The 72,089-nt window shown below is 40.8% G+C and overlaps 1 protein-coding gene across 3 annotated transcripts; it reads left to right on the top strand.

Annotated features, from left to right (window-relative positions):
- The first annotated feature begins 32,511 nt into the window (after window positions 1-32,511).
- Window positions 32,512-69,892, top strand: LOC104103906 (dynamin-related protein 3A-like). 3 transcript variants are annotated; one of them, XM_070191891.1, is made up of 19 exons: window positions 32,516-33,073; window positions 35,180-35,462; window positions 35,608-35,636; window positions 35,797-35,898; window positions 37,660-37,728; window positions 37,808-37,867; window positions 38,550-38,663; window positions 38,843-38,891; window positions 39,539-39,648; window positions 39,868-39,960; window positions 40,055-40,147; window positions 40,297-40,434; window positions 41,070-41,156; window positions 55,278-55,320; window positions 67,657-67,796; window positions 67,899-68,042; window positions 68,191-68,243; window positions 68,916-69,015; window positions 69,393-69,892. In XM_070191891.1, the coding sequence occupies exons 1-19, from the start codon at window positions 32,684-32,686 to the stop codon at window positions 69,504-69,506; spliced, it is 2,211 nt and encodes a 736-aa protein (XP_070047992.1). In that variant the 5' UTR covers window positions 32,516-32,683; the 3' UTR covers window positions 69,507-69,892. The 3 variants fall into 3 exon arrangements, 2 of the variants coding, with proteins under 2 accessions (XP_070047993.1, XP_070047992.1); XR_011412815.1 differs by lacking the exon at window positions 68,191-68,243 and having other exon boundaries at window positions 32,513-33,073; XM_070191892.1 differs by lacking the exons at window positions 67,657-67,796; window positions 67,899-68,042; window positions 68,191-68,243; window positions 68,916-69,015; window positions 69,393-69,892 and adding an exon at window positions 55,429-58,240 and having other exon boundaries at window positions 32,512-33,073.
- The last annotated feature ends 2,197 nt before the right edge of the window (window positions 69,893-72,089 follow it).

Below are 72,089 nucleotides of genomic sequence, written 5' to 3'. Positions count from 1 at the left end.
GATTGCATTGAATGAAAGCTATTACAGAAAACAAGACGGTGTCGGGGGAGAGACACCAGTACAGAGAATTGTTTGCTTGCTTGAAAGTTTTGATTGCTTGGTCCCCCTTAATAATGCTTAAAAAAAATAAACCAAAGTTACATGACTAGACCTATGAAAGCTGGAAAATCACACTTAAAGAAAATGCAGCAAAACTACTCTATATTTACAATGAAAAGGACTTAGTCTTCTACAAAGCAGCAGCAAGTCCATTGGCAGCAACTTTGTCTTTAGCATCAGGGTCTGCGCGCGCGGCATTGTCTGCGCGCGCGGCGCTGTTGGCTTTTGCCTGTGGCTGGGCGCTGGCGATGGCTATCGGTGGGGCGACAGAGGCACATGCGCGCTTGTCACTTGGAGCTGCCGAGACCACGGGGCCGACCGTGGCGACGGGCGTTGGGAGGCTGGCCAGGACGCCACGGGGCGCGTCCAAGGGATCATGGGGCATGGCTGGAAAGCCGCCCATGACATTCTCCCCCACCTGAGTTGGCGACGTCCTCGGCGCCTTCCTTGCAAGGTAATCATCAATCAGGCTCTTGTAGGCTTTGAGGTTTGTTCCCCTCTCCCAAGTATTCTCCTCTGCATCACATCCCTGCCATTTCACTAAGAACTCCTGGTGATCTTTTCTTGAGGCGTGAATCACTCGATCATCAAGAATAGCTTCAGCACGCCTTTTTCCGGTTGAATTGGGGCCTCGAATACTTGGTATTGTGAGTTGGCTTCGTGAAGGATCCTTCACATCTTCCCGAAAAGGTTTCAGGAGACTGACATGGAAAACATGATGGATTTTCCACCAAGCTGGGGTACTCCAGGTTGAAGTGAAATTCCGCTAGGAGTTCCTGCCACCTAGCCTGTCGTCCATTCAGCTTTGGCTGGGTCATGAAATGGCTAACGGCTGTATTGTCTGTCTTGACCACGAATGGGGCTCCCAGTAGATAATGCCTCCAAAGGCGTAAGCAATGAACGACAGCCAATAATTCTTTCTCATGGGCGGCATAGCGTCGCTCTGCATCCTTCAGTTTCCGGCTCTCGTACGCTACGGGATGCCCTTCTTGTAGCAATACTCCACCAAGTGCATAGTCGGAGGCATCCGTTTGCACTTCGAATGGCTTGGCCAAGTCAGGGAGGGCCAAGACTGGGCTACTGGACATAGCCATCTTCAATGCGTCGAAGGCCTTTGCCCGCTTGGGGCCCCAATCCCACGGGGTGGCCTTCTTGAGAAGTTCTGTCAGCGGCACTGCAATGAGGGAGTAACTTTTCACAAACCGCCGATAGAAGTTGCATAGGCCAAGGAACGACCTCAAGGCATGTATATCCTTAGGAGGCGGCCATTCTGTAATGGCCTGAATCTTCTGCTGGTCCATCTTGATCCTCCCTTCCTCGATGACATGTCCGAGGAAGTCAATTTGTTTCTGAGCAAAGGAGCACTTGGATAGCTTCGCATATAGTTCGTGCTCCCGCAATCGGGCTAGGACCTTCCGCAAATGCTCCAGGTGTTCTTCTAGTGTCTGGCTATATACCACAATGTCATCCAAATAAACCACAACGAATTCATCAATGTATTCTCGGAAGACTTGGTTCATCAAGGTGCAAAATGTGGCTGGCGCGTTAGTCAAGCCAAAGGGCATAACCAGGAAGTCGTACGACCCATATCTTGTCACACAGGTCATCTTGTGCTCATCACCATCGGCAATCCGAACTTGCCAATAACCTGTCCTCAGGTCTATTTTGGTGAATACCGTCGCACCACCCAGTCTATCAAACAAGTCTGCCATTAGCGGAATAGGGTACTTGTTTTTCACGGTGATTTTGTTTAGAGCCCGGTAATCCACGCAGAGTCGCAAACTACCATCATGTTTCTTTTGGAATAGCACAGGGGACCCGTATGGGGACTTAGAGGGCACAATGATCCCTGTGTCTAGCATTTCCGTCAATTGTCTCCGAAGCTCGGCGAGTTCGGGTTGTGACATTCTGTATGGCGCCCGGGCAGGTGGCTTCGCACCCGGCACCAACTCAATCTCATGGTCCACAGTTCGCCTAGGCGGAAGACGCTTTGGCATGTCTTGTGGCATGATGTCTTCAAATTCCAGAAGTAACTCCTTCACGGGTGCAGGAATGGGACCCGAGGAGCGTTCTATATCTTCCATGCAGAGGGTAGCCAGGAACGTGGGTTCATGTCTTTTTACCCCCTTCTTCAACTGCAAGGCCGAGATGTTCTCGGCTGCCATCTTCATGGGAATGCACGGAATAATGCAGGGCTTGGCCCCATTTGCCCCCATCATCAGCAGCATGTCTGCATACGGTGCGGGCATGGTATTGGTCTGTCTCAGGAATTCCAACCCCACGATTAACTCAAAGTCATCTATGATCACTACGCGCAGGTTGAACTTTCCTTCATAAGGGCCAAGCTTCACTGGTACTTCTTTGGCTATTCCACCCACTGGTTGAGGTGGTGAGTTGATAGCCTTCACACGACCTTTGCCCTTTCCTACGACTAGTCCAAGACGCTCCACCTGAGTCGAGGCTAAGTAGTTGTGGGTGGCACCTGTGTCTATCATTGCCCGAATGGGCTTGCCATTTACCTTCATGTCAACGAACATTAGGGTCCTCTCTTGATGAGGAGGAGTCCTCAAATTCGCCTTCTTATTTCCTTTCCTGGCAATTGGACAGGGGTCCTTCTTCTTGCGGATACCGGCACTGGTGCCCGCTAAGGGCTCAGAAATGGAGCCAACAATTGCATTGAATGCACCTACTGGCTCGGTCTGGTCCGCATCATCGGCGTCGTCATCCGTCCCATCCTCAAAAGCTTGATGGGCATTCATCTGTGCATGTGGACATTCATTATTCCAATGTGGTCCGCCGCAATGGCGACATCCTGAGGGGGGCTTCCTCCCCCGATCATTGTTGTTAGATGCAGCACTAGTACTGCCGGAAGAGGGAGTCTTGGATTTGGGTGCACTCCGGTCTCCTCCACTTCTGCTAGGGCCACTAGTGTTTGGTTGGCCCCCTTTGTATCCTCCTCGGACAGGCTGTTGAGGCCTATCCTTCCGGGCTTCCACTTGGTAATCCCCAAGGCACTCTGCTGCTTGGATTGCCTTAGGCAACGTGTCTACCCTTTGTCTCTGCAACTCCATCCGGGCATAAGGTTTCAACCCTTCCAGGAAGGTGAAGAGTTTGTCTTTGTCCCCCATGTCACGGATGTTCAGCATGAGCGCGGAGAATTCCCGCACGTAATCTCGCACTGATTTGGTCTGGCGGAGCTCCCGCAACTTTCTCCTGGCATTGTACTCAACATTTTCGGGGAAGAACTGTAGGCGTATGGCTGCCTTCAGTTCCGCCCATGTGTCGAGGGCATCTTCACCTGCCTTGATGGCTTCATACTTCACCCGCCACCAGAGTTTGGCATCACCCTGAAGATACATGGCAGCAGTTGCTACCTTCTTAGCTTCTTCCAGGCTTCCCACGGCATCGAAGTATTGCTCGATGTCGAAAATGAAATTTTCCACTTCTTTGGCATTCCGAGCTCCACTGTATGGCTTTGGCTCAGGAATTTTCAGCTTTTGTGCCACGGGGGCGAGGTTCACACCACCCCCAAATTGGTTTTCGCCTCCTCGAAGTAGGCCTTGTAAAGCAGCATTGACAACATTGAGCTGGCATGTCAAGTTGTCAATGGTTTGTTGCATGGCAGTCACCCTGTCTGCCTCTTGTTCCCTGTTGGCTAAATCCTCGGCACGCTCCTGCTGGAGGACCTCAAATTTACCAAAAATTTCAGCTGCCTCTGTGGCTGCTGTTTGCCGGTCTCCTTCAGAGTCGCGGCTGATGTTTTCTATGTCAACTTCGGCCTGGATGAGTCTGCGGTCCAGGTCGTCCAACCTTTGCACTAGGCTGGTTTTTAGATCGGGCACCATTTCCACGATGGGCCGTAATGCGTCAACCGTTCCCTCAAGGGTCGCGATGCGATCCCCATAATTCACCATGGTCAGAAATGGTGGTAATTGCGATGTGATCCCTCGTCCGATGTCGAGCCTAGGCTCTGATACCAACTGTTACGCGGCGCCTTCCTGAAGTTCCTTGGAAGGGCGACGTAAGGCTAGGCAACCGATGTCAGTACGGTTGCTGTCCGCCAACTGAGGTCCCCTCCGTACGCTAGACTAGATTGTCAGTGCCGTACGGGAAAACCAATGTCATGAGCAATTGAAAGAGAGCAGAAAAGAGAATTGAGAATGAAAGAAAGCTTGATTGCATTGAATGAAAGCTATTACAGAAAACAAGACGGTGTCGGGGGGGAGAGACACCAGTACAGAGAATTGTTTGCTTGCTTGAAAGTTTTGATTGCTTGGTCCCCCTTAATAATGCTTAAAAAAATAAACCAAAGTTACATGACTAGACCTATGAAAGCTGGAAAATCACACTTAAAGAAAATGCAGCAAAACTACTCTATATTTACAATGAAAAGGACTTAGTCTTCTACAAAGCAGCAGCAAGTCCGTTGGCAGCAACTTTGTCTTTAGCATCAGGGTCTGCGCGCGCGGCATTGTCTGCGCGCGCGGCGCTGTTGGCTTTTGCCTGTGGCTGGGCGCTGGCGATGGCTATCGGTGGGGCGACAGAGGCACATGCGCGCTTGTCACTTGGAGCTGCCGAGACCACGGGGCCGACCGTGGCGACGGGCGTTGGGAGGCTGGCCAGGACGCCACGGGGCGCGTCCAAGGGATCATGGGGCATGGCTGGAAAGCCGCCCATGACATTACACATGCATGGCTTAATCTTTGAGACAAGCATATGACTACTGGCAGGATCAACCAGGTAGCATTCCTTGTTCATCCAACCCATTATGTGAATTTGAACTCTGTTAGGTACATCATACGTGGTTACAAATGATCTCAAATGTTATTTTGCTTTAAAAATATATCGCAAGAAAACATATTCACACAATATAGTTTATAAAATTGATTTGATGTGAAAAAATAAATAAAATGTCGAAATCTTATACGTTAAAGTATCCAACTATAGATTATAAAAATTTTAGTTGACTACTCATTCTCTTTATCATGTCTTCCACCAATAAAACAAGGAAAACGACACCTCGTGTCTATTGAATTCGAAAACTAACACCAAAGAGTCCAAATTATCATTTTTCATCTGAATAAGCTCAATTTGTCAAATTTAAACTTTTTCTTACTATACCCCACTATGTTACCGGTTCCTTATATACTTTTTTGGTTCCAATTTTACTAAAAGTCTTTCTATTACATATCTCTTTATTATTATCCAAGTATCATAAACACAAGCGAAAAGGTTGTAATAACAAAACAAATACAATAGCGGAAGTATTGTGGAAGACTGGTAGAACGCTAGGTAGAGGTGGTTTCGCTCTTGTTCCATTAGCATCAATGACATCCAATTTTTATGATTAAACACTTGATGATATGGTTCATCATGTTAATTCATATATTATTTTCATGAAATCTTGCATGTTCAAGTCATTTTCTGATACTTCAAGGTGAAGGAGAATCCTCGACATGTTTCAAGACTCTTAATACAATATTCCAAGTTTCAGAAATTAACGTTACACAGGGAGATCATGTAATTTAGAAATTATTGCTCAAGTATGCCTCTGGCAGAAGCCTTGCGGATCGTCCTTAGAATAAGATTTTTTTCAGGCTTAAGGGCTAGTGATGCCTGAGTTTGAAGTCCAAAAATATACAAAGAACATTTTTTTAGGGCTCAGTCATATTCACAGCAAAGGAATCATTCATTGTAATATAAAGCTTCTCAATATTCTTCGAATTACTACTGATAAATTTGAACGCATAATCCCCATTAGACAAAATTAACCAACAGAAAAGTAAAAATAAATAAATAGAAAAAGAAATAAAGACATAGATAAAATAGATAAAAGTGGTAAAATACAAGTGTAATGACCCGACCGGTTATTTTGAGATCTAGCGCGATGATCAGCAGTTTGAGGCATTGAGTAGCTTCACTTCAGGTATTATGACTTATAAGTGTGGTCGGGATTGAATTTCGGAAAGTTCGGAGTTGATTTAGAAAGAAAAATTCTAAATTCGGAAGCTTTAAGTCGGAATGGTTGACTAAGGTTTGACTTTTGAGTAAACGACCTCGGAATCGGGATTTTAAGGTTCCAATAGATTCGTATGATGATTTCAGACGTGGGCGTATGTTCGGGTTGAGTATCAGGTGGTCTGGAAGTATTTCGGCGCCTATTATGAAAAGTTGGCATTTTGAAAGTTCTAAAATTTCATAAGTTAGGTTTGAAGTGGATTTTGATGTTATCGATGTCCGTTTGGAGTTCCGAGCCTTGGAATAGGTTCGTATCATGATTTGTGATTTGAGCATAAAGTTTTGCATCATTTCCAGAATGTTTAAGTGTAATTCGGACGCGTTCGCCGAAGTTTGAATGTTTGAAAGATTAAAGAAAGATTTCGATCGTCGATCCATAGTTTTGATATTGTTTGGCGTCATTTGAGACTATGACTAGGTCCGTGTCATGTTTTGAGACGTGTTGGTATATATGGTTGAGGTCCTAGGGGCCTCGGGTCGATTCTGGGTGATCAATGGATCGGATTTTTTGACTTACGGAAAAGCTAAAAATTTTGATTGCTAGTGTTTTCGCACCTGCGCATGGAGGACCGCAGGTGTGGTATCACAGGAGCGATGCAGTAGCTCGCAGAAGCGACAAGGGCAGGGCTGGACTGAAGTCGCAGGTGCGAAGATATTTTCCGCACCTGCACGATTGCGAAAGCTTAAAGGAAGGCGCAGAAGCGGAAACAGATAGCTGGGACATTTCCGCAGAAAAGGAGGGACGGACGCAGGTGCGCCTTCGCAGGTGCGAATGATTGCCCGTAGATGCGGATGGGGGAGGCCTTAGGGGTACCGCAAAAGCGGAACTTTTGGCTGCACCTGCGGAACCGCAGAAGCGGTCAAGTGACCGCAGGTGCAATGATCACTGGTCAGAATGCTTGTTTAAGTACGTGACTTTGGCTCATTTGCATTTCATTTCTTCCATGGGAGCCGACCTTGGAGCGATTTTGGAGCGCCATCTTCATCGTCAATCATGAGGTAAGTAATTTCTACAAGTTGTGAGTTAAATATACGAAGTTGGGCTTAGATACACATGAAAAATTATGAAAATTGTGGGATTTTGGTAGAAAACCTAGAATTTGATATTTTTAAATTTTGACCACGAAATTCAACATGGAATTGGAAATAAATTATATATTTGAGTTCGTAATATTATGGGTAAAGTTTATCTTCAAATAATTTTAGAATCCGGGCACATGGACCCGAGGGTTGACCTTATTGACTTTCTGAGGGGAGTTGAAAATTGTTATAAATTGTTAAATTGTAAGCATTGAGTATATTTTGATTGATTTGCTCGTTGTTTGACTAGTTTCGAAACGTTTGTCTTGGAATTGAGTGTTAGAGTGGCATTGTGACACCGGGTTTTCATCGCCTTTCATTTCTCTTAAAACTACAATTTTTGTATGTTCCTATGGATATAAAAGTATAAATTTCCTTCCTTATTAAAATTTATGATTTTGAAAGTAATAAAATGAGTAATCAAATTGATCAATCACCGTTGGCTTTCCTGACGGCGGCGTTAGGCGTCATCACGACCTATAGTGGATTTTGGGTCGTGACAGCTTGGTATCAGAGCTCTAGGTTCACTTAGGTCTCACGAGTCATGAGCAAGTCTAGTAGAGTCTTGTGGATCGGTACAGATATGTCTGTACTTATCTTCGAGAGGCTACAGGGCTATTAGGAGCACTTCCCTTCTTGATTCCTCATCGTGCGATTTGATTCCTTTGAGGCTTATGCCTTTATTTCCTTCCTACTCAATCTTATATTATGTGAAGCGCTTGTTATCAATCGGGCATCGAGGCGTTGTAGTGGTACTGCAGACATGGTGCAGGATATTTTTCCCTGCGTATTCGGGCAGGCTATTATCGTCGCCTTGCAGAAGGATGTTCTATCGCTTCAGCTCAGTATCTATATTTCCTATGGTTTTGAGGCTATGCACATATTGTTATGATATTTCTATGTTGTTATCGTGTTGTGTGGTTATGAGTGGTAGGTCGCTCATTTATAGATCCCGACAGTGAATGACCCGAAAGGAGGATTTCTCAGTTTATGGTTTAGAGGTTCGGTATTCAATTCCAGTGGAGGAGAAGCAATCAGACTATAGATGTTCAGGCTTTGGGTAATGGAGTAACGAGACTTGATATTTTTGAGCAAGGTGAAATTATCATTTGTGAGGTGGTGTCGCCGTTCTTGTTTGAGCGCATTAAGGTCCACCGATGTTATGTTCTTCTTCGATTTGCCTCCTGGGCAGGGTGTTGTAAAATGGTGCCTAAGAAGCAATTGTCAGAGATAGCAGAGCGTAGCGGTTTCAGAATCGAATTGGTGTTTCTAATGTTGATGGATCTAGAAAGATAATCCTCTAGGAGGTTTAGAGTTGATAGAAATTTATTAGTTCAGGTGCTACAGATATGGATTTGATTTTAGGCAACATTTTGGCAGCGAAGGATGAGGAAGGAATGGCAGGAGGTGTCTCGCGGTAGTAGAATTACTAACGGTCAAGTATGGAAAGAAAAGGTCGAGAAGTAGCTTAAAGGAGATGGTTTAACCGAAGTGAGAGTGGCAGATTAGCATATGGATTCTGTGATAGGATAGCCACATGCCTTGAGAAATGATTAGAGCGATTTGGGAATCATGGTGGAAAGTGACTAGGTCTACGGATTTTATTTGGGATGGAAAATACGGCACTAAGGAAGATTGAATATGGCAAAGAGGAGTTGCTAAAAATGAAGAGGGGTGTGAAAACTTGATTATCGTTTTTGGATGCAACGTGACTTCGAGTTTGGAACGTATTGTCAGACTTTCTGTTGATGTCAATGGGGAATTAACAGACTTGTATAGTCGGTGGACGAGCATGGGCTTAGGAGGGCTTACTGAATGTGTGGTAATTGTACCCAGTACAGCACCGTTGGAAGATATCGGCATGGAATTCCATGGGTGGGTTATCTCCTGTGAGCAGGTTAGCAGTTGCGTGATGTTGATGAAGTTTCAACGAAGAGTTCTACTTACTACCCGGCAGAAGGTCGAATATGCGATTATGGCTGATAATTCGGAGTGTTCATGAAAAGTTTAACAAGGAATTTCGAGAAGTTTGGCGGGTTAACGGTGCGAGATCATGGTAAATTGAGAAGGAGGAATCTTTGTGGGTTCTAGATTTATGTGATGGTAGCTTAAAGCTAAGTGGGGGAGCCCATCGTCTACGATTGGATTGCGTGGTTGTCTGCTTGTGCGGTTTCTGGTTATCGGTGCATTTGTGGATTATTTATGTCTAAGAAAAGAAAACATCAAGGGTAATTCGAGCAAAGAACTTGATGAATGTGTACTATATTTTGCCTTATCGACTCAGGTGCAGGTTTTGGGAAGACTCAAAGTTTATGCTTCTTGTGGATGTGATGTACAAGGAAAAGAATTCAGTCAGTTGCTTCTTTGAGAGGGTGTTCATGTGTTAACAGCGCACTAGAGTTTGGTTTATATTCAGGACCAAGTCAGAGTGGGTGACTCTCAACAGAGGTTCTAATGGGTTCGTTATATGGCTGCAGACCGGGATTTTGCAGCAGAGTGTGGAGAATACTCGGGGAATTTTCTATGTTATCATCGGGTCTATGGGGCAGTATTGGAAAAATGGGAGAAACAGTTTCGGATTAGCGGAAGGACTTTCAGAATGATTCATGGGTATTGAGACGATGTGGTCTCGTGAATTGGGTGATTCGGGAGGAGTGTTGTTGAGTTTCGTTATGTTTTTTAATGGAGCTATTATTATTTCTATGATAGATCAAGAGTAAATCGAAGGAAGTTAGGTCGGTTGGTAATGGTTTGAATCAGCGTGATCGAGGCGATGATCAGTTCCTTCGATGTGTTGATGTTATACAGGTGATTTGTGGTGGTACGTGCGGGATTGACAGCTGCGTAATTTGATTGATTTGGAGGTTTTGATTATAATGGCCTGTTATGTGTGGATGGATCCCGGAACAGTTATGGTGGTTTACACCACAACTTGAGGTTCGTATTTTCTGCGGTTATGGGAATTCGGTTGCGCATTGCCATCATTCCTCTTAAATGTGTTGAGTGAAAGGGGTTCTAGATGATGAAGTGTTTATTCTATTGGTGGTCCATGAGTTATGATGAAATTCTTGTATTCTCGCGTAACGGCATGATAGGTGCAGTGAGCAGCATGAAAATTGGAAGTTGAGGATCAAGGTTGCGGTTCGGTGTCGACAAGAGTGTCACGAGCTCGGATGAGCAGGAAAGAATTCAGAGTAAGCTGGTATTTTCTTTAGCACCACCTGAGAACGGTGTCCTGTGTAAGAGGCTTTGTGTACTGCTTTGCGGATTCTCGATTTGCTTTATAGCATTAGCACTATTGGTGGTATGGAGGTGCAGACCTTGCTACCTGATGTGGAAGGTCATGGGAGCGTATCATACGGGGAAATTTGTATGAGTATGACATGTTAGTCACTTGATTGTTAAAGATTGAAACCCAAGTATGGAGACTATGGTACCATCGCTAATGCAAAAGTTTATGCCTGGAAGGCGCTCTATTCCTTGGGTTGTGTAGTGGGGGAGTTTGTTCCGGATTGAACGACTGCTCGTGTGTGTCATGAATAGGGCCATTGTAGATCATTGGAAGGTTGTTGGCCCAATATAGTATGATCAGAATCGGCTTGAAGTCCGTTGATGGGTCTAATGTGAATGTGTGCTCTACATCAGGTCGGATGTATTCATTTGGCATAATATTGCTTACAGAGGAGTCGTCAGGCATTAGATGTTATTCCCGTCGTCAGCTATTCCATGTAATACTCTATTATGCCATGTGGGTTGTAAGACGGCTTGATTATTCGCACATGTGTTGTGATCTCGTGTAGCTTGTGGTATTGTATGAGCAGGATAGCTCTCGAGATGCAGGTCATTTATTGCACCTTAGTCGTGCTTGGGTTTTGTGGCGTATGGCACTATCCGTCTCCCCAGGGTTGCGTTTTTGCACTTAGCATGCTTGTGGTCGATATTCGGGTATTTCATATGTGTAAGCATTATGAATTGATGGATATTTCCTTATTTATTTTTATTTGTGGATAGGGTGGCACGCCGCCACGGGTATGTTGTTTGGATTGGGTTTCATGTCGCAACGGTATCATGTGTGGATCGGGTTGCACGCCGCATAGTGAGATGCTGAGTACGGTTCCCTATATCTATGCTTGTGTATTTTGTTTCTCATTCTATGAGAAGGATTCATAGGATTTGTTCGGCCGTTTTGTTCGTTACGTGGACCGGGTAGTTCTTTTCCAAAGTTCGTTTTTCCTTATGTGTCATATTCGAGTTGTAACTTGTCGGCGCATTGATGGCGTCATATGAGATCTTGGTCAGTGTTTGAGGTGGCTTGTTGCCTGAGTAGCTTGTACTGAGACGAGGTTATTGGACCTGAAATCAGTGCAATCAGATTTATATAAGGTATATTAGAGAGCAAATATCGTTATTCAGTTCAGAATGAGGTAATGGTCCTTGTTAGGAGGAGAGACTCCATTATTTGTTGATTCGGCACGTGGTTATGAGTTTTCACACATCTATTCCGTCGTGGCAGTATTGCGAGAGTGGGAACAAGGCTTATATGTGTTATGAGGTGTATTGCGGGCACCAAGTTCGTGAAATTACAACTATTGTGGTCGGAGGATGTTATTATGGTCAAGCGACTTATATGGTGCATGGTGTGATTTCAGCGGAGGAGCATGGTCGGGTGGGGTACAGTGTCTAGTAATTGATGCGGTGTTCGTATGTTAGAATCAGGTCTGGTAGAGAAATTCGGAGGTTGGAATTTGGTTCTAAGGCTTATTGACTAAATAAAAGGGAGAATCTTCAGCCTGGCTCGAGCTAATGTGCCCACATGGGTTGTGGTGGAACACGCAGGTGCGCGAAGCGTTAAATTGTGATTTTGAACAACTCCAGAATAGTTCTTGGCACGTTCGAGGACGAACGTATGTTTAAGTGGGGGAGAATGTAACGACCCAACTGGTTGTTTTAAGATCTAGAGCGTCGATCATCGGTTTGAGGCCTTGAGTAGCTTCACTTCAGGTACTATGACTTGTACATGTGGTCGGGATTGAATTTCAGGAAGTTCGGAGTTGATTTGGAAAGAAACATTCTAAATTCAGAACCTTTATGTTGAAAGGGGTGACTAAAGTTTGACTTTTGGGTAAACGACCTCGGAATCGGGATTTGAAGGTCCAATAGGTTTGTATGATGATTACAGACGTGGGCGTATGTTCGGGTTGAGTATCAGGTGGTCCAGGAGCATTTCGGCACCTATTATGAAAAGTTGGCATTTTGGAAGTTCTAGAATTTCATAAGCTTGGTTTGAAGTGGATTTTGATTTATTGATGTCCGTTTGGAGTTACGAGTCTTGGAATAGGTTCGTATCGTGATTTATGACTTGAGCATAAAGTTTGGCATCATATCCGGACTGTTTAAGTGTAATTTGGACGCGTTCGACGAAGTTTGAATGTTTGAAAGATTAAAGAAAGGTTTCGATCGTCGATCCGTAGTTTTGATGTTGCTTGGCGTGATTTGAGGCTACTACTAGGTCTGTGTCATATTTTGGGACGCGTTGGTATATGTGATTGAGGTCCCGAGGGCCTCGGGTGGAATCCGGGCGATCAACGGATCGGATTTTGAACTTAAGGAAAAGCTGGAAATGTTGATTGCTTGTGTTTTCGCACCTGTGCATGGAGGACCGCAGGTTCGGTGTCGCCGGAGCGAGGCAGTGGCTCGCATAAGCGACTAGGGCAGGGCTGGACTGAGGTTGCAGGAATGAAGAAACGGGCAGGAAGGCGCAGAAGCGGAAACGGGCAGCTGGGACATTTCATCGTCAATCATGAGGTAAGTAATTTTTACAAGCTGTGAGTTAAATATACAAAGTTGGGCTTGGATATACATGAAAAATTATGGAAATTGTGGGATTTTGATAGAAAACCTAGAATTTAGTATTTTTGGATTTTGACCACGAAATTGGATATAGAATTGGGAATAAATCATATATATGAGTTCGTAATGTTAAAGGTAAAGTTTATCTTCGAAAAATTTCGGAATCCGGGCACGTGGGCCCGAGGGTTGACTTTATTGACTTTTCGAGCGGAGTTGGGAATAGTTATAAATTGTTAAATTGTAAGCATTGGAGTATATTTTGATTGATTTGCTTGTTGTTTGACTAGTTTCGGAACGTTTGGCTTGGAGTTGAGTGTTAGAGTGGCATTGGAGCCGGTTATGGAACTTCGGAGCGAAGTAAATCTCCTGTCTAACTTTGTGAGGGGAAACTACCCCCTAGGTGATGTAATTGTTATGTGCTATTAGTTGTGGGTGCTACACACACACTAGGTGACGAGAGTCCGTACGTAGCTAAAGCATGTTTATGTCCGAGTAGACTTAGAATTTTACCGTATAATATTTGCAATATTTGAACTCATTCTACTAGTTTAAATAAATTAAAATTATAATTGAACTTGATTTAGAAATATATACATATATATTAGGCCGAGCCTTATTACCTTGAGTTGTTGGCAAGTTATTTGAGAAACGATAAAGGTTATACTCACCTTGTGTTCATATACTGTATCGTAAGCTCGTGTCTCATAATTCGATAATTCCTTTCCTTTCTTGTGGAGCGGGCTGAACACCTCAGCATGATTATATACCACACTCTTATGGGAGCACGTTGTTCGCCTCGGTGGTATAATAAAGGACGAAAATAATGTTTGGCATGATAGAGCAACCGAAGTGACAAAGAAGAATATACACCAAGAACATCGTTTATAAAGAGATACTAAGTGAGATAAAATAAAAATAACATATTATTATCTCATACATTAAATTATCAATAATTACAAATCTTTTATAATTAATTAAACGATCCCAAATCCCCTCCTTAGGATGTCGTGACGGCACCTAGTTTCTATGACTATGTAAGCCTAACAATGTGCGAAAACATCAAATAAAAACTTAAAATTTCAAAACTTCAACAATTTCACCAATTGACTATAAGCTAAATACGTACAATTTTCCCAAAACCCGGTGAGATATAAGTCACAAGCACTAGATACAATGCTGAACAATCTTATACATCATTGTCTATCAAAAACATAAATATATAAGGGAAAAAATAGGGTAGAAGGGGACTTCGAGGCCTGCGGACGCGGGCAGGTGTCCGCAGGCAGGTATACCTTGAAGTCTCCAAAGGAGCAACACAACGCACTAATATCGAGGCTGATAGGGTGTACTGGATCTGCACAAAAATATGTTCAGAAGCATAATATGAGTACACCACAATGGTACCCAGTAAGTACCAAGCCTAACCTTGGTAGAATAGTGACGAGGTCAGGTCAAAGCCCTACTAGTGAAAATAAGAACAAGGCAGAAAATATAATGATATAATGAAAATGACAGAGAAGTGAACAATGAAGAATTTACGAGAACTAACAACACAGAATAAAGAAAAGCTAATACAACACGAAAGGAAAATAAGAATTTTACATGTTAGGGAAAATAAGAACCAAACAATACAGCAAATAAGGAATATCAACAAGGCACTCCCGAGGTACCGCCTCGTAGTCCCAAATCGTAAAAACAAATCACAGTCTTTCCTTATATCATCACGGGAGCCTTTATATTTTGTCACGACCCAAAATCCGTTAAAGGTCGCGATGGCGCCGGACAGCACTGTCAGGCAAGCCAATACTAAAATGTTAATTAAATTCTCATTTTTTAATATTTTTGAAATCCTAAATTTACTTCAATTTATCTAGTAAAAGATGAACTTACAGAATAAATAACAATATTTTTTTTCAATTTCAATACTGAACATCCCATAATCATCCGAGAACCTGGTGTCACAAGTGCATGAGCCTTTTCTAGAAATTTAAAATAAAATACAATAACTGTCCGCAATACAATTTGGACTGGAAAGAAAATCCAATACTCTGAAGGAGACTATGCTGGATGCGGTGTGTCGTATAGAATGCAGCTCACCTAAGTCCCCGCCATAATCGCGCCTCTGCGCCCACAAGGCCGCTAAACATATGTGTACCTGTATAAAAATGTGCAGCAAGTGTAGTATGAGTACATAAATCAACACGTACCCAGTGAATATCCTGCCTAACCCCAAAGAAGTAGTGACGAGGGGTCGACTTCGACACTTACTACGGGCTATAAATAGGATATCAATGACATAATTAAGTATGTATTATATGAACGGTTGCAAGCGCAATATTTTGAAGTAAGTAAGCAGTTCTTTCATAATTAAGAAATCTCCAAACAATTTATCTCCTATTATTTAACAATTTAACTCAGGCCGAGGAGGCAATATCGTTATTTATAAATTTTTAAGGCAAGCAATACAAGCATGCGCAAATCATGCTGAGGTCGTACGGCCTGATCCAACAAATATTTAAACTGTGCACTGCCAGAGGGTCGAATGGCGCGAACCATAGATGCATCTATTTAATCTGCCGAGATTTTCGGCGAGTTCCACAAAGATAAACACATTCAAACAGTCAATCGAGACTTCATCAAGGGGGAATTATCCAAGGAAATGGCAATTTCTCTTTTATCAGTCAAGAAATGATGTTTAGCTAGTTAGAAAGTTTATTTACCAAGTTCGATATGATTTAAGCATTTTAAATTGTCAACAAGGCTGCGAATATTACAAGTAGAGCATGCTTTTGGGTCCCAGACTAACCGGACTTAAGCATAATAGTAGCTACGCATGGATTCTCTTCACTTCGTGCGTACGTAGCCCCCACAAATAGGAGCACATATTGATTTATTTCACCTATGGGGTAAATTCCCTCTTACAAGGTTAGAAAGGAGACTTACCTCGCGCCGAAGTTCCATAACCGGCTTCCGAGCCCTTCAACAACTTGAATCGATGCACAACGCTCCAAAACAAGCCAATGATTATGCAAACCCATTAATATATACTCAAATACTCAATATAATACAATTTATAACAATTTCTAACCCCGATCGAAAAGTCGATAAAAATCACCCGAGCCCATGTGCCCGGATTCCAATAATTTTCGAAGACAAACTTTACCCGTAACCTCACGTACTCAAATATATAGTTTATTCTCAATTCCATGCCCAATTTCGTGGTCAAAATCCAATAATACCAATTTCTAATTTTTTCTTCAAAATTCAAATTATCTACTAAGTTCCAAAAATTCGCCCAACCAAGTGAAGAATGGGAGAAATGAGCAAAACTCCCATTTTTAAAACTTCACTGTCCAGGCGTTACCTCTACGCGATCGCGTCTGAAGACTCACGACCGTGGAGCACAACCAGCCAAATGATTTGCGAACGCAGAACAAACTTCGCGTTCGCGAAGACCAAATTTCCTTCAGCTCTCGCTTTAACTCTACGCGAACGCATAGCCCTACTCGCGAACGCGATGGTCTAGCCCAGGAAAGTATGCGCTCGCATGCCTATGACCGTGAACGCAAAGAACAATTCGTTACCCGCTTCACTTACCTTACGCGATCAAGTATGCCTCTTCGCGATCGTAGTGCATGCCACAAACACCAGAAACGAGCAATCATGAAACCAAGGAAAATGGTCCGAGACCATCCCGAAACACACCCGGGGACCCCGGGACCCCGTCCAATCACACCAACCAGTCCCATAACATAACATGGACCTGCTCGAGGCCTCAACTCACATAAAACAACACTAAAATTATGAATCGCACCCCAAATCAAGTTTTATGAACTTTAAAACTTCAACTTCTACAATCGATACCGAAACCTATCAAATCAAGTCCGATTGTCCTAAAATTTTACACACAAGTTATAATTGACATTACGGACCTACTCCAATTTCTGGAATCGGTATCCGACCCCGATATCAAAAAGTCCACTTCCGGTCAAACTTCTCAAAAACCTTCAAATTTCTAACTTCCGCCAAATGGCCCCAAAATAACCTACGGACCTCCGAATTCACTTTCGGACGCACTCCCAATACCAAAATCACTATACGGAGCTATGCTCAGACTCGGAATCCCAAACGGACATTGATAACATTGAAATGCACTTCAACCCAAATTTTTGAAATTCTTCCAAAATGCCAATTTCCACAATAGGCGCCGAAATACTCCCGGGTCATCCAAAACCCGATTCGGACATAAGCCCAAGTCCGAAATCATCATACGAACCTGTTGGAACCTTCAAATCTCTATTCCGAGATCGTTGACTCAAAAATCCAACTTAGTCAATTCTTCCAACTTAAAGCTTCCGAAATGAGAATGTTTCTTTCCAAATAAACTCTGAACTCCCTGAAACTCAATTCCGACTACGCGTTCAAGTCATAATGCCTGAAGTGAAGCTACTCATGGCCTTAAACTACCGAACGACATGCTAGAGCTTGAAACGACCGGTCGGGTCGTTATATTCTCTCCCACTTAAACATACGTTCGTCCTCGAACGTGCTAAGAACTCCTCTGGAGTTGTTTGAAATTACTGCTTAACACCTCGTACACCTACCCGTGCTACCACAATTCAGCTGAGCACACTGGCTCGAGTAAATCTGAAGATTCCCCTTGTTTAGTCAAACTAGCCTTAGAGCCAAATTTCAACTTCTGGAATCTTCTGCTAGGCCTGTTTCCAACATACGATCACCGTATCAATCACCATACGATGTACCAAAACATGATTGCATACCTTTTCCGAATTCACACCATGCACCGCATAATTCACACGACCATAATAACATCCTCTGATAACAATATCCGAAATTCCACGAACCTGATACCGACAACATACCTCATTCCACATACATGCCCTGCTCCAACTCTTGAAATGTTGCCGCAGCGGAAAAGTTTGCGTAGAAATTTACAACCAACTGTCGAGTCAACCATTCATTAAGTTTTTCCCCTTGACAAGAACCATTACCTCATTCTGGACTGAATACCGATACTTACCTTTTAACTATGCCTCATGCCGATCTGATCACACTGACCCATGCCCAATAATCTCGTCTCTCCCAGTATAAGCTACCTAGGCAATAAGCCACATCAGACTCTGCCAAAATCTCATACGATGCCACAATATGCCGACAAACTACAAACTTGAATGTGATACATAAGTAAAATGAACTTTGGAAAGAACTACTCAACCCACGTAACTAATTAAACAACCAAAAAGGCATTATGAACCTTCCCTAGAAAATGAGAAACAAACACACAAAAATAGATATAGGGAACTGTACTCCACATCACACTGTTGCGGCGCGCAACCCGATTCAAACATAAAATCTATATAAGGAGATACTTACCGAGCTAGAATGCTCATTATTATAAAATACCCGAATATCGGCCACAAGCACGCTAAGTGCATAATACCATCCCTAGGGAGACATACAGCGCCATACGCTACAAAACTCACTAAGGTGCGATATATGATCTGAATCTCGAGAGCCATCCCGCTCACATAACACTATTGCTACGTGAAATCTCAACACATAGGAAATTTATCAAGCAGTTTCACAAATCACATGGTGTCACACCCCAAAACCGAGGAGCGCGACCGACGCTCAACCGAGTGAACCTGACCGAGCAAGTCTATTAGATTTTATTCTACCCAAACTCATCCATGAATAGAGATAATACATATTATCATTAATTAGACAAAAATGTGTTCATGTCTATAATACCAATTCATTTCCAATAGTTTCATCATTTTAAAGTCTCAAATAGACAAGTAATACATCCACAACATAACATAGTTTGTCTTTCCCCAGCACCAATACACAACCCACACTATATCTACGGAGCCTCTATAGATAAAGAAGAGTACAATGATAATGACGGCAACAAGGCCCCGGCTATACCTCAAACAGAATACACAAAGTACAAAAGATTCATGACCCTGGAATGAAGTGGGGCTCACCACGTCAGTTGGGAAGAAGGTGCACTGCTATCACTGACCAATATCTCCTGTTGTAGAACTACCTGCATCCATTGAAAGATGCAGCGCCCCCGGCAAAAGGGACGTTAGTACTGTCGAATAGCACTAGTATGTATCACTAAATACCCTATCAATAGAATGACAAATAATACAACAAGATTATCATAATATCAATGAAAGCCTTAATCAACATCAAACCTCAATTCAGGATCAAGACAGTGTTCAAATTAATTTCCATATCTCACATTGGGAGATTTTTAGTATCGATATACCATTGTTCACACTACCAATGTTCACAATACTAATGTCCACAATACCAATGCCACCGTACTTTTAGCATGGAGTCTGATCACGACCCGATCGGCTAGACTATCTCATTAGAGAATCAACCACAATTACTATCAATACCAATACCACCGTAAATTTAGTACGGAGTCTGATCACGACCCGATCGGCTGGCCATATCATTAGAGACATCAACCATAATTACTATCAATACCAATACCACCGTAAATTTAGTACGGAGTCCGATCACGACCGATCGGCTAGGCCATCTCATTAGAGACATCAACCATAATTACTATCAATACCAATACCACCGTAAATTTAGTACGGAGTCCGATCACGACCCGATCGGCTAGGCCATCTCATTAGAGATATCAACCATAATTACTATCAATACCAATATCACCGTAAATTTAGTACGGAGTCCGATCACGACCCGATCGACTAGGCCATCTCATTAGAGACATCAACCATAATTACTATCAATACCAATACCACCGTAAATTTAGTACGAAGTCCGATCCTGACCCGATCGGCTTGGCTATCTTATTTGAGACATCAACCTTTTTATATCAATCATCGCATTTCATAATACTTTCACATCTTTTCATTTCATTGGCATTAGTGGCCATAATTATAAGATCATTCTTGGCACGTTGTCCATATTCAGTATTTCATGCTCACCTTATCAATTTCAAACATCATTATCATCATCAACAATAAGTACAATTCAAATTAAGGTGTGTAGTACACATATGAGCAATTTAGAGTCTAAGGTACATAGAGAGATTTCACAAAATTTGGCATAATAGCCTTCATTTACACTTGACTTAAAGTCAAAATATTATTAATGCACAACCCATATTTTAACACATCCTCAATTGGTAACATAACATGAATAAAGCATTTGGGATGCTTGTTGAACATATATCTTTCAACCCAATCTTACTCGGAATAGCCAATTTCATAATGAATCACTCGGGACTTACATAATTTACATGAATATCGTGGGATTCAATTCTAAGAGAAGAGTTTAGCCAACATACCTAATTTGAGCTTCCTTAAACTCTAAAACGTTCCGGAAATCTTAGCAACTTCAATCTATTTTAGAAATATAACAAATTGAGTCAAAATTAGGAAGATGGTCATAATTCTAGCACATTTGAGCATTTTATCAAACACTAGGTGTGCACAAGGTTTCAAGGTCTTTTTATGGAGGATTCCATAATCCCACAACCCAATCTTTACCATGCTTAGTTCAACAATCTTCCTACACCCCTTGATATCACATGCATGTAAAATAATCAACTCTCATGCCCAAAAATTATCTTGCTAATTACACATTTTCAGATGATTTCGAAATTAGGGTTTAGGGTATAGAATCTTACCTCTAGGATGAAGACCTAGTGAGCTTGCCTTCTTAATCTTTCAAAACTTGAGCAAGAATTGAAGAACAATTATTGAAGAACACCTTCTCACTCTAGGGCACTCTCTCTCACTCTAAAATGTCAGATTATATCTCAAAAATGGCCCAAAACATGTATTTAACGAAGTAAGGTCGGGTTTTAAAAACCCAAAAATGAAGCTCCGGAATAGGTTCTGCGGTCGCATATGCGACCGCATAATGGTTATGCGGACCGCATATCGGTCGCATAATTGGTTACAAAATAACCAAAAGAACTGTCTGTATATGCTGTCGCATAATGCATCGCATAACAGTTATGCGGTCGCATAGTCGACCGCACAGTTGCTTCCAACTGACCCAATTAATTGCCTCACTCTGCGGCCATTATGCGGTCCGCGGAGTGGTTCTGCGGTCGCATAATGGAACGCAGAAATGCACTTTTCCGCCAAATATTTTCCTTTACTTTCCGGTGCATTGTTCAACAATACTCAACACGTAAAATCAATTTGGCACCATGAACTATTACTTTCTTTTGCAAACTTTTACGGGGCTTTACATTTAAGTACTTCAAAATTTTCCGGCGTGTTACACACGGCAAAATATAGTATTACATGAAATGGCCGACAAAATAACATCCAACGTTCGAATACTCCTCCATAAGGAACGCTATGCTGAAATGAACACATCCGGCCTGACATAGAGCCCATATTTACATTTAAATCCATCCACAGACCTCAAGCCGATTCTGATCGCACCGTGCTAGGCTAATAACCTTTCAAGGATCCATAATAACCATTTTTCCCATAACACACGAGAACAACCATCATAACCGGAACAAACTTCCACAGTCCACAACCAAATGAACCGAGCGCCCTCCAGGCATAAATTTTTAAATTAGCGATATTACAACCCTCTTCATACTTGGTTTAAATCTTCAATCAATCAAGTGACTACATGTCACACTTATACAATCTTCCCGTGGGGCATGCTCCCACGACTTTCCGCACCGGGTAACAAGTCTGCACGCCCATACCAACGGTCACACCAATGCTGTAAAGCAATTCAAGAATCTGCATTCAATATGCAAAGCCTTTTTACACCAGGCACCGATCTCAGGTGACGCCAAAGACAATACCAGCTTACTCTAACCATCTGAATCCTTTACCGCTCATCCGAGCTCTTGACATTCTTGTCGACACCAAACTGAAACCTTGATCCTCAATTTCCGAATCCCATGCCGATCATTGTACTTAGTCATGCCAATGCGCAAGAATACAAGAATTTCATCTTAACTTCCGAACTACTAATAGGGTAAACACTTCATCACATAAAAACCTTTTATTTAACTCGTTCCAAGAGAACCATCTCAACACGCGACTGAATCCTCATATCTACAGAAAATACCAACCTCGAGTAGTGGTCTAAACCACCATAGCCCTTTCGGGATCCATTTGCACATAACAAGCCATAATACTCGAAAGCCTCTAAATAAGATCAGTTACGGCGACCGTCAAATCTCGCACGTACCGCCACAAATCACATGAATAACCCAACGTACTGAAGGAACTGATCATTGCTACCATCATGCCAATTCAACCATTGCTAACCGATCCGACTTCTTCTAATTTACGTCCGTACCTGCCTTAGGAATAGTAATAGCTCCATTCAAAACATAACGGATCCCAATTCCGCACTTGCCGTGAGTAACCTTATTTCACGAGACCGCGTTGTCTCAAAACCCACGAATCGTCTCATACCCCTCCTTGCGCGCACTTTTACATCTTCAACTGGTACACCCATTCCGATACTTCTTTTATGAATCCGAAGTTATTTTCTTCCATTTCTCCAATGCTACACCACAACCCGAAGGTAACATAGAATACTCCAAGCCCCCTTTTCATATACTGCTGCAAAAGCTCGATACTCAACCATACTACGAACTCAAAATCCTTAGGCACCGCACTTTAAATTTTTTAATCCACTAAGACCGTTATTGAGAGTCACTTACTCTAACTTGGTCCTGAATATAATCAACTCCAAGGCTCTGCTAGCACATGAGCATCCTTTCAAAGAAGCACCTGGCCAAATTATCTTCCTTGTAACTCGCCTCTACACGAAGCATAAATCCTGAGTCTTCCCAAAGCCTGAGCATGAATCGATAAGGCCAACTATAGCGCACATTTAAAATCGCTTGCTCAAATTACCACTGATGTTCTCTTTCCTTAGTCGTAATAACCCATCAGTATGTCGATAACCAAAAATCTTACAAATACACGACTATGCAATCCAACTGTAGGCGGTGGGACTCTCCCACTTAGCTTGAAGCTACTATTGCATAAACCTGGAACCCACCAAGATTCTTCCTTCATCACCATGATCTCGCACAATCAACCCGCCAAATTCCTCGAAATCCTTTTATTAACCTTTAATGAACACTCCTAACCACTAGCCACATTTACATATTCAATCTCTTACCGGGTAGCTAGTAGAATTCTTCGCAGAAGCTTCGTCAACACCACGCGACCGCTAACCTGCTCACAGGAGATAACCCACATTTGGAAATTACGTTCCGGCATATTCCAAAGTCGCTGCACTTGGTATAATTACTACGAAATCAGTAGACCATCCTGAGTCCAAGCTTATTCACCAGCTGCACCAGTCCGTTCACTCCCTACGGACGTCAACTAAAGTTCCGACAATACATTCCAATCCAAAGTCATGTTGTATCCTTCTTCATATCAAGCAACTCATTTTTGTTGTATACAAATCTCCCGCCGTATAATAGCCAATGTTACAAATTAAGTCCGTAGACCCAATCACCGTCCACCATAATTCCCAAATCACTCTAAACTTTCCTCAAAGTGTGTAGCTATCCTATCCCAGAACCCACATGCTACTCTGTTACTCTCCCACTTGGTCAAACTTACTCCTTTAAGTAACCACCCGACTCCTGTTTCTCACGCTTGGCCTTCTATAAATTTAACCACCGCGAGACACCTCCCACATGTTCTTCCTCATCCTTCGCTGCCCAGCTGTTGCCTTAAATCAAAATCTACCTCTGTAGCACTTGAACCAATCGATCTCTACCAACGTTAAACCTTTTCGGAGATTATCTCCCTTGAGCCCTCAACACCCGGACCACCGATTAGGTCCTGAACCACCGCACACTGCGATCTCCGACAGCCGCTTCCCCGACACTGTTTATAATACTCTGGCCCAAGGCGAATTGAAGGAAACCATAACACCGGCGAACTTAGCACATTATAACCAATCAAGGACGATGACGTCACATCACAGGAGAAGATTCCACCACGCTCAAAAATATCGAGTCCCGCTACTCCATCAACCCAAGTCTAAACATTCTTAGTTCGATTACCTTTCCTTCGTCGGAAGTAAAATACCGAATCTCTGAACCATGCACTGAGTAAACCTCCTTTCAAGTCATTCACTGCCTGAGACATAGGCAATCATCCTACCATCACATCAATACTGTGCGATAACAACTCATGAGCATCATAGCAACCTGTGCATAGCCTCAAAGCTCTCAGAAGTACCGTTACTGAGCTGAAATGGCAGAATATCATTCCACAAGGCGACGACAATAGCCCAATCAACTACGTAGGGAGAAACATCACGCACCACATCTGTAGTACCATTACAATTCCTCAATTCTCGATCGATAGCAAGCGTTTCATGTCGCATAAGATTGAATGGGAAGGAAAATGAAGGCATAAGCCTCAAAGGAATCAAATCCCACGATGAGGAATCAAGAAGGAAAGTGCTCCTAACAGCCCTGTAGCCTCTCGAAGATAAGTACAGACGTCTCCGTACCAATCCGCAAGACTCCACTAGACTCGCTCATGACTCGTGAGACCTAAGTGAACCTAGTTCTCTGATACCATATTGTCACGACCCAAAATCCGTTAAAGATCGTGATGGCGCTGGACACCACTGTCAGGCAAGCCAACACTAAATAGTTAATTAAATTCTCATTTTTTAAATATTTTTGAAATCGTAAATTTACTTCAATTTATCTAGTAAAAGATGAACTTACAGAATAAATAACAATATTTTTTTTCAATTTCAATACTGAACATCCCATAATCATCCCAGAACCCGGTGTCACAAGTGCATGAGCCTTTTCTAGAAATGTAAAATAAAATACAATAACTGTCCGAAATACAATTTGGACAGGAAAGAAAAATGCAATACTCTGAAGGAGACTATGCTAACTGCGGTGCGTCGTATAGAATGCAGCTCACCTAAGTCCCCGCCATAATCGCGCCTCTGCGCCCACAAGGCCGCTAAACATATGTGTACCTGCACAAAAAATGTGCAGCAAGTGTAGTATGAGTATGTAAATCAACGCGTACCGAGTGAGTATCCCACCTAACCCCGAAGAAGTAGTGACGAGGGATCGACTTCGACACTTACTATGGGCTATAAATAGGATATCAATGATATAATTAAGTATGGATTATATGAATGGTTGCAAGCGCAAGCAGTTCTTTCATAATTAAGAAATCTCCAAAAAATTTATCTCCCATTATTTAACAATTTAACTCAGGCCGAGGAGGCAATATCGTTATTTATAAATTTTTAAGGCAAGCAATACAACCATGTGCAAATCATGCCGAGGTCGTACAACCCGATCCAACAAATATTTAAATTGTGCACTGCCAGAGGGTCGAATGGCGCGAACCATAGATGCATCTATTTAATCTGCCGAGGCGTTCGGCCCGTTCCACAAAGATAAACACATTCAAACAGTCAATCGAGACTTCATCAAGGGGGAATTATCTAAGGAAATAGCAATTTCTCTTTTATCAGTCAAGAAATGATGTTTAGCTTTTTAGAAAGTTTATTTAACAAGTTCGATATGATTTAAGCATTTTAAATTGACAACAACGTTGTGAATATTACAAGTAGAGTCATGCTTTTGGGTCCTAGACTACCCGGAATAAAGCATAATAGTAGCTATGCACGAACTCTCGTCACCTCGTGCGTACATAGCCCCCACAAAATAGGAGCACGTATTGATTTATTTCACTTATGGGGTAAATTCCCTCTTACAATGTTAGAAAGGAGACTTACCTCACTCCGAAATTTCATAACCGGCTTCCGAGCCCTTCAACAACTTGAATCGATGCACAATGCTCCAAAACTAGCCAATAATTATGCAAACTCATTAATATATACTCAAATACTCAATATAATCCAATTTCTAACAATTTCTAACCCCGATCGAAAAATCGATAAAAATCACCCTCGGGCCACGTGCCCGAATTCCAAAAATTTTCGAAGATAAACTTTACCCGTAACCTCACGAACTCAAATATATAGTTTATTCCCAATTCCATGCCCAATTTCATGGTAAAAATCCAAGAATACCAATTTCTAGGTTTTTCTTCAAAATTCAAATTTTCTACTAATTTCCTTGTTTAAATCCATATATAAAACAAGTATTTAACTTGCAATAGGTGGAATCACTTACCTTGACATAGATGATGAAATCTCCTCTTCAAAAATTTCAAAAATTCGCACAACAAGTGAAGAATGGGAGAAACGAGCAAAACTCCCGTTTTTAAAACTTCACTGTCCAGGCGTTACCTCTACGCGATCGCGTCTGAAGACTCGCGACCGCAGAGCACAACCAGCCAAACAATTCGCAAACGTGGAACAAACTTCGTGTTCGCGAAGACCAAATTTCCATCATCTCTTACTTTAACTCTACGCGAACGCATAGCTCTACTCGCGAATGCGATGGTCCAGCCCAGGAAAGTATGCGATCGCATACCTATGATCGCGAACGCGAAGGACAATTCGTTACCCTCTCCACTTTCCTTACTCGATCGCGTATGCCTCTTTGCGATCACAGTGCATGCCACAGACATTAGAAACCAACAGTCATGAAACCAAGAAACAATGGCCCGAGACCATCCCGAAACACACCCGCCCCCCAGGACCCTGTCCAATCACACCAACTAGTCCCATAACATAACACGGATCTGATCGAGGCCTCAACTCGCATCAAACAATACTAAAACCATGGATCGCACCCCAAATCAAGTTTAATGAACTTTAAAACTTCAACTTCTACAATCAATGTTGAAACCTATCAAATCACGTTCGATTGTCCTCAAATTTTGCACACAAATCATAATTGACATTATGGACCTACTCCAGCTTTCGAAATCAGAATCCGACTCCGATATCAAAAAGTCCACTTCCGGTCAAACTTCTCAAAAACCTTCATATTTCTAACTTCCGCCAAATGGCCCTAAAATGACCTGCGGACCTCCGAATTCACTTCCGGATGTGCTCCCAATACCAGAATCACTATACGGAGCTATTCCCAGACTCGAAATTCCAAACGGACATTGATAACATTGAAATGCACTTCAACCCAAATTTATGAAATTCTTCCAAAATGCCAATTTCCACAATAGGCGCCGAAATGCTCCCAGGTTATCCAAAACCCGATCCGGACATACGCCCAAGTTCGAAATCATCATACGAACCTGTTGGAACCTTCAAACCCGATTCTGGGATCGTTTACTCAAAAATCCAACTTAGTCAATTTTTCAAACTTAAAGCTTCCGAAATGAGAATTTTTCTTTCCAAATCAACTCTGAACTCCCTAAATCTCAATTCCGACTACGTGTTCAAGTCATAATACCTGGAGTGAAGCTACTCGTGGCCTCAAACTGCCGAACTACATGCTAGAGCTCGAAATGACCGGTCGGGTCGTTACATATTTTGTTTTTGAAAATTATTTTGTCGAAATAGCATCCCGCGTTTTAACCCACTTTATCACACCGCATGGCTTCTAGTAGTTCCCCTACTAGCCACACGTATCAAGCCCACCTTATCTCACTGCATGAGTTTCAACACCCAGACCTTATACCACCACATGCATATCAATAATCACAACGACACGTCAGAAACTTCGTGCAACAATAACAACCGCACGACAGAAACCTCGTGCAAACACTAACAACTGCACGGCAGAAACCTCGTGCAACAATAACAACAACACTTCAACAATAACATAAAATCCAAAATACAACAACTAAATAAATGATATTTCAAGGATAGCAATTTCAAGTAAAGAATTTTCACAGTTAAGTAATGAATACGAAAATCAAGAAAAATAAGTAATTCAACTAAACATGTGATACAAGTTGCAAATAGGAGATAAGACAAGTAGACATATGAAACTAGGCTAAACATGATGACTGTAACGTGCTAAAGTAGCTCAATTAAGGCATGAAAAGGAAACTACGTAGCAAAGACCGGAATTTCAACATTTAGCCTCTGTACGCACTCGTCACCTTGCGTAAACTGCCTTCACATATCACAAATTGTCACTAAAATACCAAATCCTAAGGGAATTCCCCCCCCCCCCCACAAGGTTAGACAAGTCACTTACCTCAAACCACGCTCAATCAATCAATTATAAAGCCTTTCCCTCGATTTTCCAACTCCAAACGGCTCAAATCTAGCCAAAATAATTTCATACTATAAATATAACTATAGAAAACTAATTTAAATAATGAAATAATGATCTTAGCTAAGAATTGAAAAATCGCTCTAAAACGTCGACCCGAGCCACTTCCCGGAACCGACCACAATTATAAAATCCGAACACCCATTCGATATCGAGTCCAACTATACAAGAATTATCCAAATCTGACCTCATTTAGCCTTTCAAAACCCAAAAAACTTGGTCTAAGAACTTCTACACTTTTTCCCAATTTTAAACTCCAAAACAATAATTAAAAGGTGTAATTAACAATTGATTCATGAGAATTAATCAAAAACGAGTCAAGAATCCTTACCCAAATGCTTCATCTGACTCAAAATCTCGCCTCAATCCGAGCTCTCAAAGTCCCAAAAATGAAAATGAAGCAAACCCTCGAAAATCCTCCTTTCTGCCCAGCGAGTTCCGCATCTACGGCCTTTGGGACGCTTCTACGGTGCCGCACCTGCGAAAAACCATCGCAGATGCGGTCCCAACTCAAATCTAGGGCTTCCACTTCTGCGGATGAGGGCTCGCTTTTGCGAGATCGCTTCTGCAGGAAAAGGATCGCATCTGTGATCAAGCCCCAAAACTGATTCCCCAGTTCCGCTTCTGCGAGGGAACATTCTGCATTCGCGAGTCTGCTCATGCGGACACATGATCCCACCTATGACCCAGCTAGTCTAGACCAAATCTGCCCCTACAACCAATGGCTCGCACTTGAGAGCCCGCACCTGCGGCCAATCCCTCCGCAGGTGCGAAGACACCAGAATCAGCCTAGCATCAGCGAATTCCCTAAGTCCAAAAATGATCGGATTCACATCTGGGGCCGCCGGGACCCCGTCCGAATATACCAACAAGTTTCAAAACACCTAACAGACTTAGTCGAGGCCTCAAATCACCTCAAACAATATTAAAAAAATGAATCACACCCCAATTCAAGCCTAATGAACTTATAGACTTTTAACTTCTACATTCGATGTCAAATCCTATCAAATCAAGTCCGACTGACCTCAAATTTTGTACACAAGTCATAAATTCGGCATAATCGTGCGTTATATCGCTGGTAGTCCGAACATTCACGAGATTATCCTTCCATTGATGCCCGACATCTTACATGGTACTTCTTATCCGTTTGTTACTAGTACTTGATATTTCTGCGATGATGAGGTAGAATATAAGGCTGAGAAATTCATACTTTAAAAGAAATATTTGGAAGATTAGGTAACTTACAGATTTATCCTATTATGGCTGTGTGCTTTACCTCTGCTTATTGTTTTATCATATTGCTTTGTTGGACCTCTAGTAAGTGTCGATGTCGACCCTCGTCATTATTTCTCCGAGGTTAGGCTAGATACTTACTGGGTACGCGTTGATTTACGTACTCATGCTGCAGTTCTGCACTAAATGTGCAAGATCTGACAGGTTCATTTAGTGATCATCTTGGCACGTAGCCGCAGCTGTTGAGGAGACTTTTCGTGAGCTGCATTCGAGACTACGCATCGCAGTCCACAAAGTCTCCATCGTACTATTTATTTTATCCTGTCTCATTTACATTCTAGATAAATGTTGTATTATTATTATTGTACTCCTTAGTAAATACTCATGCACTTGTGACACCGGATTTTGGGATATACTAGTTGGTGCTTACGGTTCTGTATATTATCATCGCCTTTCATTTCTCCTACAAACTACAAATTTTGCACATGCCCGTGGATTTAAAAGTGTAAATTCCCTTCCTTATTAAAATTTATGATTTCGAAAGTAATAAAATGAGTAATTAAATTGATCAATCATCGTTGGCTTGCCTGACTGCGGCGTTAGGCGCCATCACGACCTATGATGGATTTTGGGTCATGACAAGAGTAATCACCCAGCCCAAATTGGAAGATTCTTAAAATTCGCCCCCAGGCCCACGTGCCCGGATTCCGAAAGTTTTCGAAGATAAATATTACCCATAGCCTCACGAACTCAAATATATAAGTTTTTTTACTTAATTCCATAATCCATTTCGTGGTCAAATCCCATTTTTATCAAAACCCTAGGTTCTTCACAAATCCCACAAGTTTTTACAATCTTTTCATGTTTAATCTACCTCAAACCTGCATAATTAACTTTAAAATGGGTGGGAGTTACTTACCTTAGGATATTGATGAGAATCCCCCACAAATAAGCTCTCCAGAAATCGCCCAAGACGAAATGAAATGTGAGGGAAAATGGCCTAAGTCTCGGATTAAAAACCCTCAATGTGCATTTGTACAGAAGTAAGGAGGATAAAGGAGAAGAAGGATCAGTTCAATGTGATCTTCCAATATGTACTTAAGGGAAGGAAATACAGTGGCAGATTATTTGGCTAACCTTGCTTTTTCTTATGCAGGTACAATTTCATTTCACTCGTTCTTTGAATTGCCGAGTGCACGAAAGACATTAATCAATCAAGAGCTCAGATTCCTAATCTTAGGATTAGGATAGCAAGGAAACTAACACCAGATTGATGGAAGTTGTCTTGAGTGCAATGCATGCCTATGATGGCATCAAAATTATTGTCTACTATATAAATCCAACCTATCAGCCGGAGCAATTTACAAGGAAACAAGCTCATCATGGAGGTAGTTGGACACTGTATGACATCTCCAACGCAGGCAGCCAACACATTAGTTTAAACACAATGCAACAAGGCATCAATGGCACATGCATACAGAACATTTTGGCACTGTCCAGTAATTCTGGTTACTAATATTTGTCGCCTGCTGAGAGAGATAGAGCCAGTGCTACTTATAAGGAAACAACATCATCCTGGATTTGGTGGGACACTGTATGACATCCCCATTGCAGGCAGCAATCACATAAGGTTAAACACAATGCTACAAAGCGAAGATTGTGACGGCTTTTCTACTGCTGCAAGTCCTACATCACATATCCATATTGTGCAAAAACATATACAGTGTGGTTTTGAACTACACACTATATGCTACTCACATAACTCACATGGTCAGCTTATGCTTCTTAAGTGTTACGTATTAATGGATCAGTATCCAGTGGTATTATTGTGGTTTCACTCTCAATCTGGAGATGAAAAGTTTATACATGACACATATTTTCTAAGCAGGCAGCTATGGCACAAAGGCATAAAGAAAAATCATTGGTACTGTCCAGTAAATCTGATTACTAATACTTAGTTCAAGCTGGAGCAACACTTGTGCACATCAAATATGGATAGCTTCGTTTCACATGCATGCTGTGACAAATACCTGCTGGATTCATGCTGAACAAGAGTGTGTAGCTATTGTCCAGTGGTATTAGCATGGCAACATGCTCAACCTGGAGGTAGTGTAACATTGTATAGAGCAATTAAAGCAAGCAGGCAAGTCATTACATATGTGTGTGACCTTAAGCTGTGTGATAATAATATGGACAGTGGCGTTGTTGCTGAAGTACAAGGACAACTACTGCTTATTACAATGGATCTCATAGGTTATATATTCTCCTATCATTTTAAAGTGGTATTAGTGTGGTTTCATACTCATTCCGGAGATGAGAAGGCAGTATATACCATTATGTTGTTAAGCAGCCAATTGGTGTATTATGGTTCTATATGTACAACTTTAAGCTACTGCCCTGCAAGTGTCATGGCTGAGCATCAATAGGCCTTCTTCGCTGGGAATTTGAGATCAACATGGAAGATATCAAGCTAGAGCAACACATTGAATTGGAGGATTTGGTTTGCTTCAATACAGTGGTGTAGTTGGTTGGAATCCGCATTAGCCTTGTCCATTGATTTTTTGTTCAATGGAATGCATACCCCGGCGCCCGGTGAGAGTATTAGAGGTGCTACTTGGTATTTGCCCTAGGCTATTGGATTCACTTACACTGCTCGGAGATGGAAGCAAATAACTTTCTACTTTGTACTAGCTAGTTCATTAGTATTAGCTTTTTCATTCACAGTATTAGCTATTAGTAGTTTTCATCTTTTACTTTGGATATGTCATCTTGTATAACTTGGACCCAATTTGGGATTTTATTTATATATTAGTGTATATTTGCATAAATAAAAAACAAAGTGCACTCAATGTTATATACCGACCAAGTAATTAATTGATCAAACAAATATATTAAATTTTATAATTATCTCCCAATTACTCCTAAATTCAATTACAAGTTAGCCATCCAAACAGGCCCTAAAAGAAACCTGTCCCTTTTTAACCATACAAAAGAATAACTTTTCGAGCGAAAAGAAATAGAATAACTTTTCAAACTTTGACATGAAAAAAGAGAAACTCTTCTCCATCTCCGAAATCTTCAATACCAAGAAATATCCGCTAAACCCATACACCCTCACCCACTTCTCCACTCTCAATCTCACACTGACACACTGTGATACCAAAATTCCAACAAAAAATGGGCAAGAAATCAAACTCAAACGGCGACGTTTTACAATCTAAAAATTCCACATGCTTCATCGGCTCATCGGTGATTCCGTTAATCAACAAGCTTCAGGATATTTTCGCACCGCTCGGCGACATCGACGATCGTCTCACCGGTCTCCGGCTGCCGCAAGTGGCGGTGATTGGGAGTCAGAGTAGCGGCAAGTCCAGTGTACTTGAGGCTTTAGTTGGCCGTGACTTCCTTCCACGCGGCACAGATATTTGTACACGTAGACCGTTACTTCTTCAGCTTGAAAAACGCACTATAGGAGTTGGTGATAATGATTCTCGTGAATATGGCGAGTTTGGTCACCTCCCTGATAAACGATTCTACGATTTCTCCGATATTCGCTGTGAAATTCTGGTTAGGTTCTTCGATTCTTCTTGTATTTTTTCCTTTATCTTTGATATTTGGAAATCACTATTCCCTCTGTCCAATGGCGCACTATCTCTGTAGTTATTTTTAGTCAGTAGTGAAACTATAGCAAGTATTAGGTATGAGTTCACGCTACTCCAGTAACTTTTGCCCAGACCGTATTTAGCTCGGATCCCAGTTCGTTTGTCCTGTTATTAGTCAGGGTTATGTGACGCACTTTCTTTTTAGTCAGGGAGAATTATAGTATTAGGTATGAGTATCGGGGAATGCGATCATGTGAACCCGGTAACTTTTCTCAAACTGTGTATTTATATTAATAAGAATATTTAGCTCGGAACCCAGTCTGTTGGTCCGGTTATTATTTCATCAATCTGTAGGCAGTGGCCGAGCCACATATTGACACCCCCTTGCCGGTTAATTACACTGCTTAGATAGGTAATTTTTTTAATGTATATATACCTCTGTGACAAACGATTCTACAACTTCTCCGCTATTCGCCGTGAAATTCTTGTTAGGTTATTCGATTCTTCTTCTATTTTTTTAAAAATAATTGTAAATCACTACTCCCTCTGTCCAATGGCACACTTTATTTTTTAGTTAGGGCTTACGTGACACACTTTCCTTTTCAGTCAGGAGTGAAACTATAGTAAGTATTAGGTATGAGTTCACGTGAACCCAATTACTTTTGCTCGGACCGTATTTAGCTCGGATCCCAGTCCGTTAGTCCTGTTATTAGTTAGGGTACGTGACACACTTTTCTTTTTAGTGCGGGATTATGTGACACTTTTCTTTCTTAACGACAAATAAATTCTTAATCCTAACTTGTTAATGTCGCTATAGTAATTTTTTTCTTTCATTGTTTTCTATTTATAGCTAAGTCCCCATTAGTTGGAAGATATTGTAGGTCTTTTCAGACAACTTTTCTCCATGTGATTTCAGGTTTACCTTGTTGCCTTTTAACACCTTCAATCATCATACTGTCACAACTCACAACTGACACAACTATGGTAGTGCATGTGGATGTCTACATATAAAAAAGGGCAATCCGGTGCACTAAGCTCCCGCTATGCGCAGGGTCTGGGGAAGGGCCGGACCACAAAGGTCTATAGTACGCAGCCTTACCTTGCATTTCTGTAAGAGGCTGTTTCCACGGCTTGAACCCGTGACCTCCTGGTCACATGGCAACAACTTTACCAGTTACGCCAAGGCTCCCCTTCATGTGGATGTCTACATATGATATGTTCAAATCATCTCAGACCATCTTCTCTATGTGATAATAGTCTAATCTTGTATGACTGCACATCCACATTAACATCAACATTTGTGCAACGTTCATCTTGAGATATGTAAGGCGTGAGAGGCCCAACATTCATTCCTATATAATATTGCTAGTCCACAACAGGTCTATAAAATATAAATAGCCTTTCATTTTGTTAGGTATATTCTATTGCTGCACTCCCTGCCACTCCTCCATTTCAGCCATCATACTTTAATCCTATGTGTTACATCTTTCTTTAACATGCCATTGTTTTGAAATTCTGACACTAGATATTCTATATGGAGTACTGAGTTGGATCATTACTAAAAGCTGCTCAATTGGTGTGAGAAGAAAAATAAAAAGTAAAAATGGTATCATTGATGACCATTAGGAGCTAAATAATTAGTGGTAATAGATTTTGGACAGAGATTAAAAAAAAAAAAAAATTGTGGAGAAGTTAAAAGAGTTATTTTTGGTAACATACTTGAGGCTATGTTAAACTTGTTGGGCACCAGCGAAATGACAATTTTCTATTACTCCTTTATATAGAATTTTGTATAGTATGAGATTTTGTATAGCGGAAATGTCCAAAAGTTCAGAGATGAAGCTTGATGACTGGCAGCAGGATGTTTTATCTCATTTAATGATGTTCATCAACTTGTTGTTTTCTTTCTGAAATACTAGGTTAAAAATATTATGCTTATCTACTTCTTATTGTTTTCTTTCTTATCAACTAGGTTGAAGATATTATTTTTTATTTCGAAATTTGTGAATATACTAGGGGTGCCGTATTTTTTCATGCTTTCTTATGTGAATAAACTGATCTGTTAGTGCAGGTTGAAACAGCAAAAGAAGTGGGAGTTAACAAGGGAGTTTCGGATAAACAAATTCGGTTAAAAATCTGCTCTCCCAATGTTCTCAATATAACTCTTGTTGATCTACCTGGAATCACTAAAGTTCCTGTCGGTGACCAACCCAGTGATATTGAAGCAAGGATCAGAAATATGATAATGTCCTATATAAAACAAGAAACTTCAATCATATTGGCTGTTTCTCCTGCAAATGCTGATTTGGCTAATTCTGATGCACTACAAATGGCTAAAGAGGTGGATCCAACTGGTAGGTCACTGATGTAGTTGTCTGGATAGCCCAAATTTATTGCTTTAATTCCTAAGTCATGTGATACTATTTTTTATGACTCCTTTATGAAACTTATTTGACCATTTCACATCCAGTGCCTTGACTTGATAAAAGTATTTGACAGGTACCCGTACAATTGGTGTAATAACTAAGGTTAGTTTTCACATTCGCATTGAAGGTTAAAAAGCATCTCCTTTACCTTTTAAAAGAAAAATATGTCATGAAAAGGAAACTTCTGCAGCTATGTGTTCATTAGCTTCTTCATGAAATCATCAGGCAGACATGTGATCTTAATGTTGTGTTGTGGCTGTAGCTAGATATAATGGATAAGGGTACCGACGCGAGAAACTTTCTGCTGGGAAAAGTTATTCCACTTCGTTTAGGTTATATCGGTGTTGTCAACCGTAGTCAACAGGTATATTCTGGATTCTTTGCTTTGACTACTTGCTGTTTTCACTAAAGCCCTATTATTTTGCTGATCCAGAGTACTATTACTAACTGACCTGTATCTATCTCAACTTCACATCATCAAAAGCAATAACTGACTAATAAAGCACTCAAGGATGTGGCCTAGTGATGAATGAAGTGGATGTAAACCTTGGAGACCAGGGTTTAAATCCCAACAGACATAAAACAATCCCATTTGCCTAACCCTCAGTGTGCAGAGTTACCAACTAGTGGGAGGTAGTAAGTACCCAGTGGCCAGTGGAGTAGTTGAGGTGCAAGCTGGCCTGGATACCACTATTAGTTTAAGAAAAAAGTCTAATAAAAGCTATTGTTCTGATTGACATCAAAGTTTTGTGTATCAGGAGGCTAAGGATCCTTCCTAAGATTTTATGTAACATGCATTGCCTATTTGAATGGGTTTACCTTTTTCACCTCAACTAATATATCAGAGCTTTGCTTTCTTCTTTATTACAGACCTAATTTGGCGATTCTACTTCGTTCATATTTCACGTACTTTCTCCCCTTTCAAGAGCAAAGATGAATTTTCACATGGTGTTCTGCTTATTTATTAGGTCTAAGATGCTGTTAGTTTCAATCAGATCCCTATCGTGTATTTCCATCAACATTGGCCTCAGTCCTTCTTCCTTTTCAGGGGTTAATCCTTCTAGTGTGCCACTTCTGAGATCAACTGATATTTTGTTTGGTAGGAAGAGGGTAGTTAGTGATGTAAAAGGATTTCCTATCCAGTTGGATGAAAGGCCTCCTTCCACAGACATTTTGGCTATGTGTATTTGAAGCTGCTTGCAGATGTTTGTTTGACACTGATGATCCTTCTATGCAATAGCAGTTCCAATATCATATTTAATGAAAACAAGCTGAGGTTTAGGTGATTTACTTTAAGAATTTGGTTCACTGCTATGCAATGCCTATGCCCTTTAGGCCTTTACTCTTATGCATGTCTTACAATCGTATCGTGGTTGAAGAGATGCAATTGAGTGCACTGTACATGTTGCTTCTTACTTAAGTCAAAGCTTAAGAAGTAAAAGCTTTCACATTTTACATGGTTCCCAAGCTTAGTCCTATGTACTATATGAGGTCAAGAGTTTTGATCCCTTGGTCCCAAAGTGGATAAACTTTTTTTGTAGCATAATGATTGAAAATTATAGTTTGAATGGTATGTAATCATGCATATATTTGCTTATGATATATTGAATATGTGAAGGTGTGGTTTATTGTTATAAAGATATCACATTGAAGCGAAAGTAATGAAGTGCTACATATCTCGGTTGTTATTCAGAGTTGTCTGTTACTCGCAGTTGTTTGAGACCTCCTATTATTGGCTTGATCTATCATTTCAATAGGCTCCTTGTCATCAGGCTACTTAATTGAAGAGTTTTCTACACTACATATTAGTTCGAACTTTTGGCGTGAAGAGCTTTTCCATGTAAGGAAAAATGTCAATTACAGATCAGCTAAAGAGAAAGGGGTCAATTTAATTGGAAAAAGGGCGATCTAGTGAAGAGTCATTATAACGTCATGAGGGACCTAGACACAACATTATGTGGGAGAATATCTTAAACCTCGTATCTATGTCCATAAGCTGTTAGAGAGAACACCCTTTTGTTTATTTAACTGTCTTCAACAGAAAGAAAGAAGAAAATGCCGAAATATTGTGTTTATGGTTCAAATATATTGAACCAAATACGATAATATAAGTGTATTTTTGCAGGATATTAACAATAAGCGTTCTATTGTAGAAGCACTTGCGTATGAGGAGCAATTCTTCCGTGATTATCATGTACGTTTCTGCTACTTTTCATCTTATATTCCATTTTTGGTAATTCTCTACATTGTCACATGGTACTTTGCATTTGAAGGTGTACCATGGTTTATCTGATCGTTGCGGAATCCCCCAGTTGGCGAAGAAGCTAAATCAGGTTGGTGCGAAAAATGATGGATAAAAGATGAATTCGTGTCAATGGTTCTAATTTAGGTCGATTTGGTTCTGTAGGTAAGTTTTTTTGTGTTGCCGGAGAAGATGTTCAAAGGCATTTTTAGATGCCTAGCTGTAATTTTGAGGCAAAATCGGAAGATGCTAGAATAATACAATTGTCCCGGAGAATTTTGTACACTTGAGGAGTAGCCTCTTATCCCTTATTTCCTTTTGGTGCACCCACAAGATTTGTGTATGTATAGAAGATTGGGTGTTGTTTGTAGAAAACCATATCTTTTTTCTATTTTTGGTATACTCCTTGTATGCGGGTGTTTTTTGCCCATTGTCAATACAATCTAATTACTTGGAAAAATTGCAATTGTCCTCAGCAGCGCATGTCCACTGAGGTCTACTTTTAGGAATTACGGAATTCCTATTTGTCCTTCATTTCTTGTAGGCATCGCATTCATGTTAACAATCTCTTTTGTGCCTTTCTGTTGATTGCTGCAGTCGTGAAATGGGAACTTGGTTTACCTTAATGCTTAAAAAGTGTGAATAGAAACATCAAACATAAAACATCCTACTTGGCATCATTGGCTAATCTTTTTGTTACAACAAATCTAACTGTGTTAAAGAAATAAAATAGATAATAGCATGAAGTTTATGGTATTTTTGTTTTGTTTCAGATTCTGGAGCAGCACATTCGAAATGTTCTCCCCACTTTGAAGACTGATTTAAATTCTCATCTTGTAGCTGTTGAAAAGGAGTTACGTACTTACGGGGAGGCTTTGGAATCAAACGTAAAGATAATGTGCTATGATTTTATTTCAAAGTCGTGGGCTAGAAATTGATCTTTTATGAATTACAATTTCAAGTCATGGGAGGAATGATTCTAAGAGATGCATAACCAGATAGTTATAGACAAATGAATATATTTTCTAATTTAAATGAATTTATCTTGTTGCATGGCATGAGACAGGCAGAAAGAGGGGCCATGCTGTTAAATGTTCTGACAAAATACTCTGAAGGTGAGGAGTATCTTGTTTTTTTTATGGAAGTTCGCTAGTTCCTTTTATTATGTGTTTCTAGAACTTTGTGCTAACTTCTCTTTAGCCATCCCATTTTTTCAGTTACTAGGATGATTACATGTTTAATATTTTAGCTATCTGCCTCAATATTTTGATGTTGAGAAAGATACTGAGTGGGAGGCTCATCTGTATGTTCCAGATAGGCTTGTGTATGAAAATTAAGTCTTGTTATCCAAACACGACGGCATATTATTTAATTTAGAAAGTGCATTCTCTTTTCTGGATTGACTGAGTGAAACTAGGCAGATATAAATCTGTAGCAAAACATAGAGTTCTTCTGTACCCACTTGTCTCATTTTACGTCTTCCAAAAGATTGATCTTTTCTTTAAAGTGGTAAAACTTACAGCTTTAGAAGGTCGGAATGACATGGAGTGTTGTTTTTCACTTTATTTTGAATTTGAAAAACATCTTTACACTCTTGTCGCTTCTTCCCACTGTTACTTCATCTTATTCTAACAGACTTCTAGCACATGTTGCTTAGTTGTATTAATCATTGTGCCAGTCAAAGTAGGTTAATCAAGTCAAGAGAGAGGGGGTAGAATTTTTGGTTGCTTACTGACGTTCTTCCTTTCTTGGTGATTAACAGCATTTTCTGCAGTGGTGGATGGAAAAAGTGAAGCAATGACAACCAAAGAATTGTCAGGGGGAGCACGGATTCATCACATATTCCAGTCAATTTTTGTAAAGAGCCTGGAGGTGCAAATTTTTGTTCCTCAATTAGTTTCTTGTTGCTGCTGGTCTTTCATGGACTAGCTTCTCTAGTGAAGGGCTAAAGCCAATATTACTTTAATATTTCTTGCTTTAGATATTAACAAGATCTTATGTACTTAATTATGTAACTGATGTTGTTCTAGCAGTAGCAGTAAGCTGTTGATGCTGCATCAGGTAGTTATGTTGTTATTTGTGTCACTGTAGGAAGTGGATCCTTGTGAAGATCTAAGTGACGAGGATATAAGAATAGCTATCCACAATGCAACTGGTCCAAGAAATGCGCTATTTGTGCCAGAGGTGCATGCCATGATAGTAAATTTACGCATCAAGCGGAGCACCTATAATTCTTTCTATTATCGTTGGGATGATAATGATGGTATAAGTGTTTTAGGTCCCATTTGAAGTTTTGGTTAGAAGACAAATAGCTAGGCTGCTAGATCCCAGCCTCCAGTGCTTGCGATTCGTCTATGATGAGCTTATCAAGGTGATAAAAGAGTATTTTTGACTTACATGGTGTTTTACAGTTTTCGTAAGTAGGTTCCCTTTCTCATGAGCATCTACAAACACACATAAACTAGATCCTTGGGGCACACTGAATATTCAGTTGGACTTACCCTTAATTAAATCTTGCAGATTAGTCGTGCTTGTGAAACATTTGAAATGCGTCGCTTCCTAGAGTTAAGAAGGCGACTAGAGGATGTCACTGCAAGGTTTCTACGAGATGGTGTAAAACCCGCTGAAAGAATGATAACAAATCTTATTGATATGGAGGTATCTGATCTCTAATTGCAGATTGTTTGACCATTTACTTGAAGTAATGTCCTTAAACTTAAGGTTCTTCAGTTCAAGAGTGTGTATACTCATATATTTTTACATTCTTTCTTTTATATGGTCAGGATAAACTCTTTATGTGCTACCCATCCACCCACCCACACACACACCAAAAAAAAAAAGAAGGCGAAGAATAGTATAGGTATGGATAACTTAATTTAGGTCCATATTGTAATTGCCACTTGGAGTAATGCTTCAAATTTTGAATGAATATCAACAAGAAACAGTTCACTTTTTGATAAGTAACAACAAGATACAGCTTCTTTCCATTTGAAAGGTTTTCTTCTTGAGGGTTGGGATGGGTGGGTTTCTCACTTTTGTGAATTTGCTGAATTGTTGTCGTAGGAATATATTTTGCATCTTAAGATCATTTATCTTCCATTACTTTTTTATTGCCTTGCTTGGATTGTTATTGAGAATTAAAAAGTCAATTAAGATGTATTGTCAGTTTCCTTTGAGGTGAGGTGAGTTTTGTACTTCAACGGTTGATTTTATATGTTCCATGCTTGTTCATAGCAGTTATGCAAAAGATTATTTTTCTATTGCTGATCAACCAACTCTTTAATTCATTTTAGATGGATTATATAAATTCCTCGCATCCCAATTTTATTGGTGGGACAAAAGCGGTTGATATGGCTCAAATGGAATTGAGGGCTATGCAGGTACCAACTATAACTTTCTTTCTGTTTCATGTCTAAATTCATTGTGCCTGCGTATGGAAAGTGAAATACTAGATAGGATTTTGTGTAGACAATTCCATGGAATTCTCCATAATTAGGAAACATAATTGATTGTATATTTGTACGTAAACAAAGACTTCTATTTAAGAAGTCTCTTTTTACATGTTAATTTTGATACAAAGTATTTTTTCTTTTATATCTTGTTTCAATGGCATTAGAGCCAAATAGAGCAACTATCAGAATTTAGGTTGTCTCAGCCACCAAAAACGTTTTCTGGCGAAGTTCATTAAGTGCATTGCTACCTCGATTTCCTTGATTATTCGGTGTCCATATAAGTCAACCAATTACATTAAGACGAAATGAACACAATCGTCAAAAAAAGAAAAAAACACCATACGCCACCAGAAGGAACGTCAGCCTTGGCGTCAAGTCACGTGCCAGAATTTTGTCCAATGTATGCTGCATTACCGTTAAATTAGTTGACACATCGTTGTTCAGTCATGACAAGTCACTAGGGAGCTCTAATTAAAAGACCTCTGACCAAGACTCAGTTGAGGTTAAGACCCCAAGTTTTAATTCTTCATTATATAGACTCACCCTTTTTAGATTATTGTTAGTTAATCTAATCCCATTATGCAATGTTAGAAATCATCCCCAAAGTTCTGAGAATTACGAATTGGTCCAAAGCAATAAATTATAAAATAAAATATAAAAACGTATTTCCCTTTCTCAACCCCGATTCCCACACTATTTTTCTTCCCCCTTCTAGGTCGAAATTGCCCTTAACATTTCGCAAATTTATTGATTGAGTTCGCATATTGTCACGACCCAAAATCCCACCACAGGCATCGTGATGGCACCTAGTCTCTAAGACTAGGTAAGCCGATTTCCATTACATTTCGAAGCCTTTTTTTTTTTAACGAAATTGAATTAAATAGATAATCAAAACCAACAGTGGAACAAACATGAATATAGCAACCTCCCAAAACTGGTAGTACTGAGTCACGAACTCTAACTGAATACATGAAATGATCTCAAGGATCGAATACTCAATACTCTTTGATTAATAATTAACAGTACAATAAAATGAAAAGATTTCAAGGGACTGCGACGACCAAGCACTCTACCTTGAATCCTTGCGATCACACTTTACTCTGTCCGAGTCCGATAGCTTCAATACCTGACTCTGCACAAAAAATGTGCGGAAGTGTAGTATGAGTACACCACGGTCGGTACCCAGTAAGTATCAAGACTAACCTCGGTGGAGTAGTGACGAGGTACAGTCAAGACACTCACTAATCAATTAACTTGTGCAGTGTAGCAGTATATAATAATAATAATAGAAACAAATGGCAATGATGACAATAAGAATAAATAAATGATGTAAACCACAAGGCAACAAGAACACCATAAATATTGCTCAAACGAATAAGGAACACAAATACAACCAATCAATCAAGTCCCTCAAATATACGTCTTTCCAATGTAAGTACTTCAAGTATAAATCTTTCAAATATAAGTTTTTCAATAAGACAGCGGAAGAAATCACTTAACTTTTCTTTTTTTGCCTCTATTGGAATTTGACCCTGGTCTCACATGGTCTTTGTTTCGCCTTCATCGACTGCTAATAACCATACCTTTGGCAGCCCCCTTCTCTCTCTCCATTTTGCTTCCCCAGGTTCTTAAGTCTTTGACTGAAAGTGATTAAATACAAAAAGCAAGTAGTCTTAATGTACCTATAATCGCTGGTGCTCTTCCAAAAAAACCACTGCAGCACACAAACACCCCATCGCACCCCTTCACCACCGCCATGAACCATGAATCCTAGGATTCCACCACCACCATCCGAGAGCCAACCCTGTCGCGACACTACCCCAGAAAGAATCGCCGGGATCTGACACTCCATGCGCCGTCACACACGGCAGAGCTCCGACCACCCCTAGCCCACGCGTCGGCGCGTGACGCCTTTTCAGGCCAGATCCCAACTTTTTTCCTTCGGACAGCCTCTTCGCGAGGCTATTCCGACCTCACCCATCCATCAACCTCCAACTTCCGATCACTTTTGCTATTTTTCGGCGACGGAGGTGTCTTTTTCTGGCCAGATTTCACTCCCTCTCACTTTCCCTTCTTCAGTCAGTCTCCTTGCGAGGCTCTTGGTTTAGCTATGACGGACTCCACAGAGAGAAGCTCCTACTTTTCCCTAGAATCTAGAAAATTAGAAAGCATGTCTTTTAGCAAAGCTGCATCTTGGCCAGCCCTCGAACTTGGGGGAAGATGCCAACGAAAGCTTGACGTAGGGCAGGAGCCACACTTCTCGCTGTCCGAGGAGCACACTCTCAGGCGTAAAGGTTTCTTGGACTCTTGTTTGATTGGGTCTTTCTCCAAATGGGTTGGTTCTCCAGAAGCTGTTAGGAACTGGGCAGCAGAGGCATGGAACGTCAAGGACGGACTGAAAATATCGAAACTGGGTGACACGCAATATCTCTTTCGATTTGTCGACGAGTCTCAAGCTTCAGAAATTCTTGTCAGAGGAAACAGGTGGTTTGATGGGAATTTCTTAAAGTTAGACAGATGGGTGGAGCACGATGGGTGTCTCGACCCTCGTTTCACTGGCGAAACATTGGTGGTCAACATGGTGGGTCTCCCGGTGCATCTCTGGTGTCTTGACCTATTCAAGAAGGTTGGGAAAATTTGTGGGGGTTTCATTGATGTCACTTGCAGCTTGCACGATCTCTCGCGAGTAAGGATTGTGGTGAGGAAAGGGGGCAGAATCCCTGTCTCCACTGTGGTGGAAGATGGCTACTTGAGCTACAGGGTTTGGTTGAGCCCTGAATTTCGCCCTGTCTTTATGCCTGTGATTTTGGCGGAAGAAAAGGAAAGGTCAAATAGAAGAGAGGGAAGGGGAAATCAGTTTCTGAAGGGAGGGGAGGGCTCACCGGATCAGTGGACTAAGCTGGAATCAGACGGTAGACCGAGAAGTGACGGGAGGTTTGAACTTGGGAGAAGAAGACAAAATTTTAACAGGAGGAAAAGACGTGAATGGGTTAGTGATGCGGGCTGAAAGGTAGAATGGGTCGGTCCTCTCTTAACTATCATAGGGTCGGGCAAGATTTCAGCAAGCTTAGGTCTGGGCCTCTACACATGGGCCCAACAACTTTTCCCAATTATATTAGAATCGATCCAAAGGGGCCCAAATTATATCAAGCGGCGTCCGATAAGGCTCCTAAACATATGGGAGCAGTCACTCCTCCTCTTTCTGCCAATGATGCCTCAAACAGTGCTATACCAAACACTAGGGACTTGTGCTCCTCTTCAACCACTGTTCCAGGGGCAGCACTGGCAAAAGCTGGCGGTGTTATTCCACGGCCCCCCGCCTCTGATGGACCCAGCTCCATCACCCCCTCATCTCCCACTGTGCTTAGATGTGCTGAGGTTACAATACAATCTCCTCCAAGAGAGGCATTAATTCCTGCGGTTGGTGCCTCTCAACGAAACGACGTGATCCACCCGGCAACCAGAGTTCCTACTACTAGTAATGCTATGGTCTTGCATTCCTCCGGTAGGGGCAAGGAAAAGGTAATTACAGAAGACGCATGTCCAATTTCGTCACGGATTGGAGAAGTGGACATGTCCTTATGGATGGAGGATAAACTATTAAACTTTGGGAAGTTCTTAGGTGTTTCTTTTGAAGTGAAGGAAGAAATGTTAATCAAAATAAAATAGGGGATGTAGTGGTGTATCAGAGAAGGGGTCGAGTGTGTGACATGGAGAAAGGGACCTCGTCTAGGGGGGTGGGGAAATGGGGGCTATTGTTGCTTATGGAATTTAAGATCCTTTCATGGAATGTCAGGGGGATGAATGACCCAAACAAAAGGGCCATCATCAAAGTGGGAGTTAGGGAGTGGGGTGCCGACCTAGTTTGTTTTCAGGAGACCAAAATGGAAGTTTTGTCGGATGCGATCGTGAGAAGTGTCTGGGGAGGTAGTTGGGTGAAATATGACTGGGTCCCTGCAGCGGGAAGTGCCGGGGGCATTCTACTTATGTGGGATGATAGAAGTTTGGAGGTAAAGAAGATTAGGAAGGGAGCTTTCTCTTTGGTAGCTCTCGTCAAAGATAGAGTGAGTGGGGATTTGGGGGAGTGTATGGGCCGGTAGGGGAAAGGTCCAAAGTGTCTTTCTGGGAGGAACTTGCTAATATTATGGGGGAATGGGACATTCCATGGGTTCTAGGGGGAGACTTTAACACAATTAGATTCCCGGAGGAGAGATTAGGGTGCAATTTGATTTCGAGGGCCATGGAGGAGTTTTCTGACTTCATCAATGATCACTTTCTCATTGATCTTCCTCTGTCGGGGGAAAGGTTTACTTGGGCCAGGGCGGAGGATTCAAACTCAAGGTCTAGACTCGATAGATTTCTGATATCGTCCTCCTGGGATGAGCTGGTGCCGAATGTGTTGCAGATCCCTTTATCTAGGCTGACTTCGGATCACTTGCCTATCTTGCTAGATGGATGCAGAGGGAGGGGGGTCCGTGCTCCCTTCCGGTTCGAGAACATGTGGTTGAAAGTGCCAGGATTTTGTGACAAAGTGAAAGAATGGTGGACCAACTACGGGGTATCAGGGTCACCCTCATTCCGTCTGTCGAAGAAACTCAAATTGCTCAAGGGAGATATTATTAGGTGGAACAAGGAGGTCTTCGGGAGGGTGGAGGTCAAAATGAGGGAGCTTATGCATGAATATGGGGGAATTAGACAGAGGGGAAGGGGCGAGGGAGCTAGATGAATCTGAGAAAGTGAGATTGGGGGAGGTTAAGAGTGAAATAGTCGAGCTAGCAATAGCTCAGGAGACTAGTTGGCGACAAAAATCAAGGGCGCTCTGGTTAAAGGAAGGGGATTCGAATACTAAGTTTTTCCACAGGGTTGCGATTGCAAATCGAAGGAGAAACTTCATAGAGTCCTTAGTTGTAGATGGGGTGAGGATCGAGGCAGAAGAGGAGGTAAAAGGGGCGATAGTGGGGTTTTATGAGAACTTATACAAAGAGGAAGTTAGTTGGAGGCCTACGTTGGGGGAATAGAGTTCAACCACATAGGGGAGGGAGACAATGAGTGGCTAGAAAGAGCTTTCGAGGAGGAGGAGGTGCACGATGCTGTGTCGAGCTGTGATGGTGATAAGGCCCCTGGGCCTGATGGTTTCTGCTTGGCCTTCTTCCAGCTCTGTTGGGACACTGTTAAGGGGGAGTTGATGGAAGCCATCGAATACTTTCACGTGAATGGTGCTTTCGAGAGAAGCATCAATGATTCTTTTATTACCATTGTGCCTAAGAAAGAAGGCACATCTTGTATCAGAGACTATAGGCCTATCAGTCTAGTGGGGAGCATTTACAAGATTATTTCTAAAGTGCTCTCCAACAGACTAAAGAAGGTTCTTGACGTGTCTGTTTCGTCCTCCCAGAATGCGTTTGTGGAAGGTAGGCAGATCCTGGATGCTGCTCTGGTGGCAAATGAACTTGTAGACTCCAGAAGGAAAAATAGAGAATCCGGATTACTGTGCAAGTTGGACCTTGAGAAGGCTTTCGATCTTGTCAATTGGGAGTTCCTGGACTTCATTATGAAACGGATGGGGTTTGGGGAAAGATGGAGGGGATGGATCAAGTTTTGCATTTCATCAGTCAGATTCTCTGTCCTGGTTAATGGTAGCCCGTGTGGTTTCTTTGGCAGCTCCAGGGGGCTCAGGCAAGGTGACCCCCTATCCCCCATGCTATTCATTTTAGTGATGGATGCTCTGAGTAAAATGATGGATCGTGCAGCGAGTGGAGGCTTCTTGAGAGGTTTCTCAGCTCCGATCGGGGTGCTCAATGCCCGAAGGGTCTCTCATTTGCTTTTTGCGGATGACACCCTAGTTTTCTGTGATGCCGATATGGATCAGTTGACCTGCCTGAAGCAGGTACTGCAGTGGTTTCAGATAGTATCAGGACTCAAAATCAACCTCGGCAAGTGTGAGATTTTTCCGGTTGGTGAGGTTGCTAACATTGATGCTTTGTCTCATGTTCTCGGATGCAAGATGGGCTCTCTCCCCACTACCTACCTGGGTCTACCATTGGGTGCTTTGCAAAAAGGATACTACTGTTTGGAATCCAGTCATTGAAAGGGTTGAAAAACGATTAGCAGGCTGGCAGAAACGGTATTTGTCAAAAGGCGGTAAGGAAGTGCTTATTAAAAGCACTTTGTCAAGTATCCCTACCTATTACTTATCCCTGTTGCAAGCACCTGTGAGCATCACAAAAAAACTGGAGCGGCTTCAAAGGAATTTTCTTTGGGATGCGGCAGATAGAACTAGATAGTTTCATCTAGTGAATTGACAGACAGTCACTTCCCCAAAGAAGTGGGGTGGACTTGGAGTAAAAGATCTCAGGGTATTCAACAGAGCTTTGCTGGGAAGTGGCTGTGGAGATTCGGGGTAGAAGAGCATGCTCTATGGAAGGGAGGTCATAGTAGAAAAGTACGATTCCACGGGAGGGGGTTGGAGGACCAAGGCAATCACAGCACCGTTCGGGTGTGGCATGTGGAGAAACATCATAAAGAACTGGGAAGCTTTCTATGGCAACATCACTTACAAGGTGGGAGATGGAAGGAGAATCAGCTTTTGGAATCACAGGTGGTGTGGAGAGGCTACTCTGAGGGTCTCTTTCCCCCACGTCTTCAGAGTTTCAAACCAGAAGGAATTGATGGTCCAACAAATTCGCAAGGAGCATGAAGGGGGATAGTATGAGACCTCTCTTTTAGAAGGAACATGCAAGATTGGGAGATTGCGGAGCTCCAAAATTTGTTGGCACTGCTATACGGGCAAGATATGCCCCATCCATCTTATGATTCTTGGAGATGGGGGTTGCGTGATGATGGCTTGTTCACTGTAAAGTCCTTTTGGTGAGACAGGAGGCTACTTTCCCATGCTCATCGATCTGGATTCCTAAGGCGCCCACGAAGGTGTGCTTCTTTGCATGGCTAGCAGCGAGGGGAGTGATCTTGACATCTGAAAATCTGCGAAAGAGAGGAATTACACATGTTAGTTGGTGCTACATGTGTAAAAGTTCAGGGGAAGAAGTTGATCATCTTATGCTGCATTGCCCTGTGTCCTGGGGTTTATGGAGGGCAATCCTGAATCTTTTTGGTGTTCAATGGGTGATGCCAAACACTGTAAAGGAAATGCTATATAGCTGGGCCGGTTTCCGTAGAAAAAGCAAGCAAAAGGCGTGGAAGTTCGCCCCGTTAGCTCTCATGTGGTTAGTCTAGGGAGAGAGAAATAAGAGAGTTTTTGAGGGGATTGAGTCTCCGTTTTCACATCTTAAGAATAGTCTTTTATCTTTGATCGCTTTCTGGTGCACACATGTAGCACCTACTTGTGTAGAAGATTGGGCGTCATTCGCAGAGAATCATGTTCTGATGTAAATTCTCTACTTTTTGTATACTTCTTGTATGCGGGAGCTTTTTTTCTCTCTTTTGATTAATACAATTTATCTTATCAAAAAAAAGTTTTTCAATAAATATCCTTAGAATATAACCTTGTCAAATAAATATATATTTCGAATATACTCCCTTCAAATAAATTTCTTTCAACTATAATTCTTTCAAATAATATTTTTGGAATATAATTCCTTCAAATAAAAGTCATCGTGTGACACCTCATTTCATAATCATAAAAAATATGGGTCTCAACCCACTTCCATATTTTCACGGCACCTCGTGCCCATATTTTTATCACAACTGCACGGACAACTCACGTGCCAATCATATCAATGTATATAAGATCAACATGATCAATTTTTTTCCACTAAAGTGAGTTTACAATTTTTAAATCAAGTAAGAAATCAACAAAGAAATGAATTTATTTTAGAAATCATTTGGGTGAAGAAAAAAACATTGTACCTAAATTAAAGCATCAGATAAACTACTGATTTGGATGTAAAACTATTTAATGTAAAACATAATAATAATTTCTTTTATTTAAATCAACTCAATCATCGAAAATTAGTAAGAAAAATCAGAAATATACTTCTTCAGAGTCTCGTGCTAAAAAGCCAAAGCCAACACAATACAACTAGGAGCACAAAACACATAATAGTAAAGTCAACTAGTACATCACGGAAGAAGACAAGAATTTACATATTAGATGAAACAAAATCACCCAAGACAAGAACATAAATAAAGAAATATCAACAGGGCACTCTCGAGGTACCGCCTCGTAGTCCCAAATCATAAATAAATTCACAATATCTCATTTCCTTATATCACCGCGGGAGCCTTCACATTTAATTTTAAAGAAATCATTTTTCCCGAAATAGCATCCCGCGTTTTAGCCACCCTTATCACACCGCATGACTTCTAGTAGTTCCCCTACTAGCCACGCGTTTCAAGCCACCCTTATCTCACCGAATGCGTTTCAACACCCTGACCTTATATTACCGCATGACTGCTAGTAGTTACCCTACTAGCCACGCGTTTCAAGCCACCCTTATCTCACCGCATGCGTATCAATATCACAATATTTCACAAATCGCACCTCAAGTTCCCAAATATCACAGCATAATACAACTTGCATCTCAAGTGCCCAAATATTACAACATATCACAAATTGCACATCAAGTGCTCAAATATTACAACATATCACAAATTGCACATCTAGTGCTCAAATCTTACAACATATCACAAATTGCACATCAAGTGCTCAAATATTACAACTTTCCACAGAAATCAACAATACATTATTTTTCCACAATAAGGAGCCCACGATTCGATCATAATGTGTACAACATCTTAACAAAATGTTCGGGAGTGAACAACTCAACCGAATAATATTTCACAATTTGGCACTTTGCCTCAATATGATTCACGACCTTTTTAATTCAATACCAAATTTTCAACAACGTGAATTGAAAAGTAATTCATCAAGGAACAACACCTCTTTTAAATCACAACTTCAAGAAATAAATAGATTTATTCATCTTATTAACTAAATTTTCCATTTAAATTATCTATAGGTAAAATCAATAATGAAAGTGTTTTCCATAAAAATGGCAACTCAAACAAACACAGAGTTCACGTAAAAGTCAAGTGACAATCACACCAAATTATCATATAAAAACAACCTTGGCAAACAAGGTTAGGCAAGATACTTACCTTTTTGAAGTTATGCCGATATTCAAAAATAGCCGTCTTGCTTGAATAAATTCTCCGGACAGCTCAAATCTATTCAAATTAATTCAATTTAGTCAATACTAATTATAGGAATTAATTCCATATGAAAATACTAATTTTTCAACAAAATTCGAAATTTAACTCAAAAATCGTCCGTGGGGCCCACGTCTCGGAATCCGACGAAACTCACAAAATCTGACAACCCATTCAATTACGAGTCCACCCATACCAATTTTATCAAATTCCGATAACAACTCCACTTCCAAATCTCAAATTTTCGTTTTTGGAAGATTTTGCAAAAATCTTGATTTTTCTTCCATAAATTCACGGATTCATGATGTAAATGAGTATGAAATCATGAAATATATTCAATATAGGATAAGGAACACTTACCCCAATGTTTTCCCGTGAAAATCGCCCAAGAACCGTGCTCCAAAAATCCAAAACGAAATGAAGGAAATGACCATTTTTGGTCCTTAAGTTTCTGCCCATCCGTCAAAAAGTTCATTTTCCGTCACTAAAAGTCCACACCAGAACTTGCTTGCACCAGCCTTCTTTCAATCGATCATAACTTTCTGTACAAATGTCCAAATAATGAATGGTTTAACTTTCTGGAAACTTTCATGTTTTGATAATTTTCTGATTCCTTATGAATTGCGAGATATAAGCTTCCAAAGTCGGCTCCACGCATCATAAATTTCTGGTGAAACTGCCCTACCAGCCTTCATTCAATCCTTCATAACTTTCTGTACAAATGTCCAAATGATGAGTGGTTTAACATTCTGGAAAGTAGAATCAAAATATTACAACTTTCACGTTTTGATAATTTTCTAATTCCTTATGAATTGCGAGATATAAGCTTCCAAAGTCGGCTCCACGCATCAGAAATTTCTGGCGAAACTGCCCTACCAGCCTTCGTTCAATCTATCATAACTTTCTGTACAAATGTCCAAATGATGAGTGGTTTAACATTCTGGAAACTAGAATCAAAATACTACAACTTTCATGTTTTGATAATTTTCTGATTCCTTATACATTTCGAGATATAAGCTTCCAAAGTCGGCTCTGCGATTGTACCAGTTGCTGTCCAAAAACAGCTTCTGCAGCAGAAAAATTCCAGCAGCTCCTTTTTGTCCGAATCCATTCCGTTAACCTTCCGAAATCCACCCGAGGCCCTCGGGACCTTAACCAATTATACAAACATGTCCCAAAATACAATACGAACTTAGTCGAGGCTTCAAACCACATCAAACAACATCAAAACGACGAATCGCACCTCAAATCAAAATCTATGAACTTTGAACTTTCAAATTCTATATCTTGTGCCGAAACGCATCAAATCAATTCGGAATGACTTCAAATTTTGCACACAAGTCATAAATGACATAATGGACCTATTCCAATTTTCAGAATCGGATTCCGACCTCAATATCAAAAAGTCAACCCCCCGGCCAAACTTCCCAAAATTTCAACTTTTGGCATTTCAAGCCTAATTCCACTACGGACCTCCAAATAATATTTCGGACACGCTCCTAAAGGCGCCCTCTACCCGCCTGTCCTCCACCCCTAACTGGCTATGCACGTGGAGTATTAACTGGAATAAAGCTTGTAGCTTGAGTGTTCTGATGAAATCCACCCCTCTCAAGTGGTGGGCAATTTCTCTTGATGTGTCTAGTATCACCACACTAATAACAACCCCTCTGCGGGTTCGGCTGCTCATACTGAGTCTGTGCCGGATAACTGGAATAATCATTATAGGAACCCCGTGCCGATGGTGCATTAAAAGAACTTACTGGAACACCCCGAGTATTCTGAAATTGTTTCCATGACCCCGTTGATACTGAAATGTAGAATTATTAAGGACGCGGGAATACCGCAAGTCCCAGCATCATCCCATACAAATCTCAGCTCTTAATCATATACAAGTTTCGGAGAACCTTTCAATACCACCTATTTACTCTCAGGCCAAAACTCATATAACACATGACCCCGCAATCTGATCGTTGATAGTGGACTCCCTTCACTTGGCGCGAAGCCATAGGACACAGTCCGATGATCCACAATACTAACCTTCACTACTCGTATGACACCAGTCATAAGACACCTCAAGCCATTATTTGGCGCATGTCATCCTCGATCTGGACGACACGTGGTAACAATGGTTGAGCAACCCTGGCTCCCTTATAACCCCTATGTAGTATCACGAACCGTTGGCGCATAGTTGATACCGAGTGCGCAATTTCATACACGAGTGGATGCAAAAGAACATAAGATATATGCTTCAAGATGAATATATTGAGGTTCCTTATCATGCAGCATTTATTCATCTTGTTTAGCACGCAAATTAATGTGTTCCCTGGTCTCTGTGAATACAGTTAGTTCCAAGTTCCAGGTGCATTTATTGAAATTTGGAGCTCTGGTCCGAAATTCCAATTCTGTGAATTATGAATTCAGTGCAAAGATGCGACACAATTATAGATATAAAAAGGTATAAAAAAAGTGATTCAAAAATGACTCTTGCTTGATCACGAGATATGCCCACTGAAAAATTAAATGTCCTTCACAGTGATAGTTTAGCATTGACTTTCAATTAATCAACTAGTCTCAATCCCAAACTAGTTGGTTCAGTTCTTTGAATCATTTACATCCATTCTGCTACTTAGACCTACTTCATTTTGTCTTCAAAGACAGATTAGTCGTCGTCTAAAACGAATTTCTCAAAATCTCATGCTTATCTGTCATACAAGTCCTTAATCAAGCTTAAAAGGCTGGTTGTTAGCACGGGAACATAATAAGAGAGTAAATAAGCTGAATCCCCGCCTAGTTGGTATCACTTATATGGATTCTTTTGCGTCTATTCTGTTCTGTTCATAACTAAGTCTGCACTCCAATTGGTTGTAGAGTTTTTGAGATAACTTGTCTCCATGTGATTTTTGTCTCCCTTGTCAACTTTGCACTGTCAATTATTGTACTTTTGCATATTGTACGGTGTTTTATGACCTCACATTTATCTTACCATCCACATATCTTACAACATTATCTTATGGACGTGTTTACCCACAGAGGTCCAAACATTAACTCTCTTATAATGATACTCGGTCTTGAATCTTTTTCTTTTATTAGTGACCACTTCTCGATTAGTATGTAATCTAAATCGATGTACCAACTAAAGGCATATCCTTTCAACACGGCCTGATATATTTGTTTTTGCTGTCAACGTGCGTAACCAGTTTCTTTAAGCTCCTTGTGACAACAATTAGAATGCCGTAAGTCACATCCAAAGGTATATCAAGGGCTCTTCAGTTTAAGGTCTGCTATACGAGGATGGAAGAAATACACATGTTATTTAATATTCTGATGAGATTAGGATGGATTTCCTTCATATAGACAATCCATTTTAAGGTATTGTTTGTTTCTTAATTGGATGGAATATAATGGTATTGAAAAGTAAAAAGCTAGAAATCGTGGCTTAGTTCAAGCACGACGACGGTAGACCGTGCCATGCCATGGCTTCAGCTACATGCATGTTTACATGGCTGAGACTTCTTCAAGAATTAAAATGAGGTGAACCGATGAAAACTGATTTGTGAAATTCCAGCTACACTACTCATTGCTACAAATACATCTTTTCATTAAAAGACATTATTTAGAGATAGATTGTCATTTTGTTAGACAAAAGACTGAGTCCGGATGCATAAGCACCAATTTTGTTGACTCAAATGACCAGCTAAAGGCTGTTCTTACTAAATCCATCCGAGGATTCTGTATTAAATAAATTATATAAGCTTGGAGCTTATGATATGTACTGCTCTATTTTATAAAAAAAAGAAGAGATATGTACTGCTCTAACTTAAAGGGGAGTGTTGAGATTGTTATAGGGTCACATTAGGGATTTGATTATTATCCTATTTGATTCTTTTAATTATGCCTAGAGTTAGTAGCTTACCAAGACTGTATACACTTGTAAATACCATGAATTCCCCATCCAGCTTAAGGGAATAATCAAGCAACTCATTCCCAATTTGTCCCTTTTTTTCTCTTCAACAGCAGTCAATCCAAAGTTCCCTGTTAGGGCTGTAGACTCAAAAAGAGGGTCACCGAACAGAATAGAAAAAACTAAAAAGCAAAAACGTTTTTCCTGAAAGTTGCATTAGATGTGGCGTGACTCCGTTGGGGAAGAAAGGGAGTTGCATGACTCCTTTTACTCCACCCTATCCAGTGCGAGATTCAATTTTGTATTGTAAGATTCATCTAGGAAGAATTGCACTGTAAGATCCAGTTGAGAGTCAAGTTGGATCAGGGATGGAGTGAAATCTTCAGATTCTCGATTTCAATATATTTTCAAGTCTTTAGCGATAAGGCTTTAGAACTCTCTTCCAACTCTACATTTTGTCTCAAGTTGTGTGATGCAACTGTCTTTCTATGTGATACTCAACATTCAAGTGACACAAGAAACTTGTGTTTTGAAGTGATAAGAATAACTCGTGATCAATTACTCTACTTTTCTTGGTTGCTTGTTCTTTGATCTCTATGAAATAGTTCTAGTTAAGAGGACCCATTTCTTTCATATTCCTCTTGGAGATTTGCGCTCTCTTTTGTGTTCTGTGCACGTTGGGTGTGAATAGTAGAATCAATATATCATTCAACGGAGGAAAACAGATCCAAATTACTTGCACAGTCAGTGTCTGTTGCTGTTAGTGATGTCAGCTCTTTGGTTCATCCATTGCACGTTTTAATGAAATGCAGAGGGCTATTGTGGGAGTGTATGCTCACTTTCCTCAAAACTTGACATGTCTAAAATATTACTTGTCAAAAATGAAAAGAAAAAGATATTGCTTGTAAGATTACTTGCATTATTGTGTTACTAGTATTTCAATAAAGTTCTTGCTGATTTAGTGCATTTCACTGTTTAAGGTGGGTCGAACTCAATCTGACAATGATAGAGTGGCATCAGTAGGTAAGCTCCTTGAAACTTATTAACCTGTATGGCCTCTTGATCTTCTTCCCATACCTGATCTCCCCTTGTTTTCATTTATTCCTCTTCTTTTGATGCTGATAATGCAAGATGAATAGAGGGGAGCAAAACATTGAAAAGAAGCTGGTTAGAGTTTTCTTTTGGTTCGGGGGTTGGGGCGCGGGGATGGGGGCTTGAAGCAACAACGTGGAGAAGTAAGTTAATCTGGATATCTTAATCAATTGTTATTCATGTTGAAGCACAGCTTAAGGTTACATTAATTAATAGAATATATTAACTGGCTTAGCACTAGCTGAAACGGTCTGTATGTGTAATCCTCTTGGCTCGCAAAGAACTTAATCTCTGAATTGGATCATTGGAATTATCTTTTTTTTTTTTTTTTTTTTTTTGCGACCGTTTGCAATTCTCCTGGTTGAATGAATCATTATCAATTTTCTGAGAGTATTTCGAGACAGTCTATTATGTTCTTTTGGCCTACTGAAACTTTATATTAGAGTAAATTATTACCGAAGGTTTTCAACTGTTGGTACAGTTGCTATGTTGTAGCTCTTTGGCGATTGTGCTTGCATATATACTCAATATAATTAAGAAAGTCAATCATAAAACAGGCGTGGTTTCATTCCCATCATCCCCTTTCCATTCAAGAGTATCGTCTATCTTTGATATTGTTCACTTCTATATATTGGTCCAAGTCGTGTTGTTTCAAGTTTGGGGTTTCATTATATTGTCTGCTTTATTGATTGCTATTCCCGCTGAAAATGGTGTTCTTAATGAAGATCGTTCATAATTATTTTCTATCTTTCGGAAATAGTACTGAGATTCACAATCAATTTGGTGTTAGTAAAGGTATTATGCAGTGATAATACCGAGTACGGCATTTCCAAAAAAAAAAAAATACCGAGTACTTATCCACTCCCTTTGCCAGTCTTATGTCCTCTCAAGCAATCAATCATAGACTTCTTATGCATATACTCCTCAACATAATGGAGTCTCCGAACGTAAAAATGGACATTGACGCTACGCATACTTTACTTGTACACCATCATATTCCTATTCTTTTTGGGCAGAATGCCATTCTTACTGCTTGTTATCTAATTAATAGAATGCTCTTTGCTGTATTGGATCCTCAAAGTCCATATTCCATTCTGTTTCCTGTTCAAAATTCACATCATCTACCACTGAGATGTTTGGATGTACTTACTTTGTTGATGATCACAGTCCTAGAAAAGACAAACTTCAGCCTGAGTGTTGATTAAGCGTGTCTTTCTAGAATACTCTTGTCTTCAGAAAGGTTTCAAATGCTATGATCAAACGATAAAGAGATTATATTAGTAGATATAACCTTAGTTAATATGTCTCCCTGCTTTTCACCAATCAGTGCGAACAAAAATCTAATCCTCAGGGTTTACCAGTTCCTTTGCTTCCTATACCTCAAGTCAATCTTTTTCTTCTTTGAGTCTAACTTCCGATGTACTCGTCCTCCTGTTAACACCAATGATGACTCTTCTCATGACACAGATACACACACAATTTGAGTTATAATCTCCCTGTCATATTATACATTTGTGTATACCTTATCTATTGTTCATATACCAAAAACTATTAGCAAAGCATTGGAATGTCAAAGGTGGAGAGATGTCATGATAGAGACTGCTTTTTACATTAATAACACTTGGAATTTGTTTAGTTACCGAATGGTAAGTTTATGTTGGGTGTCGCTGCGTAAAGCGAGTCCTGCTAGCAAAATTGATTGGAAGAAGGCTCGCCTTGTTGCGAACAGGTGCACTTAGATTTATGGTATTACAGTCACACATTCTCTTTAGTTGCCAAAATTGCGTCTGTCCGACTACTTATCTCCTTAGCAACAATCTTTTGTTGGACGCTTCATCAGCCGGATATTGAGAATGCATGCGCTGAGAGTTAGCCTATGAGGTATATGTGGAGCAACCACCAAGGTTTGTTGCTCAGAGAGAGTTGGGCTCGATATATCATCTAATCCCATCACTTTAGGTCTACAACAATTTCCAAGATCATTCCATTTTCCATTTTCGAGTTAGCACAATTTAAGATAGGCATTGTTATCTCATTAAAAAAGTACACTTTGGACAGGGGGGGGCATGGGAAGATTCTGATATCAAGGACTGGTCGGCAAAGTGAATTATCCCACCATCATACAATCAAATAATTCATTTGTAGTGTGGCATATTAGTTCCTCAAAAATTATATCGTAGTGGTCATTGAGCCGTAGTAGTCCACATCCTTAGATACATGAGAAGAGCTCCAGGACAAATAGTGTTATACGAAGATAAGCTTCGCTCAGACATTGTTGGATATTGATGCTGATTGGGCAGTGAGGTAGACGTTCTACTTCTGGATATTGTGTTATGATGGGAAGGAACCTAAGCTCTTGGAAAAAGCAAAAGCGAGATGTTGTAGAACTAAAATATCGAGTTATGGCCTTTGCAACTTGTGAGCTTATTTAGTTGAAACAACTTCTCCAAGAGTTAAGGCGTGTTAAAATCAAATAGATGAAAATGATATGCGACATTGAAGATACCCTTCACATTCCCTCAAATTCAATCTTTCATGAAATGACAAAGCATAAAGAGGTGGATTTTCATTTCTTAAGTAGAAGATTAAGTCTTTTTTTTGAGATGATAACAGTTTTATATATTCAAAAGGCACAAAGGCTGTGCTGGCCATAATTACAGGAGGTTGTACCAAAATATACATCTAAAATTTCTATCCTATTACAAGGATCCTAGGACATCTATTATACCTTCTGGATCCTCTGTATAATCCTGCTTACACCAAAAATAAAACAACAACAAAGAGTCCATTTTTATCTTCTGAATTGAGCTGCCCTTGTCTTCAAAACACCTTGAGTTCTTTTCTTTCCAAATAGACCACCATATGCAAGCAGGAATTAAATCCCATCTATTCTTCCGAGCTAAGGGACTACTCCCTTTATTCCAGCATGACAACATTTCCTTTGTGTTGTTTGGCATGACCCAGTGTACCCCTGCTAGTGCTAGAAATATATTCCAAACTTGTACTGTCACTGAACAATGTAAGTAAAGGTGATTAATAGTTTCTGCCTACTTCCACATAGGTGACATCTGGAACAGAGTGGTAGACCCCTTTTCATCAGATTATCCTCTGTTAAACAGGCCTTTCTAGCTACCAACCAAACAAAACATGCCACTTTATAAGGAATCTTTACTTTCCAAATATGCTTCTTGGCAAAAACTCAGTTATAACGTTAGTTTGATTGAGCGTTTGGTAGGAAGTTTTAACAGAGAAACTACCTGACTTGTGTCCCAGCCACCAAACCTTGTCATCATTCTGAGTGACACCTGTGAATTGGTTGATTGTGTTGTAGAAGTCTGCAATTCTAATGATTTCCCAATCATTCAATAATGAAAATGTCTGGGTACATTGTCTTGTGAAGATTAAGTCTTGATGCGTTGATACTGATAAAGAAATGGACCTTGGGCTAACTCAACTCTAGAAGCTAGCTCATGAGGTGAGGATTACCCAAGACGATATAAAGATACCATCCCACCCCTAAAGCACTGTTGTGGGACTCAACAACCCTCTCCCCGCGCACACCCAAAATTGGACATTTGGAGCGTTGACAATATAAGATGGGGGCCAAATATCGGATAAACAATAAATTGAGATGAGCCTGACTCTGACTCTGATACCATGATAAACAAGTGGACCTTGGGCCTTACTCAAACACAAAAGCTAGCAAATGAGGTGATTAACCAAGACCATATAAAGAGACCATCCCGTCCCTAAAGCACCAATGTGGGACTCAACAGGTAGCAACTTCGTCGGATCAAACGGCCGCAAATGCTCTTATCAAATCTCTCCGAGGATTTCTGTTTGGACACTTTTGCAACAAGCTTGAAGCCTATTTATATTGATTTTGTTAAATATGGCAAGAATATGTACTATGTAAATATAGAAATATTCCCCAAATTAATTTCTTTTTTTCTTGTTTTGATTGTTCCATCAAAAAGAAAACAGAACAGTTGCATACTGGAAACGTGAGATAGTTCTCTGACACAGTGCCCTAATCGCAACAGTGCCTTCGCAACAATGCTTCCTATGGCCGAGCCTCTTCCATCTCTTCTTCTTCCTAATTTTCCACCACACCCATCAAGAGCCAAGCTCCCCGCGTCCAAACCCCAGTAAATTTCTCCGGCAACTGAGTTCTCACGCGCCCTTACGCGCCGCCAACTCGCCTGTTTTTCCGGCGAGCTTTCAGCAACGCGCCGGCGCGTGTGGCCTTTTCCGGCGACTTTTCAATTTTTTTTCTTCAGACAACCTCTTCTTGAGGCATTTCCGAGCCATCCCGTGCCAGTTTCACCAAATTCCGACGACTTTTTCTTTTTCCGGCCTTTAAACCCCAGTTTCTGACGATTGTTTCTTTTGTTCAGTACAAGAAAACCTTCCCCCCTTCATATATACTGTTTTCACCCACTGTGAATACTGTTATCCCGACTATTGAGGCTTTTTCCGGCCAATTTTTCCGGGACAGCCACATTTAGAATATGATGGATTGTACAGAGAGAAGCTCTTTTTTCTCTCTAGAATCTAGAAAACTGGAAAACATGTCTTTTATGAAAGCTGTCTCTTGGCCAGCCCTAGAACTTAGGGGAAGATGCCATCGAAAGCTCGACGTAGGACAGGAGCCGCACTTCTCGCTGTCCGAGGAGCACACTCTCAGGCGCAAGGGTTTCTTGGAATCTAGTCTCATTGGGTCTTTCTCCAAATGGGTTGGTTCTCTGGAGGCTGTTAGGAACTGGGCAACAGAGGCATGGAACTTCAAGGACGGGCTGAAAATATCGCAATTGGGGGACACTCAATATCTCTTTCGTTTTGTTGACAAGTCTCAAGATTCGAAAATTCTTGTCAGAGGAAACAGGTGGTTCGATGGGAACTTTTTAAATCTAGACAGATGGGTGGAGCATGATGGGTGTCTTGACCCTCGCTTCACTGGCGAAACATTGATGGTCAACATGGTGGGTCTCCCGGTGCATCTTTGGTGTCTTGACCTATTCAAGAAGATAGGGGAAATCTGTGGGGGTTTTATTGATGTCACTTGCAGTTTACACGATCTCTCGCGAGTGAGGATTGTGGTGAGGAAAGGGGGCAGAATCCCTGTCTCCACTGTGGTGGAAGATGGCTACTTGAGTTATAGGGTTTGGTTGAGCCCTGAATTTCGCCCTATCTTTATGCCTGCGATAGCGACGGAAGAAAAGGGAAGGTCAGATATAAGGGAGGGGAGGGGAAATTAGTCTCTGAGGGGAGGGGAGGGTTCACCGGATCACTGGATTAAGCCGGAATCAAACGTTAGATCGAGAAGAGACGGGAGGTTTGAAATCGGGGGAGGAAGACAATTTTAACAGGAGGAGAAGACGTGAATGGGTTAGTGAGGCGGACTGGAAAGGCAGAATGGGACGGTCCTCTTCTACTTATCATAGGGCCGGGCATGTTTTCAGCAAGTATAGGCCTGGGCTTCCTTACATGGGCCCAACAACTTTCCCCAATTCCATTAGAATTGATCCTAAGGGGCCCAGTTTATCTAAAGCTGCGCATGATAAGGCTCCTAAGCAAATGGGAACAATCGTTCCTCCTTCCTCTGGCCAAGGTGCTTCACACAGTGGCACTCCTTCACCGAGCTCTAGTGACATGTGCCCCTCTACGGTGGCCGCTGCTGCAGGGGCAGAACCGGCTAAGGATGGTGCTGTTAATCCACGGCCCCCCGCCTCAGATGGACCCGGTTCCATCAACCCCTCACCAGCTCCTGGGCTTAGTTGTGCTGAGGCCACACTTAAAGCTTCTTCTTCTTCTAGGGAGATTGTTGAGCATGCCCCAATTGATGTTAGTGTCGGACCAATATTTTCAGTTAATATGCCGCCAAGGGTTTCGTGCTCTCTTCCGCCATGCTACCCTACTGATGGTTCTGGACATTCCTATAGCAGCGGGGTGTTAATTTCAGAGGTTGCTGACCCCAGGGAAACGGTGAGACCCTTTCGGAGGTTAAAACTCCTAGTGCTAGCAATGATATTGTCTTGTATTCCTCTGGTAGTAGCAAGGAAAGGGCACATATAGAAGAAGCCTGCCCAATTTCGTCAAGGATCGGAGGAGGGGATATGTCTTTTTGGATGGAGGATAAACTATTAAACTTTGGGAAGTTTCTAGGTGTTTCTGTTGAAGGGAAGGAAGATAGGGTGTTAGAACTGTTGAGGGAGATTGAGCAACAATCTCTTTACGAAGGTGCAGGGAGGGAGTTGGGTAAAGGTGTTAAGCAAAATAACTTAGGGGATGTAGTGGTGTATCAGAGAAGGGGGCGAGTGTGTGACAAAGAGAAAGGGACCTCGGTTAGGGGGGGTGGGGAAATGGGGGCTATTGTTGCTTATGGAAGTTAAGATCCTTTCATGGAATGTGAGGGGGATGAATGGCCCAAACAAAAGGGTCATCATCAAAGTGGGAGTTAGGGAGTGGGGTGCCAACCTAGTTATTTTTCAGGAGACCAAAATGGAATTTTTGTCGGATGCGATCGTGAGAAGTGTCTGGGGAGGTAGCTGGGTGAAATATGACTGGGTCCCAGCAGTGGGAAGTACCGGGGGGCATCCTACTTATGTGGGATGATAGAAGCTTGGAGGTAAAGGAGATTAGGAAGGGAGTTTTCTCTTTGGCAGCTCTCGTCAAAGATAGAGTGAGTGGGGTGGAGTGGGGATTTGGGGGAGTGTATGGGCCGGTAGAGGAAGGGTCCAATGTGTCTTTCTGGGAGGAACTGGCCAATATTATGGGGGAATGGGACATTCCATGGGTTCTAAGGGGAGACTTTAACACTATTAGATTCCCGGAGGAGAGATTAGGAGGTAGTGTGATTTCGAGGGCCATGGAGGAGTTTTCTGACTTCATCAATGATCACTTTCTCATTGACCTTCCTCTGTCAGGGGAAATGTTTACTTGGGTCAGGGCGGAGGATTCCAACTCAAGGTCTAGAATTGATAGATTCCTGACATCTCCCTCGTGGGAAGAGCTGGTGTCGAATGTGCTGCAGATTCCTTTACCTAGGTTGACTTCAGATCATTTGCCTATTTTGCTAGATGGATGCAGAGGGAGGGGGGTGCGTGCTCCCTTCCGATTCGAAAACATGTGATTGAAAGTGCCAGGATTCTGTGACAAGGTGAAAGAATGGTGGACAAGCTATGGGGTATCAGGGACACCTTCATACCGTCTTTCGAAGAAACTCAAATTGCTCAAGGGAGATATTATTAGGTGGAATAAGGAGGTTTTTGGGAGGGTAGAGGTTAAAATGAGGGAGCTTATGCATGAATTGGGGGATTTAGAAAGAGGGGAAGGGGCGGGGGAGTTAGACGAATCTGAGAAAGAGAGATTGGGGGAGGTTAAGAGGGAAATAGTCGAGTTAGCAATAGCTCAGAAGACTAGTTGGCGACAAAAATCGAGGGCGCTCTGGCTAAAGGAGGGGGATTCGAATACCAAGTATTTTCATAGGGTGGCGCTCGCAAATCGAAGGAGAAACTTCATAGAGTCCTTAGTTGTGGATGGGGTGAGGATTGAGGGAGAGGAGGAGGTAAAAGGGGCGATAGCGGGGTTTTATGAGAACTTATATAAAGAGGAAGTTAGTTGGAGGCCGACTTTGGGGGGAATAGAGTTCAACCATATAGGGGAGGGAGACAGCGAGTGGCTAGAAAGGATTTTCGAGGAGGAGGAGGTGCACGAGGCTGTGTCGTGTTGTGCTGGTGATAAGGCCCCCGGGCCTGATGGTTTCTCCTTGGCTTTCTTTCAGCTCTTCTGGGACACCATCAAGGGGGAGTTGATGGAAGCCATTGAATACTTCCATGCGAATGGTGTTTTCGAGAGAAGTATCAATGCTTCCTTTATTACTATTGTGCCTAAGAAAGAAGGTGCATCTTGTATCAGAGACTACAGGCCTATTAGTCTAGTGGGGAGCATTTACAAGATTATTTCTAAAGTGCTTTCCAACAGACTTAAGAAGGTTCTTGACATGACTGTTTCGTCCTCCCAGAATGCGTTTGTGGAAGGTAGGCAGATCCTGGATGCTGCCTTGGTGGCAAATGAACTTGTAGACTCCAGAAGGAAATATAGAGAACCCGGCTTACTTTGCAAGTTAGATCTTGAGAAGGCTTTCGACCATGTCAATTGGAAGTTCCTGAACTTCATTATGATGCGGATGGGGTTTGGGGAAAGATGGAGGGGATGGATAAAGTTCTGCATTTCCTCGGTCAGATTCTCTGTCCTGGTTAATGGTAGCTCGTGTGGTTTCTTTGGCAGCTCCAGGGGTCTCAGGCAAGGTGACCCCCTATCCCCCATGTTATTCATTCTAGTGATGGATGCTCTGAGCAAAATGATGGATCGTGCGGCGGGCGGAGGTTTCATGAGAGGATTCTCAGCTCCGATTGGGGTGCTCAGTGCCCGAAGAGTCTCACATTTGCTTTTTGCGGATGACACACTGGTTTTCTGTGATGCCGATATGGATCAGTTGACCTACCTGAAGCAGGTCCTGCAGTGGTTTCAGTTAGTATCAGGACTCAAAATCAACATCGGCAAGTGTGAGATTTTCCCGGTAGGTGAGGTTACTAATATTGATGCCTTGTCTGGTGTTCTCAGATGCAAGGTGGGCTCCCTTCCCACTACTTACCTAGGCCTCCCTTTGGGCGCTTCATATAAGGATACTACGGTTTGGAATCCAGTGATCGAGCGGGTTGAAAAAAGATTAGCAGGGTGGCAGAAACGGTATTTGTCAAAAGGAGGTAAGGAAGTGCTTATCAAAAGCACTTTATCGAGTATGCCCACCTATTACTTATCCCTGTTGCAAGCACCGGTGAGCATCACAGAAAAACTGGAGCGACTTCAAAGGAACTTTCTGTGGGATGCGGCAGATGGAACTAGAAAGTTTCATCTAGTGAATTGGCAGACAGTCACTTCCCCAAAGAAGTGGGGTGGACTTGGAGTGAAAGATCTTAGGGTATTTAACAAAGCTTTAATGGAAAAGTGGCTGTGGAGATTCGGGGTAGAAGAGCATGCTCTATGGAGGGAGGTCATAGTAGAAAAGTATGATTCAACGGGAGGGGTTGGAGGACCAAGGCGATCACAACACCTTTCGGGTGTGGCATGTGGAGGAGTATCATGAAGAATTGGGAAGCATTCAGTGGCAACATCACTTACAGGGTGAGAGATGGAAGTAGAATCAGCTTTTGGAATCATAGGTGGTGTGGAGAGGATACTCTGAGGGTCTCCTTCCCCCACGTTTTCAGAGTTTCAAACCAGAAGGAACTGATGGTCCAACAGATTCGCAAGGAGCATGAAGAAGGGGGTAGTATGGGACCTCTCATTCAGGAGGAACATGCAAGATTGGGAGATTGCGGAGCTTCAAGTCTTGTTGGCACTGCTATACGGGCAAGACATGCTCCAGCCATCCTGTGACTCTTGGAGATGGGGCTTGCGTGGCGATGGTTTGTTCACCGTAAAGTCCTTTTACCAGAGTATGTTGGTGAGAGAGGAGACCAATTTTCCATACTCCTCGATCTGGATTCCTAGGGCGCCCACGAAGGTGTGCGTTTTTGCATGGCTAGCGGCAAGGGGAGTGATCTTGACTGCTGAAAATCTCCGAAAGAGGGGAATTACACTTGTTAGTTGGTGCTACATGTGTAAAAGCTCTGGGGAAGAAGTTGATCACCTTATGTTGCATTGCCCTGTGTCCTTTGCATTGTGGTGGTCAATCCTGAATCTTTTTGGTGTTCAATGGGTGATGCCAAGTACTGTAAAGGAAATGTTATATAGCTGGGGCGGTTTTCGTAGAAGAAGAAAGCAAAAGGCGTGGAAATTCGCCCCGTTAGCTCTCATGTGGGTAGTATGGGGGGAGAGAAATAGGAGAGCTTTTGAGGAGATTGAGTCTCCTTTTTCACATCTTAAGAATAGTCTTTTATCTTTGATCGCTTTTTGGTGCACTCATTTAGCCACTACTTGTATAGAAGATTGGACGTCTTTTGTAGAGAATCATGTTCTGATGTAAATTCTCTACGTCTTGGGTATACTTCGTGTACACGGGAGTTCTCTCCCTTTTGATTAATACAATTTACCTTATAAAAAAAAAAGAAATATTCCCATATCCCATTCCCCGTAATTAAGTAATTAGGAGATTTTGTAGGAATCTAATTATTCTCTTTTATTTCTTTCCTTATTTGTAATCCTTGTAAAGGTCATTTTACCCCGAATAGCCTGAGGGAATAATCAATCATCATATTCCCCATCTCTTCTTCTTTCTCAGTTAATACTGTAATCAGCCAGAGTAGATTGTGATTCTTTAGAATCTATAACTTCCAAATTGTAAACCACATAAATAGTACATAAAATTCCAACCAAGGTTGAGGGAATAGTCTAGCTTTGGAGTTGAATTTTCTCTCATTCCTCTTATTTTGACCTTGCATCTAATCGAAGATAAAGAGAAGTAGGATCTCTCCTGAGACACTCTGAGGATACACAACTATTTTTGTTGTCCAGACAAAATCAAATTTTCTCACATTCAATGTCATGGGATGAACCATGTCCAACTTTAGCTGTATTGTATTGGATAAAGTGCAAGATATGGTGTACCTTTAGAATTATTTATGCTATATAGGCAACTGCTGTTTGATGGTCCAAATGATTTTCTAGATTCTTTTTTTTTTGGTAAATAAGACTTTTATTACCAAGTAGAGAAATGTACAGATCAGTTGCCTAAGAAGGGGGAAAAAAACAAGCAAAACTTGCAGTCTGGTTAGTTGGACACAAGTCCCAATTCCCAGCAAAGCTACTGATCCTCTATCATCATATACTTCTACCGCTAAGGATAAAAATCTAAAGTATTTTATTTTTTTCCAAGTTTGCTCTTCCCGCAGCCTCTACAGAACATATCTTGTACCAGGCTTCTAAGTATGACGTCCAGAGATCTCTGCTTGTGCTGGAAGATACGCAAATTTCTCTCTTGCCAAATATAGTAGACACAACCAGTCAATGACATTCTAAAGATATCAGCCGATGGGTTGTTACTTCTCATCTCCCTGCTTGCCCAGTCTATTTCATCCTGCCATATCATCACAGCTCTATGTATGCCTTGCCATTGTAGTAATCTGTACCATAGCTCCTTTGAAAATTCACATTCAAAGAACAGATGATCAAGACATTCTTGTTCTTTGTAGCAGAGTATACAAGTTTGGTCCACAATGATTCCCCATTTTGTCAATCTATCCTTTTTGCTTAGTCTTCTCTGTATTGCCAGGTTCAAAATAAACAACCATCTAGGAGTAGAAGGGTTGTTACACATGAGCTTTTTTCAGGGTACTTTTACAAACTCACCTCTCATCTTCTGGTACATCTTTTTGGTAGAGAAGGTCTTCAGTTGAGACATATCAGTCATTCTCATTCCAGTTCCCTCTAAGTACTTTTTAGCTTTAAGAATCTTAGTCAGAATCCAAGAAGCTTGTTGTGGCTCCACTTCCCATATTTGCCTCCCCTTCCCATAGTAAATGTGAACCCACCTCACCCATAACTTGTCTTTTTTTGTATGTAGATTCCATAAAAGCTTGCAGACTGCAGCTTTATTCCGTGTCTCAATGTGTAATACATTGAAACCACCGACTGTTCTAGGCCAACATACTCTGTCCCAGGCTAATGGGGCTTTCCTTGTCATCTCCACACCACCACCCCATAAGAAGTTCCTACAAGTTGCCTCAATCAAATGTGTTATTTTCTTAGGGAGTACAAATATTTGAGACCAGTAGACTTGGATGGAGAATAAGACAGTTTTGATTTGCTGCAACCTCCCCGAGTAAGAAAGAAACTTGGAGGTCCAGGATGGTATTTTCCCCAGCATCTTGTCCACGAGGGGATAGTATTGCATCACAGGAAGTCTTTTAGAGTTTAAAGGCACCCCATGGTACCTGATAGGTAGTTCCCCCTTTGTAAACCCCAAAATATTCAAAATCTCGCCTTGTACCACATTGTCAACACCCCCAAAGAAAATAGTGCTCTTGTCAACATTAGCCACTAGTCCAGAACAATTGGAGAAGTTTGAGAAGCAATTTAAGAGCAGTTGAATAGATATCAAGTCTCCTCTACAAAACAACAAAAGATCATCTGCAAAATCTAATTGAATTATTTGCAATTTGCTTGATTCTTTTTCATATAAAATGAAAATAGAGACAAGTGGGCGCTTTTTCACCACTTTCTTTGTAATAGTAACATGTGAAATTGCTACAAAATGCATTTTAGGTACCTCAATCACAAGGACGTGGGGGGTTTCCTCCCTATTTGGAAGCCGAGGATCATCAGTAGGGAATTCATCTAAGAGACATGCTGCTGAAGTGGTGCATGATATTGACCAGGCACCCCCTGTTATACAATTGAAAAATGTAAGTGCATACTACTCAAGTACATATCATAAAAGAGAGAAACGACAGACATGGTGATGAAATATCTGATCTTTGTGATACGCCATCTTACTCTCTTTTTAGCCACCATCAATCTTGAGGCCTGGAGAAACTGAAACAGAGTACCAAGTGGAGATTATAGTGACGAAAATACTCGTAACATCTTACTATGATATTGTGAGGAGGAATATACAGGATTTGGTTCCAAAAGCTATTATGCATTATCTGGTAACTTTTCCCCCTCTGTTTTAATGCTTTGGTCATATATTATGTAGCCAATATTAAGTATATCTGTGCATGTTTTTAGTTGCGCTGTGTGTATAGCACTCTGCAAGCATCTGCCCTTTTGTTATCACTCACTGCTGATTTTCTCCAGGTCAATCATGCTAAGAGGCATCTTCTTGGCACGTTCATAGAGAAATTGTACCGGTATGCTCATTGGGACAATTGTTTCTCTTTCATGTTATTTGATTTTGGGATCTTATAAATCCCACAAAGATGGATTTGACATCCTTGTTAGACTTGTAACGTGTATGCTGAAGAATCTGAAAACATTGTCTTACCTGAATTAGGAGTACCTCCTCATAAGCAGACAACTCATTCTCAGCTTGTGCTTGTTTCTAATCCGATGGGTAGAGTTCCTATCACCTGAGTCGATTCTGCTTCTGGTTGTTGTCTTAGGTTTCCGGCTTATTTTTTTGTTTGATTAATCAGTTCGAACAATCTTTCTTTATCGGCGCTTCTTGTTAAGATTTTTGCATTTTTAGATTCCGACTATCATGATATTTGTATCTTTTAGAAAGAATACTTGGTAGAACTGCAACATAATATGGAGAGCCGAACCAGTAATTTCATGAGATGGGATTGCCAAACCTGGCTCGACCTTCACAAACGATGTCTTGTTTGTATGTGGAGCTGTAGATCAACTCATTGTTATGACTTGTCCCTCTCCTTTTTTTTTTGGCTGTGGCGTTTCTCTTAAGTGAATTATGGAGGGAAGTCTGTAAGCCATGGATCATGTAGAATTACCTTGTTTATGTGCTTACTTCGAGTTATGACCACTTCTGATCATTTCTCTGCCTCTCCTTGAGTCACCCACAGAGAGAACCTTTTTGAAGATTTGGTGCAAGAGCAGGACGAAGTTGTCACTAAGAGGAGGAGGACTGTAGAGATGTGTCATGCTCTGCAACAAGCTGTCGAGGTTAGTTATTTTGATAGTTACAAGACTAATCTTGCTACTGTTTTAACTAGAAATCAGGGATCTTTGGGACCATAGGAATTGCAACAGTGACTTGTTTACCTTGAGAAAAATGTACAAGCAGTGTGTTAAGATTGTTTTTACGTGGTTTGTGTATATGTATGGTGCCAAAAAAATGCAGATTTTGGTGCAGGCCTACTGAGACCATGTTCCCAAGATCCTATTTCCATTCTGATTTCAGAATTCTACTCATGATATCAGTATTATATTAAATATGTTCTGCCTGAAACTTCCTCTTATGTCTTGTTTCCAAGTATATTTGCTAAAGTACAAATAGAATCGTAAATCTGAAACTTTCATTTGCTTGTTTTTTTGTTTAGACACTCGATGAGTTTGTAGCTGATATTTCTACACAAAGGTCAAGTGATAGTATGGATGCATTGCCAAAATCTTCTTACCTTTCGTCAGACTTTTACTCGAATTCAAGATCTTAACATCTAGGTAATCTGAATCTTGTATAATACTCCATGAGTTAATGTGTCATTGCCTCCATCTGTATCCACTGCTTGTTCATTCGAGGACTTCAGTACGAAGCGAGAGTCCACATTTTTACTGACATGTCACCTGATGGAACTATTGAAGTATCTATTAGATAGATAAACTTGTATAGTAGTATGTGTTGTGAGTTACTTGTATAGTAGTATCTGTTTTGGAGATACTGTCCAGTTTTGCTCTAAAGATTACAATTACAGTGTTTTCTTCTGATTTCTGCTCTCCGCTAGGTAGGTGGGCTATATACTTATATATGTAGCTTCCAAAGTTTACTGTTTCTTCCCTTCAGGTTATGCTTACTAGTCCAATGTTTACTGTTTCTTCCCAAGTTTTTGCCTCACCATAACTTTTAATAGGATGCTGTTTGTTGAAGTTCTATTTGAGAGATGTTAATGTTCATCTTATGGGTTTAGACTCTTAGGTCATTGAATGATATGTAATCCATTTATCAGAAATTAATCGTCAGTATGTTTCGTTGGTGTCCCCAAATTTTACTGATTACAAGAATTAGTACTCTCTCCGGTCTCAAATTATCTATTTTCTAAAAATAGTTGTCTCAAATTATTTGTCATTTAGAAGTTCAAGGTAAAATTATTTTTTTTTTTCCATTTACTCTTAATAGTAATTATTCTTGAAGATGGAGATGGTAGCATATAAATAGAGTAAATATGTAAATGAAAAGTTTATATTAAGACATAAATAAAAATAAAATAATCTAAAACCCTTATAATTAATATTTTCTTAAGGGTGTGAAAAGTGAAGCACGACAAATAATTTGAGATACAGATTAATGGATCACTCCAGACCTAAATTATCTGTCCTACTTTTTATTCTGTGATGTCCTAAAATTTTGTTAACTTTTTCTAGATGAAAGCTCTTTAACCTAACTTTTTAATTTTATTTTTATTTGTCAAAATAATATTTTGGGACCTATTTTTATTTTAAAAAGTTTTATTCTTTGAAAGATTACGTTTTTCTCTATATTTTAGATCCATTTTTATGTAAATATGAACCATCTTATCTTAACTGTCCAAATGGAGATGCAGTTCTGTGATAGCTGGAAAAGATTTCCATATATATTCAACTTTATTCTCTTATACATTTACTATTTTAATTTTGGTTGAAGAGAGAATTACTAATGTGATAATCAGACTGTGATTGCCATATCAAAATCAAATCATCACATTGGCGTAACTAAAATTCCAAAAATAGCTGTGACAAGAGCCTCACCTGATTTCTAAATTGAGGTGTAGATATAGTGGCGTTTGTTATAAAAGTTTTTAGAAATTCAGTAATTTTTGGCCGGGTTTCTTTTTTAAATGGTTTTTTTTTTTTTTTTTTTTGCAAAAATAACTGAAATACACTTATTGAAAAGACTTCAAAATTGAGTTCGCAAATTCAACTTGACACTTCAAAACAAATGCTAACTTATATCTTCACAGCTATAATTGCAAGAGAAGAAAAGGTCAAGCTAAAATTGCTAGACAAACAAGCTATAATTTAAGCAAAATTTGCACAAGCAAAAGCAAATATTTACTCCGAAGTGTAGAGATGATAATACTTCTACGGAAAAATGAGTTTGAAGTTAAGTTACTTTTCAAATTACTTCAGTAAAAAGTTAATCTACTAGATTTGAATATCTTGTTGGATGATGTGCATGATACTTATTAATCAAGTGATTATTTAACAGGCCGAGATTAAGAAACCCATCTTTCAATTGAAATAAAATTTTATATCTGACACTCGACTAAAATTTTTGATGCGCTTTTTCTCTTCTATTTTAGTTTTAATTTGTAATACGATGAAAAATTAAAGTGCACACTGTAATTTTTGGGTGTATGCTTTTTGTTTATATTCCCGTGCATTTTAAGAGAAACAAATTCAGAAAGAATCCTTTTTCTAAGTCCAAAAGATTTCTGAAAGATCTAATCCAATAGAGATTTCACAGTAAGCATAAAAATGTAGTTACAGCTGTTTACCATAAAAAACGGATAACAATTAGATTTATATGCGATTTTAAGGATATGTGGATTAATTCAATACAAATACAAATGATAAATGACGTTAGATTAAATAGATAAATGACGTAATAAATTTTCAAACCGATTAAGGGGGGCGATCCCGGACACATTAACAGCTTAATGAAATACCTGCCTTCGATCCCGGGCTCACAATTAGGGGTGTCAATGGTTTGATTCGGCCGGTTTATTTTATAAAATTTGTACCATATCAATTTTTCGGTTATTCTATTATGTATAACCAAAATTAAACTTTTTGAAACTGTCTCAGTCATGTCGGTTTCTCTTCGGTATCGTTACGGTTCGGTTAATTTTCGGTATTATTTTAAATATTATGTAAAATTCACTAGAAGAAGTAGAATGCAAAAACATATGTTCTTTTATAGGACTTACCAAAACTTTCTAGATATTTTTACTGTTTAAAGGGTGTTGAATTAAAAAAAATGAAGAATGGCTAGAGTATAGATCCATCAACTATTCTACAACAATGTAAAAGAAACCAAGCAA

This window comes from Nicotiana tomentosiformis, chromosome 12, assembly GCF_000390325.3.
Source record: "Nicotiana tomentosiformis chromosome 12, ASM39032v3, whole genome shotgun sequence".
Classification (NCBI taxonomy): Eukaryota; Viridiplantae; Streptophyta; class Magnoliopsida; order Solanales; family Solanaceae; genus Nicotiana; species Nicotiana tomentosiformis.
This window is presented reverse-complemented; position numbering and strand designations above follow the sequence as displayed.

Excerpts from the sequence above, each read along its gene's own strand:
- LOC104103906 (XM_070191891.1), top strand. The coding sequence starts at position 32,684 with ATGGGCAAGAAATCAAACTCAAACGGCGACGTTTTACAATCTAAAAAT. Across the intron at positions 35,899-37,659 it reads TTGTCAACCGTAGTCAACAG|GATATTAACAATAAGCGTTC; the intron begins GTATATTCTGGA and ends GTATTTTTGCAG. Across the intron at positions 41,157-55,277 it reads TGGAATTGAGGGCTATGCAG|GTGGGTCGAACTCAATCTGA; the intron begins GTACCAACTATA and ends TCACTGTTTAAG.